Source organism: Eleutherodactylus coqui, chromosome 5 (genome assembly GCF_035609145.1).
Source record: "Eleutherodactylus coqui strain aEleCoq1 chromosome 5, aEleCoq1.hap1, whole genome shotgun sequence".
Lineage (NCBI taxonomy): Eukaryota > Metazoa > Chordata > Amphibia > Anura > Eleutherodactylidae > Eleutherodactylus > Eleutherodactylus coqui.
The window spans coordinates 139,471,938-139,534,211 of NC_089841.1; the positions used below are offsets into that span (position 1 = coordinate 139,471,938).

At 41.8% G+C, this 62,274-nt stretch overlaps 1 protein-coding gene across 1 annotated transcript; it reads right to left on the bottom strand.

Moving 5' to 3' along the window:
• Positions 1-16,503: 16,503 nt before the first annotated feature.
• Positions 16,504-32,022, bottom strand: MYL2 (myosin light chain 2). Its single transcript, XM_066601922.1, has 7 exons — positions 31,948-32,022; positions 25,065-25,154; positions 22,606-22,681; positions 21,946-22,050; positions 19,279-19,357; positions 19,145-19,193; positions 16,504-17,069 (listed from the first exon to the last, which is right to left on the bottom strand). Exons 1-7 carry the CDS (start codon positions 31,948-31,950, stop codon positions 16,968-16,970), a joined length of 504 nt encoding a protein of 167 aa, XP_066458019.1. The 5' UTR covers positions 31,951-32,022; the 3' UTR covers positions 16,504-16,967.
• Between the last annotated feature and the right edge of the window lie 30,252 nt (positions 32,023-62,274).

Here is a 62,274-nt window from a genome sequence, read left to right on the forward strand (position 1 = left end):
TAATCAGGTTTTAACAGCCAGCACATATATGATGCGTTTCAAGGACATAGTCCCTTCCTCAGAAATGGAAATGGCTGGATGGCGTTCTACATACCGGTTTTCCCTCAAATTAAGACACTGTCTTGTATAAATTTTTGCCCCAAAAGAAGCACAGGGTCTTTTTTTGTGTGTGTGTGTGTGTGTGTGGGGGGGGGGGGGGGGGTGTCTAATACTCACCTAGCAGGTACCAGTAGGACTCCGGCGCTGCCGCAGGCTTACGTGCAATCCACAGCGCCCACAGAGTATCACTTGTTGGTAACCCCGCCTCCAGCAAGAGATAGCTCTGGTTGGCTGAGCCGCCACGCTCAAAAACCAATCAGAGCTGGCACTCGATTAACCAATCACAGCCATTCAATATCAGGTCATTGATAAATATATTGAACAGAATTGTGCCTAAGGGCGCCCACCCACTGGCGATTTTTTTTTTTCTTTGCGTTTTGCGTTTTTTCTCAAGAGCAATTAGAATTTAATGTACTCCTGTCCACTGGCGTTTTTTTTTTGCGTTGCGTTGCGATTTTTAACATAGGAACTGTCAGTTGCATATGTGTCCTTATTTTTCTCCTAATGCACCCATGAAAGTCAATGGAAATTAATGGAAAACGCCGCGAAAACGCGGCAAAAACCACCGCAAAAAACGCGGGGGAAGACGCTGCGTTCTTCACGCACGAAAATCGCAAACGCCAGTGGGTGGGCGCCCTAATACTGAACCCTGTGGAACCTCACTAGTGACGGTAGCCCAATCAGAGCAAAAACCATTTATTACCGCCCTCTGCTTTCTATCTCTGAGCCAGTTCTCTACCCAGATACACACAACAGGTCTCCTTTTATATATCAGCCTATTATGCGGCACGGTGTCAAATGCTTTAGAAAAATCCAGATATACAAGATCAATAGACTCTCCCAGGTCCAGCCTAGAACTTACTTCATTGTAGAAGCTAATCAGATTGGTCAGACATCATCGACCCCCATGAATCCATGATGATAATAATAATCTTTATTTGTATAGCGCCAACATATTCCGCAGTGCTTACCAAGACAGGGGGAATACAGAAAGACAAAAGTACAAACATTACAGAACCACGGTTACATAGTAATCAGTTGATGAAAACAATAGGGGTGCGGGTCCTGCTCCAACGAGCTTACATACTACAAGTAATGGGGTGATACAGAAGGTAAAGGGTCTGGAGATGTGCACAGTGTGGTGAGGTGGAGAGTGAGGGATGCTATACACATAGATAGTGGTCAGACATTTGTCCGTGTGACGGCAGAATCGGTATGACTGCAAGGGCAGTTGATGGTGGCTGGCAAGGATTGCAGTCAGTAGGTCAGAGAGCATGTTATCAGGCGGAGTACAGAGGGGTTTGTTTAGGGAATGCGGTATGCCTCCCTGAAGAGGTGCGTTTTTAGAGTACACCTGAAGGTTTTTGAATCCTTTGGTAGTGTGTTCCAGAGGTTCGGTGCTGCTCTGGAGAAGTCTTGGAGGCGGGAATGAGAAGTTCGAATGAGATTTATACCGTTGTTTTCTTTGAGGTATTCCAGGATGGCGTCTCTCAGAAACCCCTTGAATATTTTTCCAATTGTTGAAGTGAGACTTACTGGCCTTGTAGTTAGCAGGCTCTCTTCTTGACCCCTTTTTGTTTATTGGAACCACATTAACAATGCGCCAGTCCCCGGTCTCAATAGTGTCCATAAATATAAGAAATAGCAGTCTATCTATCACGTTACTTAGTTCTCCTAGAACCCTTGGGTGTATTCCATCAGGGCCCGGCCGTTTGTCGATTTTAATCATTTTTTAACCGGCTCTGCATTCCTCCTGCGTTAGGCAGGTGATATTTTGTGGGGGGTTCGTTTTATCTCCCGCATCTTATGTGACATTTCTTTTTCATTCGTGAATACACTTGAGAAAAAACTATGTAATAGATTTGCCTTCCCCTACCGTCATCTTCTATGATTTCTCTTGCATTATTTGTTAAAGGGCCAGTGCTCTGAGTGCAAATCTTTTTACAATTTATATAATTGAAAAATAATTTAGGGTTATTTTTGCTTTTTGGCAATCAGTCTCTCTGCCTTCGCCTCAGCAGTTTTGATCTTTTCCTTACATAATTTGTTCTTTTCCCTGTATGATTTTAGCACTTCTTCGCTGTCTTCTTGTTTTTAATAATTTAATCGCTTTCTTTTTTTCACTTATAGCCTCCTTACAGTCTTGTCGAGCCACATTGCTTTCCTTCTACTTGTAGTTCTTTTATATTTAAAAAGTATGAATTACTCACATGAGGTAATTAGCATGTTTTTTTCAAACTTCTCCCATTTGTCGTCTGTACTGTTATTTTTGAGAATGTTGTCCCAATTTATGTTGCCTATAGTATGTCTGAGCTGATTAAATTTTGTTATATTAAGTTTAGTTTTTTTGGTCACTCCCTGATAAGGCTTCCTATTGAATGATATCTGGAAATTATTTATATTGTGGTCACTATTTACCAAGTGTCCCTCAACCTGCACCCCCGTGATTTCGTCCAGTTTGTTAGTTAATAATTAGAGATGAGCGAACGTACTCGGTAAGGGCGATTTCGCAATCGAGCACCGCGATTTTCGAGTACTTCACTACTCGGGTGAAAAGTACTCGGGTGCGCCGGGGGGCAGGGGGGGGGGGGGTGCGGCGGAGCGGGGGGATAGCAGCGGGGAACAAGGGGGAGCCCTCTCTCTCTCCCTCTCCCTCCCCCCCCCCCCCACTCCCCTCTGCAACCCCCCGCTCACCCCCGGCGCACCCGAGTACTTTTCACCCGAGTAGTGAAGTACTCGAAAATCGCGGTGCTCGATTGCGAAATCACCCTTACCGAGTACGTTCGCTCATCTCTATTAATAATAAGTCCAGGATGGCCTTCCCTCTAGTTTGCCCCCTTACAAGTTGGGTAAGCTAGTTATCTTTAATTGTTCTCAAGAACTTATTGCTCTTATGAGATTCCAGGTTTCATCTTCCCATATTATATCCGGATAATTAAAGTCTCCCATAATAATTACTTAATTGCGGTTTGACACCTTCTCTATTTTTCTTATTAATAAGTTTTCAGTTTCTTTTATTTTTGGTGGCCTATAGAAAACAGCTATGAAGATTTTGTTATTTTTCCCTCCTTGCATTTTTACCCACACAGACTCCACATGTTCATCTCCTACATCTATATCTTCTCATAGCCTCGGCATTAAGTAGGCACACCCCTCCCCTTTTTGGTTCCCATGGTCTCTTCTGAAGATATTGTAACCCTGTAAATTCACCGCCCAAGCCATGTTTCTGTTATACCTACTATGTCGTAATTTTCTTCAGACATTATAGCTTCACGCTCACCCACTTGCCTGATTAGACGTCTTGAATTCATTGCCATATAATTTATATGGTTGTTGTTATTCCTTATATTCATTATGGTCCTATCAGCTGTACTAACCCCACCCCCGCTCCACCCAATTCCCAATACTTGGTCACAGGTCACTGTCTGCACTGTCTTCCCCCTTATTACTCATTTTGCCCCCCTCCCCCGCCCAGTCCCTAGTTTAAACACTCCTCTAACCTTCTAGCCATCTTTTCCCACAGCATAGCTGCACTCTCCCCATTGAGATGCAGGCCATCCCTACTGTAGTGCCTGTAGCCGACAGAAAGTCAGCCCAGTTCTCTGGGGCTGACTTTCTACACCCACTCTCGATCCACTTGTTTACCTCCCTAAGATCCTGCTGCCTTTCTAGTGTGGTTTGTGGTACAGGTAGTATTTCTGAGAAAACTACCTTGGAGATCTTCGCCCTAAGCTTGGATCCTAGGTCCTTGAAATCATCTTTGAGGATGCTCCATTGGCCACTAACTTTGTGCATGCATCTTGCGCAACTGTATGCACTCTAGTTCGACTGATCAATGACTGCATACATTACACAAGTAGCACGATGGATGGCATTGTCAAGCATGGAGCACATTCTAATGGGGATTTACAAATTTATTTACAGAAGTAACGAGAATCAGCTAGATGACACTCCTCATGTGCCTTCGCCCGTTCACAACCACTCCCGTGCCTCCGCCTTTTTGCAACCACTCACTTGCTTCTGCGTAATACATGCAATGAATGAATTCATAGGATTAGAGACAGCTAATAATTATATGATAATAAAAAATAATGGATAAAATAGTGTCATAGCGATAAAAACAGTTTAGTGGTTAGTACACCTGTGAAATACATATATTGATTAAGGCTGGGATCACACAAGCGTACCGGCTGCGAGAGATGCACACAGCCATGTACCATCTTGGCGTGTATACACGCCATGATAGAACAGTATTTCACGCAATTTGTCGTGAACAGCAACACAGCCGCATAAGAAATCTTGATACAGTATATTACGTGTGCAAAACTGCCTGCATAATACTCTGTGACCATACGCTCGTGTGTGACAGCCCTAAGATAGGTAAAATCATTCAAAAATATTTTATTATGACATAGGTGACAAAACATAATTAACAACAATAATATATAGCTGTATAACTTTGACAGGTTACACTCTATAAAAGGAATTTAACAGCATATCTCTTCTGCCAGTGGATCTCGAAAAGCTTCCAAAGAGTACACCCATGTCACAGATAAATCAAACCATATGAGAGAACGCAAAGTAAAATACATGAACACAGGGTAGGAAGGGGAAATCTAGGGGAGGGAAAGGTGGGAAGGGACATCTGGGCCCCAAAGGAGGTTGGAAAAAAGAAATCAACCTTGCCGAGTAGAAATGTTGGCAACCCAGGCTATCTTTGACATTCTCTCGTAAGGCAGAGGAAACCAGGGTCAAGCTCAGAGATAGCTTTTACTGTGCCATGCCCGAACCTAAAGAGAACCATTGTTCCATTATGGGAGATGACCTAAATTCCAGCCATGGCTGCCATACTGCATAAAATGCATTAAGATCTTGTTCCTCCTCAGCTCTCATCTCTTCATAACGCATCAGTGTGTTGGTTGCCTCTACCCATTGAACTCTGGTTGGGGAAATGTTGGTTCTCCACAATCTTGGGATAATCTGCCTAATGGCCTGGACAGAGCATCGTAACAATTCCCTCTTTACCTTTGCTATGGACCCTGGAAACATAGACAACAAAGCCATCTCGAAGGTGAGAACAATGGGTGTGCCACATATCCTGTTATACAGGGCCAAGACATCCGTCCACATTGCTGCCACAAGGGGGCATTCCCACCATATGTGGCTCATACTACCCCTACTCCCAGAGCACCTCCAGCATATGGCGGAGGTGTGGGCAAACATTCTATGTAGGCACTCCGGGTGTCCTGTACCATCGTGACAATATCTTAAAGTTAAGTTCCTGGAGTGTAGAATACACCGTCCCCTTGTGTGTTAGAGTGATAGCTTTTTGCCACTGGTCCCGGGGAAGGTGCTGACTAAGCTCCCTTTCCCAAGCCCCAACATACTGCGGGGGTTCGTCCCCCACCTCTCGAGACAGCAGCATCCTATATAGGTACGATATTGGGTGTTTAGGAGTATTTATGGAGGTGCAAATTACCTCGAAGGGCGAAAGGTGTTTAATTAAACCTGCATCAGGTGTCAGGGAATCCAAGGCCCCCCCGCAGGTCCCTGACATCCCTCAAACATGGAATGGGGTCCGAGTGCATAGACAGGAGATGCTTACTGTCTTCAAAGGCCTTAAAATGTGGATTAGCTAGAAGCGGGGTGAGAGGTCCGGGGATAGAGACCAATGAACTCTGTGTGGCCAAGCAAGATAGGTAAAGTCAAGCTGAAAACAATACGGAAACAGGGATGGTGATAATTAATTTTAAACCGTACTATTAGAGAGATCGATGTATTAGAATAAATTAATTTCTTTTGGGCCTAAAAATAAGAGACAATGATAAATTTGCTTATTCCAAAGACCTAATATAATCGCGGATCATCAGTATAATGATGCTCCATTTTACCAAGAATAAATAGATAAAAATTGATGAATATTAGCATAAGATACCAGTGTGAGAATATACTGTACAGCGAGGGAGCGAAGTAACCATGAAATAACCAAAAATGTTTTTAAATACATAAAATGAATTACGTGAAATTTATTCTTAAGGAATATTGTTGCAGTGGTTCTGGAATTGCTGCCTTGCTGATAATCTGGTGCAGGTTTTGTATGTGTTTCTCCATCTTCTGGCTCTGCTAAGAGTGGTATTCGGGTGAGACATGCTTATTCTCACCTGTAGGTAATTGTCAGGGCTATTTAGCCTGGACTGATGCTGAGCTGAATTGCTGTTGAATCTTCAGTCTCCCTCTGACTGAGCTAGCAGTCAGAACTTGATCCTGGATCTCTCAGTTACCTGTTGCATTTCAAAGCTAAGTACTGTGCTTGTTTGCATTTTTATTTGGTTTCATGTGTTATTCCCCTGTCCCACGTAGGGTCAAATAGTGGCCGATGTACGTGGCCAGTTTCGTCCTTGTCAGGACACTTCCTTGTGTTAGTTATATAAGGACAGTAGGTATTATTGTATCTTGACGCCACCGGAAGTAATGGTAGAGCCAAGATACAGGATGTTTGACAGGGGATTGACACCCCATGTTCCTGATTGGCTGCACGCCCTTGTCCCCTTTCTCAGGGTCACAGGTCCTGCATCTGGCCCCGCGGTGACTGTAGTTGGCGTCCCACCAGCGCCACTGTCCCTGGTGCCCTTTACTCTGCTTCACAGCTTTTGTTGTTGGCCCCGCTGTTACCTCCACTGCCTTGTATCGGGCCGCTGTGACACTCCCTGCCGACCCTTCCTGACCGTGACACCTCCTGCTCCTGGTCACGCTGTGCGTGTAGCGGAGCCGCGGGAAAATTGCAAAGCTAACTACACATGGCTACCCCCTGCTGCTCTGCAACCTCTCTTCATACATACCCCATGACCATCATGACGTACCTATACTTCATGGAGCGGGAAGGGGTTAAAGACCAGTGTTTGAATCGTCTGGCCCCAATAGGAGTTCAGAGATGGCAGACCTGGGAGTGCTTATTTATATTATAGTGTCCTGTACAGAGAAGGTGGTGATTGCCGAAGTTCGGGAAAAAGACTCAATTATTATATGTGGAAATATCCTATTGACCACTGTATTTTAGTAGATTCGATATATATAGATACGGATATTGAAAAATTTCATATGTTGACTACGATCCATGGGCTAAACGTTAATACAATATCTGCCTTAGGCCTCATGCACACGGTGCCTCTGGGTTCCGCAACAATAACCCTCCATAGCATGCTATGGAAAAACTATTCTTCATGCACATGAGCAGAAACCAATTGCAGTTTTCATTTGCGGATGAAAAATCTCAGCATGCTCCATTTTCCTGCGGTTCCCGCATGGACAGCTTCTGTTGAAGTCAATAGAAGCCCTTCGACCCGCTGCCCCTCCGCAAATGACATTCTGGATAGGCTGTGGAATCCGCAGAAAAATCGGGTTTAAAAAAAATTTACTCCGCGTCTGCGACAGCGAGCCGTGCGGACCATCCAAAGTACAGAGAAGCCGGAAGAAGACAGGTCTGTGCGGACGCTGGCGAAGAAGATGACAGGTACCCAGGGTCATTCGTTGCGGTCAGGGCCGCATTACCTGCGGGATTCCACAACCAGAATCTGGACCTGCCATGTGCATGAGGCCTTAAAGGGGTTCTGACATGAATAATGTTTTTATGCTTTAGCAGCCATTGTTCCCTGGTCTGCCTAATGGACCCAGGGAACCCATGGTTTAATGGCTGCTAAAACATAAAAACCTCATACTTACCTTTTCTCCTGTTGTTGTTGACATCGGGGGGGTCATCTCCCGGCAGGCGCTGCTCTTCCTCTTCTTCCTCCACGAGCCGCGCTGCTGCGGGATCGCGCGCATGCGCAGTGGAGAGGTGCCCTCTGACAGGAGTCAGGACGGGCCGCGTCTCCACTGCGCACGCGCAGAATCCCGGAGTTCAGCGAGGACGGACGGGCCTCCCACAGCAAGCACTGCTTGCGACGTGCTTGCTGTGGGCGGCCCGTCCGTTCACCTCGGAAGTGACGGACGGAGCAGAGCAGGAAGCAGTCATTTTGACCGCTCCTGCTCGGCTTCTACAAGCCACAGAAAAAGATGCCGGCTGGAGGGGACATGCCTGGCGATCGGTCCTGGCCAGGCAAGGTGAGGTAAAAAATTTTTTTTTTTTAATGTCAGAACCCCTTTAATAGTACTGCATGTTTGCTGTTGAATACATACTTCAGCTATATTATACGTTTAGGGCTTAGTCAGACGGGCGTTTTTAGCCGCGATTTGCGCATGCGCATGCGTCCGGCGATTTTATAGAACCATTGCTTTGCAATGGTATCGGACACATGAGCGCTTTTTATGCGCTCGTCCGATAAATTATAGAACAGAAATCGCAGATCGCACCTATCTGCGATCTGCGATTCCTGTTCTCTTCTCTATATGCGCTCAATGGGGCCGGCGGCAGCAGCGCTGACCCCATTGAGAACATATCGAAGACAAATCATTCTTCTCTGCCACAGCTGTAACAGCTGTGACAGAGAAGAACGATGTTTGCCCATTGAATTCAATGGAGCCAGCAATACAGCAGGTTCCACTGAAAGCAATGGGCTGCCGGCCTGTGCGCGGAATGAATTGTCGGGAAGGGCTTAAATATATAAGCCCTTCCCTGCAATTCATCCTAAAATGTGTTAAAATAAAAAAAAATTGTATACTCACCTTTCCGCTGCAGCCGGAGTTCTGCCGCGGGCCGCTGTCAGTTCTCCTGAACTGCTTCTCGGCACTATTCAGCCGGCGGGGCTTTAACCCCTTCCCGCTGCAGGGCGTAAGTTTACGTCCTGGCAGCCTGGTACTTCCCGCAACAGGACGTAAACTTACGTCCTGGAGATAGCGCGCGATCATATGTGATCCCGCGCTATCCCGCAGCGGGAGCCGGCTGTCAGTCATAGCCGGCGTCCCGCTGCAACAGCGGGGGGACATCGGAGATGCGCCCCCCGCTGTTAACCCCTTCGCTGCCGCGATCTAAGTAGATCGCGGCAGGGAAAGAGTTCACAGAGGGAGCGCGGCTCCCTCTGTGTCTCCGGCCGGAACTCGCGATGTCATCGCGAGAGCCCGGCCTGTCACCATGGCATCAGGACGCCAGACACCGGCGTCCTGTATTGCCTATGCCTATGATCGCTGTATAAGCGATAAGGCATGGCAGAGCAGTAGCTCTGCCATGCCTTATGATAGCGATCATAGGCACAGTGCTGCAAGTCCCTCAGAGACACAAATTATGTAAAAAAAAGAAAAGAAAAATGTAAAAAAACCCCCTTTTTTATGCTTTTTTTCAGATTAGCATAAAAAAAGGTAAAAAAAAATTAAACCCCACATATTTGGTATTGTCGCGTCCGTAACGACGCGTACAATAAGTTGCACATGCTTTTGACTGTGCACGCAAAAAAAACGCTAAAAAACTGAGGCAAAATGCTAATTTTTAGCATTTGGCCTCACTAAAAACGCAATAAAAGTGATCAAAAAAGCCGTATGTACTCCAAAATATCAGTAAAAACTACAGCTCGTCTCGCAAAAAATAAGCCCTCATAGAGCTCCATACATCGAAAAATAAAAAAGTTATAGGACTTTGAATGCAGCAATTTAGAATAGAATAAAGATTTCCAAAAAAAGGGTTTTTATTGCAGAAAAGTGGGAAAACCTAAAAAAAATGTAAGAATTTTGGTATCGTTGTAACCGTACCGACCCGCAGAAAAAAATGGAATGTCTCATTTATGCTGCATGATTAACGCTGTAAAAAAAAAAAAAAAAAATCTATGGCAGAATTGATGCGTTTTCTCTCCCTGCTATCATAAAAAAAAAATAAAAGTTTTACAATATAGTCTATGTACCCAAAAGTGGCACCGATAAAAACTACAGTTCACCACGCAAAAAACAAGCCCTCACACGGCCGCGTCGACGGAAAAATAAAAAAGTTATGACTTTTGATAAATGGAGAAGAAAATCCGCCAAAAATTGTTGCGTCCTTAAGCCCAAAATAGGCCATGTCATGAAGGGGTTAAAATCCCCGCCGGCTGAATGATCTGCCTCTGATGGTCACAGCCTGACCAATCAGAGGCAGGTTTCACTCACACACCCATTCATGAATTCATGAATGGGTGACTGCTGCCTCTCATTGGCTCAGCGGGACCAATCAGGGGCAGCTCCCGCTGAGCCAATGAGAGGCAGCAGTCACTCACCCATTCATGAATTCATGAATGGGTGTGTGAGTGAAAACTGCCTCTGATTGGTCAGGCTGTGACCAATCAGAGGCAGATCATTCAGCAGGCGGGGATTTTAAAGCCCCGACGGCTGAATAGTGCCGAGAAGCAGTTCAGGAGAACTGACAGCGGCTGCGGCAGAACTCCGGCTGCAGCGGAAAGGTGAGTATACAATTTTTTTTATTTTAACACATTTTAGGATGAATTGCAGGGAAGGGCTTATATATTTAAGCCCTTCCCGACAATTCATCCCGGGCTCGCCCGCAGCACATTGCTTTCAATGGAGCTGGCTGTATTGCCGGCTCCATTGAATGCAATGCGCTGGACAGCTCCGGCCCGTTTCTAATGAAACGCGGCTAGGAGCAGATTTTCGGGCGATTTTTCGGCACCGGTCACGCGATTTGCACATGCGCATCCGTCATGCGATGCGCGAAAAAACGCCCGTGTGACTAAGGCCTTATAATCTATGCCAGATTAGTGTGGTAGCATATTTACATGCTGTGAGGGCCTCGCAGAGGTTTGTGTGGTTATTTTATTGAAATATTTTAATAAATTACTAACTTATCAATACACTTAAAGAATCAGGTTTTTGTCTTGTATTTTTCACTGTTGGATGCTGTGCCATGCACTCAGAGTCTTGATTATCTTTTTTTATATTACACCCTACTACAATGCCGATATATTGTAGAAACTATATAAGTACTAAAAACATAAAAAATAATTTAAATAAAATGTTTTAAAAAAGATGAGTTCTAACCTTTCTCTTTTCCCATTTCTCATGTAAATGAATAAAATAAACATAATTGGTATTGTCGTGTCCTGAAAAGTCCAAACTATTTAAATATATAATTGCGGGGTTTTTTTGGGCATCCCTTCTCTTTAAAAAATAAAAAGAGGGAAAAAGTTATAAAATCATATGTACCACAAAATGTAACTAGTAAAAACTACAAGTTGCGTGCAAAAAACAAGCCCCTGTGCAGTCCCATCAACGGGGGAATAGAAAAAATTATGGGTCTGAGCTTCTAGTGACAGAAAGGTAATTTTTTTTCTCAAAGGTTCTTTTATATTTTAGAAGTAATACTACATAAAAATACTGTATAGATTTGGTTTCACCGTATTCGTACTGACCCGCACAATAAAGTTAACATCGACCCTACTGGACCGCACCCTGCGGTCTTGTCATGGTTTGGGAGGATACATACCATCAAAATGGATGTCCTACCCCGATTCCTATACATTTTCCAAACCATCCCAATCACGGTACCCCAAATATTCTTTAACAAACTAAAATCTGCACTGATCAGATTTGTCTTGGGGGGGGGGGGGGGGGGGGCAGAGACCACGAGTTAGCACGCGCACGTTATCGTATCCCAAGTCACAAGGAGGAAATGGTTTACCCAATTTTAAAAACTCACACGGCGGCGATTCTTACGCACCTGCTAGACTGGCACTATCACACCAACAGCAAACAATGGATAGCATTGGAGCAAGCAGATTGTACAGTCCCTCTGAGGCTACTCCCATGGGTGAAAAAAGAAGACAGGGCCCAATCGATAGGTTCAAACTACTTCCTAAGGGATACACTTAGATTATGGGATGTACAAATACGTCAACAGATACTGTCCAGAGAAAATAGCCCTTTGACGCCATTATTTAATAACCCAGCTTTCCCACCAGGGAGGGAGCAAGAACGCTTTTTGGGTTGGGAGAATCGGGAGGACACCAGGGTCCAGCAGGTCCTGGGTGGACAATCAATCCCTTCTATGCAGGAACTCAAACACCGATTCGGAGATATTCGCATCTCCTGGCTCGAGTATTTCCAGTTACGCTCCTTCCTTGTGCCTTGGGAGGGAAGCGACACCCCGGGTGTAGAAGTGACACTCTTCGAGAGGTTGTTTGAGCTGCGATTTACCCCCCCCCCCCCCCCCCCCCCCCCCCCCCGGAGCATGTACTGTCACAAATATATGGCCTCCTGATGCAAGAGATTAGTCGCACTAACCCGGGCTTCAAGTGGGCTTGGGAGCAGAAGCTAGAGGGGGAAATCACGCAGAGCGACTGGCAAAAATCATTTATTTTCACACACAAGCTGACCATGGCATGCGCTGCTCAAGAGAAAGGGTACAAGGTGTTGGCTAGATGGTACAGATACCCAACGCGACTACACGCAATATTCCCCTCGGTGTCGGACATGTGTTGGCGCTGTGGGACTGATAAAGGCACCCTACTACATGTCTGCTGGGATTGCGATAAATTACGTCCTTTCTGGAACAGGGTGTTTGCCACATATAACTCAATGTGCAGAAAATCGATTAGCAATACTCCGCAGATAGCTCTCCTATCGATTCTGCCGGGCCCCATTAGTGCGCAAAAGGGAGATCTGCTCCGCTTTTGCATTGCAGCAGCTAGAGCAGTCATCTCTCGCCACTGGCGAACCACACAAGTTCCCTCAATGAGAGAATGGCAGCAAGAAATGACATACCTTAACCATATGGAGGAGCTATGTGCAGAGCACTCCCGAGAGCCCGAAAAGCAAAAGGAAAAATATAGAAAGACCTGGCAGCCCTGGATCATGTTTGAGTCTTCAACAGAGTTTACCAGTCTGTTTTACTAGACTCACCCACGAGCCCTGAAGGGGACACAGGCCCTCTGGAGTTAGGGACCGAAAATAAGACGCTCAAGGTGTCCCCCTCCCCCCTAATTGTACATACCACCCCCTCTTTGTTTTTTCTTTTCGTTTTGTTTTGTTTTGTCCGTGTGCGTGTTATTGTCGAAGTGTCTTGTTGTTCTGACATATCTGTTCAACCCGTCCAGACGGCTTCTATATCTTTCCCCTCTTCTCCTCTTTCCTTCTTCTCTCTTCCTTTTTTCTCTTTCTACTTCTCTCCTTCTAATGAAAAGGTTTTCCACTACATAAATCGTAACACTCACTATGACGCAGACCCCACCTCTATGTTCAGTCAGTTACGCGGTGATATAGTAAAAGAATAGTTGATTGGGGGGAGGTGGTCTGGGGATCAATGATGGGCTAGACGAATTGACTGTTAAATTTTTATTGTTCACAAGAAGACGTGCCTATTGTTATACAATGTGAATTGAAGGCCCTGCGAGACCTTTTTCAATTCTATTGCTTTTTTGTGTTCTTTCCTACTTGTATTGCTATTTTCTAATGGTTGTAAAATATTTTGGAAAATCTAATAAAAAGAGATTAAACATAAAGTTAACATAATTTTTGCGGCACATTGTGAAAACAAACTGCTCCCCAAGAATGGTACAATTTATCTTTTTTTATTCTGTTTCTCTAACCTTAAAAATTTAATTTGTTACCCCTAAGCAGCCAAGCACCAACTTCCATTTTCTCCCACATAAAATAAGGCCTTTTCAGCCATAGTCACATCAATGACAAAATAATAAAGTTATGGCTATTAATATGTAGAGAGGCTAAAATGAAAAAAATTAGCTGGTCATTAAGGCCCAAGTAGGCCCCGTATTTACAGAGTTAAAGTTCCAGGCTTGCAGCGGTGGATCCATTCTATTTTGTGCAGTTTCTTGGACCCTTTGTCAGTATCCCGACGAAGGTATCACTCAGGCTTTAGTTAATAACACCATGACCAATAAAATCCTGCATTCAAAGTGTTTAAAATGCAACAATTATATACCAAAGAGGTAAAACATCCAGGCGCTCACTCGGAGAGGGGTTAGGTTCCAGGAATTTTTCCCTTTGATATCCTGGAACGCAAATTTAAAGGGATGTTCTTCAAAAACACTAGGCTAGTATTTAAGAAAAACTGCATCAATTCAAATTTGGCATTTTTGGATATCAAAGGGGGTGAGATTCCCAGAACCTACCCCCCACCCCCATCGAGTGAGTACCTGGATGTTTTATCCCTTTGGTATTTATGTCGTATTTTAAAAACACAATCAGCGCAGGATTTTATTGGTCATTGGTTTATTTGCTTTTAATACCAAGACTCCCTGAAGTCTTGGATCCTTTCCTCGCGCTTTCCTTTCTGGATGTCCCATTGACAAAGTGTTTTAACTGCACGCATTCACAGACCAGGAGGTGTGGCTGTCTTTGATTTGGGTTCATCTTTCACTTTTTATCCCTGAGCCTACTTTTAAATACTTGCTTCAGGCTTTAGTAACCTGTTACAGTGATGTGGTGTGAAGTGCCTATGTGTCTTCACGAAAAGAAGGTTTGGACCCTCTCCTCCTATGCTACAGGCAACCTCCTAATTTGAGGAACACACAAAAAGGAACTTATCCCTGTAAGGTAAGAAGCTGCAAGACCTGCTCACATGTACGGACTGCGGACAGGATACGGATCCCCAACACACTATAAGACTATAAGATCCTGGGGATATTCACATGTTCCATGTCCAATGTTGTATACCTGATCCGGTGCAGTAATTGTCCTGTTGGGGGGGCTTTATATCGGGGAAACAAGACAAAAACTGAGAGCTAGGATGAGATCTCATCGCTACTCAATTAGCGAGAGAAAGACTGCATTACCTGTTGCAAAACATTTTTGTGGTCAGGGACACAGCATAGAGCAGATGAGAGTTATCATACTGAAGGGCAATTTCAAGTTGCAGCATCACAGTAGAATTTGGGAGTACAAATTTATGGCCATGTTTGATACCCTCAAGAATGGAATGAACCTCAGCCCAGAATTCTTACATAAGTGAAGAATATAAAAGGTCTGAAGGAGGTCAAAGGGGATGCCCTCTTACCAAAAAAAATTTTTTTAACTTCATAAAAATTCAGAACTTGACATGTAAGAATGTTGCCATCCAATAGGTGGTGCTGCATCTCCTTCCAGGTACAGGTTGAAGGAGAGATAAGACACATCATAAAACTGTCATATTCCTAAGCTCAGTTGACTGATTAAGTATTTATGTCTCAGCTCAGTTTGTCTGTTTTGAGTGCAAAACAGTCTCAAATTTCTGTGTGTGAACATTTGTATTTCAATTAAGAGGGTGTTATGCCTGTCAGTTCATAGTTAATTTTGCCAGCATACCTGGTTCTGTCCAGACGAGCCAGGGTTAACAGCTCCTGTGCCTTTCAGTCAGGATAATTACCCCGCTATGTGTCTGAGAGGTGTGCTGGTGATTGACAGGTCTATCTACCTATCGGCTCCTCCTGCCTTCCTATAATATCCAGCTCTGGCTGTCTGGGAGTTGCCGATTATTTTTCTTGTTCAGTCTGGTCCTGGACTTTGATTATTGTTCAGTGTTCATTGTTCAGTGGTGTTCAGTTTACAGTGTCCTCTGAGTAGTCTCGTGGCTCTGACCTGCTGAGTGTCGGTTCTGTACTTTGTGGTGCTTTTCAGTGTCCGCTGTGTAGCCCAGCTACTCTGACTTGCTGGTAGCCTGGCCCTGATACCTTGTGCCTTTCCCTCTGTGTGCTATCCAGTCTGCCTTTGTTTTTATCCTGCTTCTGTCAGCTTGTCCGCTAGCCCTCGCTGTTATCAGCCAGGGTTTTCCATTCTGCCTCATTTGTATCCTGCTTCATGCAGCTTGTCCGTTTGACCTTGCTATTGTCTGCTTTACCTTCTGTTATCAACCAGGGGTTCCAGTCTACCTCTGGTTGTATCCTGTTTCTGTTAGCTTGTCTGCTAGACCTCACTGTTGTCAGCCAGGCTTTACCATCTGCCTCTGTCCTATTTGTAATGTTCGTGTTGGTTTTGTTATCTGCCTTTCCTGTTGGTGCTAGTGGGTAGTATTCTCTTGCATAGGTACGGTGGTCCCTGCCTGTCCCCCCCCCTAGGAAGCATAGGGTCAGAGTTGGCGGCCTGGTCGTGTCCACCATCAGGGCTATCTCCAGGAAGGGACAGTGGTGTGGGTGAAGATCAGGGAGCCCCGCGCCGTGCGTACCTAGGCACTCCACTAGTACAAGTGTCCTTTCTACATTACATATGTGCCCCATACAAACTAGCTCCATTTTAGCCTGCTGAAGGATCGATAGAAGATCCGAAAGCTTGCTGTAACCTCATGGATTTTTGTTAGCCAATAAAAGCTATCATATCTATGAGATTGCCTGGTTTCTCTTACTGAGAACAATCACACTATGTGTCTTCAGGTTTTGGAATCTAGTCACAAACCCTGCAACCTCTATAGCTATGCCACTGCAACAAGAACATTGAATAATATTGTCAACATGCCTTCAAAATCTAAAATCAAGATCCATACATAATAATATAGAGAATAAATTGATATAGAAATAACATTTATTTTCATCTTACACAGTCGTTCACATTATATACTGACTTTGTGAGGCATGTATTCTCAAACAGAATGGTAGAATGTCCCTTAGGCCACCTTCACACTTCCTTCACACCTCTGGTCTAATTGCCTTTGTTCGGCTCCATTATAGGAGATGAACAATCGAAGTGCCAGATCCAGCACCTGCCAGACCTGAAAGGCACCAGACAGACTTCATTGACTATAATAGGGATCCTCTGATTTTCAGCATACTGTCCGCAATTTTCCCAGCTGAAATAATGGAGCAAGTCTTCAGCGCAGTTGTGAATATGGCCTTAGAAAGCAGCGTTGGTTTACAATGTTACAAAGGATCCTATGGATTGTTTGTGATATCTGGTGTTATAAGGGTTTATGAGCGATTAAAAAAGACAAAAATCTCAGCAGGTTGTTAAAATTAAATCAAGACTACTGCTTATTCCTCTTTCTCTTCACCGTGGGTGATGATATGCACAAGGTTTTTGTAGTTTAAGTTTCCGGTCACATCAGGTGGAAAAGCTGTGAACATCTGGTCTACCTTTAACAGACAAAGAACAAAAGAAAGTCAAGAAAGTTATACTACTAGTGTTTCTGGGGGGAAAACTTATCGAATAGTTTTGTTAAAGGGGTTGTCTGAATATATATATATATATATATATATATATATATATAAAATACATTTTTTATTTTTTTTTCAAAGCTTTCCCCCTTGCTCACACCGTTTGCCCTTCAGCCACTACATGACCTCTATCTGGTGTTATGCCTTTCATTTGTCTTTCCTAGGTCTAAAGGCCTCATGTCCACAGGCGGATCGGATTCCGCATGTGGATTTTCACAGCGGGAAACCTGCAGAAACCATTTGCAGGAGATCGCAGATGTATTGGTTTTCTGCATGGATGTATGCAGATGCACTGCAGATCACGTGCATGGAAAAAATCTGCAACCTCACCACCCAGCCTTTTCCCCACCTCCCTAATTGATTTTAACCTTCAAATCTGCAGTACATCCACAATTGTATTTGCGGTTGCACTGCAGATCATCTGTACTCATTGACTTCTATTGAGCCTGTGTGCACGGAATCCGCACCAAAAGGTCCACAACTCAAATCTGCATGCTTAAATTCAGTTGTGGATGCCAATGCTTCCCTATGGGCACTTTGAATTGCGGATCTTCCGCAAATCTAATTCTATAGCAGGGCTCTATTACATGCTATGAGCCCTGGTTCTTGGGGCACATTTGGTCATATGTTTTTGTACCTTGAATTTACATAGTGGCTGTTTTTATGCTATAGGTGGATGTTTGTATGGGGTCTGCTTGCTACTTATTTTCCAGTCTGTACCCTTTGCTCTCTTGGATATACCTAATAGAACTTTTTAAATGTTTTAAAATATAAAATTTTTTGGTATCTGTGGCTTATAATTGCTAATAAAATATATATATATTTTTCACATTGTGTTTTGTGTTTCCTTGGTTTTTTTTGTACAACCTTTGTTTTCTCTTGTGTATTATCTGTCCTCAGCCTTGGGGATCAGCGCAGTGTTCGTTCTGGAACAGCTACCACCTGACTGCTGCAGCTAATCAGAGCCTGCAGCAACCAGTTGCTGTTCTCCTGGCATATCTACTCAGATGCTGTGAACAGATATGCCAGGAGAACAGTATTGGACTGGTGCAGTCTCTGGCCGCAGCGGTCAGGTGATGGCAGTTCCAAGACAAAGACCAGGAGAACCGCAGGGGTGAAGTGCTAGATTGTCATTACTAAGTACAAATATATTTCTGGTTTTGTTAATTTAACACCTGTACACATTTCCTTAAAAATAATATAGTAACTGGACAAACCATTAAACCCCTTCCCTCCCAAGGATGTGTATGTACATCATGGGTTTGAAGGGGTTCCCACAAATGGATGAACAGTTACGCCTTATGGATGGCACAGGCTCAAATGCTGACTGACAGCCGACCTTCCTCTGCCACAGCAGGTAATGGGGAGAACACCGATCCTCACTGTTAGGCCTCATGTCCACTAGCTAAATAGAATTGCGGATTCCGCAGCGGATTTTGCCCATAGGGAATCATTGGCCATCCACGGTCCATTAAATTGATTTTTGCACCCGCGGATGGCATTTTAAAAAAGAATTGCGTTTTTCCGCGCGGATCGGCAACATTGCTATCACATTGATAGCAATGTGTGCAGATATCTGCATGCAAAAAAAATACCATTTAAAGCAAATCCGCGCGGAATCTGCCGCGGAAATCCGCGCGCAGATTCTGCGCGGATTGTATTTTTCAAGTGGACATGAAGCCTAAATCCCTTACATGCTGCCATCAAAGTTGACCGTGGCATGTAAAAGGTTCACAGAGGAAGGGTGCACCCTCGGTGACATCATTGGCCCTTCATGATGATGTAATGGCTTTTGAAAAATGGATATGAATATCCCCCAATAAATGGTCGTGATGAACAATATTTTCTATGATGGGGTTATGCTGAAGAAGAAATTCTAATGTTATTAAGCCCAGCCAATTATATTCATTCTTAGAATCTGAAAATAGGATGAATATTGCAGATTGTGTTTATTCTGTCATACACAAGTACAGCAGAGGAGCTGAAAATTATACCTCTTCACTTGAGAACCTCTCAGCCTGAGTCATAAGCATTTCTCTTATGCTAAAAATAAAGCATAAAAAGATGAGTTAAAAGACAGCTCAGAATAGGAAACCAGAGCAGCAACTCTGCAGACACCTCTACTCACTAATCTGATTTGAGAAGGCCGCTGCCTTCAGGGTCAAACACTTTGAAAGCATTTAGAATCGTTTCCTCTGGATCAGCTCCTGCAAGTATAATCACATATTAAATCACACACTAAATTATTATCATTATTAATTATTATGTGAGGGACAGAAAATATATAATAACATGGTGCATATCCTTCAGATCGACACAGTAGGTGCCACTTACTGTATAACATTTTACTATTAGTAGAGTTGAGCAAACATACTCTGCCGAGCTTGATGCTCGTTCAAGTATTAGCGTACTCGATGGTGCTCGTTACTCGAACGAGCATCAAATCGTATTCGACCCCGCCCCAGTTTTTGGCTCCTCCCCACTGTGACGTGCCTGTTTTGGCCGCTCCTCTCCACGACGCTGCGCGCGTCATTGGCAAATTTTTTGTCTGTCTGGCAGGCAGGGGAGAGAGAGAGAGAAAATACACACGAACCAAGAAAGAAAAAAAAGCTCGGGACCCGGCGTCCCACATACAAAAATGCTCAAGTCTCCGATTGTAGTCAATGGGGTTTGTTACTCGAGTAGAGCTCTCGAATTTTACGAAAAGCTCGACTCGAATAACGCGGACCCGAGCATTTGGGTGCTCGCTCATCTCTAACTATTAGCTAATTAGCTATGCGTAAACCGAGCAGAAGATACGTGGACAAGCCAAAATGCTGGCAAAACTATAACAAGGAGACTTCCATTATGATCTGGGTCAGATGGCAGCTTCCAAAGAAAGCAGATAACTAATCAAAGAAGACCATCAGCCATGTGTCATTTAACTGCATCCTGCTGCAGCACTTTTTTTCTTTGATTTTATTTTTTCATTTCCACTTAAAAAAAACCAAAAAAAAATACATAACTTTTGTATTCTTCCGGCAACATAGATACAGGAGGGCTTGTTTCTACAGAATGAGATGTAGTTTTCAATGCTACCTTTTAACTAACCAAAAAGAAAATTTGCTATTTTGGGTCCTTGGGGGTCTGGGGTGTTTACATTGTTCAGAGTGCAGTTAAAATGACCCATTATCTTTCTTCTGTAGTTCAGTATGCTTACAGCTATATTAGATTTACATAGTTTTTTATCTGTTTTACTACTCAAAAAAACCACATTTTTTAAAGTGCTTTTTGTCACCATCTTTTGACCCCCATAACCTTTTTTTTACATCGATGCAGCTGTGTGAGGGATTATTTTTTGTGGGGCAACTTGTAATTTTTATTGGTACCATTCTGAATTTGATCACTTTTTATTCCATTTTTTTCTTAGAAATGAGGTTATCAAAAAAGCGCAATTCTGACATTGTGTATTTTTTTTCTGATGGCATTCAGCATGTGGGATAAATAATGTGATATTTTAGTAAATTGGAGTTTTTCAGACACAATGATGCTAATTTTTATTTATTTTTTAGATGATGACTGGATAAAGGCTTCTTTTCACATTTTAATATTTTTTTAATTTACTAATAATTAAAAAAAGTTATTAATCTTATAACTTTTTTTTTTTTAAGTCCATATAGGAGACTTGAACTAGTGATTGTTTGATTGTTTATACAATATACTGCAATACCTCAGACACCGCTTAATAGACAGAAAGGCCCCAGGCTGCCATGACGCCCAAGCAGGCATCCTCAATCTTGTTGCAATCAAGCTGTTCCAGTGACAGAGGGAGCCCTCTTCCTTTGGGCCTACTAACAGCAGCATCTAAAGGATTAACTGCCGTGATCGGAGTTATCTCTAATCTCGGCAGTTTCAATCAGGTGTCAGCTCTCAAAGACTGCCAACACCCACTGTGTATAGTATGGCCTTGGCTCCTGAGCCCACTCTGTACAGTGACACCCAACGTTCACTATACATGTACTATGAATTGCAAGAAGAGGTTAATATAGACTGGTCCTGATTAATACTGTAGTCTATTGTAAGCTGTACTTTGTAATGATGATCTACAAACTGCCTTAAAGGGGTTTCCCTGTGCATATACGTGATGGCATATTACTAAGATATGCCATCACTTACTGACTCAGGGGCGTAACAATAAGGGATGCGGTTGCACCCGGGCCCAGGAGCCTTAGGGGGCCCATAAGGCCTCTCTTCTCCATATAAGGAGCCCAGTACTATGAATAAAGCGTTATACTTGGGGGCCCGGTTACAGATTTTGCTTTGGGGCCCAGGAGCTTCAAATTATGCCTCTGTACTGACTGAGAGGGGATCCAACCATTGGGGTTTATAGAATCTTTAAAATAAAGTGGGTGCAGCTCCTCAGAGACTTTCTTTGCTCGGCGCCACTACTGCCATAAGCCCTATTCAAGTTATTTGGGATTTATGAAGTGTACTAATTGTATAGATATATTTAAATACATAGGACATTGGTTATTCTATCCATTATATATTTGGGACTCCAATATGCTGTTAGTTGATGATTGATTGTATTTGCATAATACTTTACAGTTTTTTTTAATATTGCTACCATTGTATAATAATTGTTTGGTGGATGCCAGTCTTATTTCTAAAAACAAAAAAAAAATTGACTAAGCAGACCCCACAGTTTTTTTTTAGTACCCTAGTAATGACCCTGTTGCTAGCTCTCTAGTAAACTTGGACACGTAGCTCTATTACTCCCAAAGGCATTTAATAGAAATGGTAAAATACTACAAACCTTTCAGCTTCTCTCCAAACATTGTTAAGAACACGGTAAAATTAATTGGTCCTGGAGCTTCTTTTAACATTTCTTCCAGTTCTTCATTTTTCACATTCAGACGACCTTTGAAGACATAGACCAGTGTGTACTATACCAGTTAAGTGTCATCTATTATGTGTGGTAAATTAAAATTGTGCCCCTAATAATGAATTATCTTACTGTAGAACATCCTATGAATACATTCACTATAAATGACTGTAAATGAAAGTTGGTTGTTACTCCTCCAGGGTTCACATACTTATGAGTTTGCCTTTAGAGAAATAAGCTGGCTATTTTTACTTAATAGTAACTCTGATAACAGCTGTATACTCTCCAGTAACAACCAAGACTTGAGGATCCTACACAATTATGTGGATAGTGTTACAGTTTCATGTGTGGACATGGCAGCGTGGTATGTGTGACATTTTAGTCATTTAAGTACTGCATATCCAGGATGTGATAATGAAGGATTAACTTTTGTAGTGCCATCTCTATGAACTTTATTACTGGCAACCTGTTCTCAGATATTGTACGTATTAGCAGCCTGTATCTGTTGGGCTTTGAAGTTATTTTAGAAGGCTGTATTTGTTAAGTAGGAGAGTGCTCTACATGCGCACACAAAATCATAACTTTCATTACCTAAAGCTGCAAAAGTATCTCTGAGATCTTCTTTATCAATGAACCCATCTCGATTCTGGTCCATGATGGTGAATGCCTCAATAAAGAAGAAGAAAATAGAACTTAGTCACTTTTATTATAAAGACTGTCTTGTTTAAATTATCTTTAACTGAACTAACTACTGCGGACCATCCTTTGTCCATTGGTATATATGGTATGTGTCACAGCTCACCGGCTGTGTCGGTTTGGGATAGGTGTGATATTACAGCATCAGTCCTGACCCATTTCAGTGCTGGTCACTGCAATGCGGACTTCTCTGTGAGTGCGTGAAGTGATAGGTCAGCTGAGAGGTATGCTCCCCAGTTGGGCAATGGAGCACCTGCATACATGAATTTTGGGTCCTCTTTATATATTGCTGTATATTGTCAAGTTGGTTGCCCCCTTTCTGCTCCATAATCAGATAGGTTTGTTTTGGGTTTTTTTTGACACTTTGGTGTGTTGCAGCATCTTTTTCCAGACTGTTTTGCTATTGTGTTCCATCTTGGGCATAGTGTGCTTGTCTTCATTCTAGTCTTATTCTCTGTTATTCTTTCTCTGCAGCAATCCCTATTTTCCACATAGGAAAGACAGAAACCCCAGGGTCCTCACATGGGGTTGCCCTCATCAGGGAGAGTGCTCCGCTTTTACATAGGATTAGGAGCGTAGGGGCAGATTTCCTATTTCACAGATTTTTGGTTCTGTTTTAAATATTTTTAGTTCTCTTTGTTCATATATTATGTGTATCTTTGTCCTATGGACAACAGTTTTTGTAAGACGTAACAGTATGTGTACATAATAAGGGACCCAACAGAAAGCACAGTTAGCTAAAGTAAGAATGACTTAACTGCTAATGGACTTGAATTTCCTCCAAAAGCACTAAATAATCATCAAGTGTAAATAGAGGAGTGAAATGATTCCTAAATATTTTTATAGTTCCATGAATGTATTTTATGAAAATTAACAATGGCTCTCTTCACATGACTAATGGGCACTATTTTCAATGCATACAGTATGTCAGGAAATGCTCTCAAAATAACATTGTCATAAACTTCTATTAACCAAATGTTTGACCGTGTCCTTTTGGCTTATGTTTGGCCAGTGTTCAACTTTATTGGAAAATGTAGTAGCGGCAAATGAATCCTACAAAAATTGTATACCAACTGGATTACATTTTTAATAATGGAAGTCAATGGCATAAATATGGCACATATGGTATAGGTTTGGGGCAGATGTACAATAAAGATAGGGGCTTATTTACTTAGACCAGTTTTTCACATGCTAATGTAAGTAAAGCCTGTGCCTATCTACAATTGACAAATGTATTAAGAGGTGTAAGCCTATTAGTACTTGTGTTTCATCGGGCAGCATCTCTGTGCACCAGATGAAAAGACTATGCCAACTAGGTTCTGGAAAAGATGTGTAGATTATAGTAAAGGTGACGGTCTAAAACTCCCTTTTTAAAAGTGTGGCGAAGTACGGCGTAGAAGTCACAGTCTTGGCACATGCGCCAAAACTGCAAGACTTGGATGCCAAAATTCTAGGGTACAGGTCATCTTAAATAGCCCCAATTGTGTCCAAATACGATGTGAAAAGACGGAAAGCCATTAGTGTGTCATCTATACATAACAAGACCTACATAAAATCTTTCCTCGTCTGTAGAAGTAGTGGAGGGGGTTTATTATGCTAAATGTGCCATTAAATGTGTATTTTAAAAACATTTTATAGTTACTTTAACAGTTGTGAAAAAGTTCTAGAAAGTGGGGCATGGCAAAGAGTAAAATGACTAAAACAAAATATTGGTGCCCACTATGTTAGCCATGTCTAGTCCATGGCAATACATTTATTTTTAAAAGTTTTCATTTTGATACATTTGGCAGCATTTGCTCCATTTTCAGAGTCTTCTAAAATGATGCTTGTATGTTTACGATACTGACACGCAGGCTGAATAATGGCTTTTAGGCTCAAAATGATTTTCAGTTTGTACATTCAGAAGTTGCTGCTAAATGTTATACATTGGGGGGAATTTATCATTAAGGGAATTTTCAGCACCAGTTTTCTGGCATGCTTTTTTTTCCGTTCTCCAGGTCAAAATGTGACAAACTTATTAGTTATTGCATGATATGTTTAGAGATGGGTGGCGTACAAAGCGACTCCCCCCAACTACTGGAGTGACATTACAATTCTTAAATCTGTCTAAAAACCTCACTCCACAAACCCCTCACCCCCTTTTCTAGATTCTTTTGAAATGTGAAGTGAGAGGTGTAACATCTGTTATTTTTATGCAAATCAATAGTAAAATTGCCTAAATTGATTTGCGCAAAAAAAGAGTGTAACTTTCTCCAGAATTCTGGCACAACACCAGTAATAAATGTGACCCATCATCTATTCCACAAAAAGTCACATTGTTCCCTTCTTAATATTTTTCTACACACATCGTTTACCTCCTTAAACTCCTGAATCTGGGTTTGCTCAAACATGGAGAATACATTGGAGTTGGCTCCTTCTGCCCTCTTCTTTGCTTTCTTGGGAGACTTGAGAAAGTTGGGATACAGGTTAGCGTAAAATTATTTTTAATAGTAGCATATTTTCAACAGCTATTTTGTGGCAAAAATGGCTAAATTCAGGAAATAAGCTGGGTTCAGATAGAAGAATAAAGATAATATTTTATGTAAATATAAAGTGGACATTGAACTGTCCGCTGTTTACCACTTCACAGCTAAAACCTTGGTCAGGCAACCTGCTAACTCAAATTTCATTAGGCCGCCTGCACACAAGCGGGTCAGACCCCGTATGCGAGATTCCCCCAGCGGAGTTCAACCTGGTTCCCGGTGGGTGACCCGAGCTTACCTTTCCGCCGTCTTCTCCTCTGCTGCGAATGTGCTGGCCGGCACATACACAGTGCAGAGGATGCCGCACCGTCGCTATGGCGATGACACGGCTCCTGCAACCATTCTGCAGTGATTATTGCAAAATGGCTGCTGGACAGACTGCTTCCATTGACTTCAATACTGCGATTTCTCCCCCGTGCACCAAAAATCGCAATCGATTTCTCATAGCATGCTATGGGCTGGATTTGCTGCAGAATCCGGAGGTGGAATCCCGCATCGGATTTCGCAATGCAAATTTGCCCAGTGTGCAGGCGGCCTTAATTAAAGGGAACCTGTTAGCAAGTTAATGTTACACAAACAACAGGCAATATTAACAGGTGCCCTGACAATACTAAACTGTTTTATTCTGAAGTATTGCAGTGTTTTAGAGATTAACAGGTTGCTCTATGTATGTGTAAATGGGGAGAGATCTGTCAATCAGTGTTAGCTGGGCAGGAAGGACCAAGTGAGGAGCCACCCAGAAAACCCTTATCTCCAAGTCTGGTACTTGTTAGAACTTTGTTCTTTAAAAGGGTTTTATCATTAAAACAAAACCCCATACCCCAGGTTGGGCCTAAAATAACAAATGAGGTTATACTCACCTTCCAATCAGAGGCTGCAGCGTCACCGTAACAACTTCTGGCATCAACGCTCATATCCTGGCTGCCCTAATCCCAGGAGTTTGGGAATGTGACACTGCAGCCTATGATTGGGCCCATTGGTCACATGCTTCCACCCAGCCTGTCTACCTAGAAGTCACCACCGATGCCAGAACCAGCTGTCAGCTCCATTCCTGGGCCCCAGGAGAGGTGAGTATACTGTCATCTGTTATTTTAGCAGGGCTAAGCTGGAAAACGGGGTTTTGTATTAATGACAAAACCCCTTTAAAACATAGTTCATGGTAGTCAGGCAGTACCTAGCACTATTTCATGCTGCCCATGGTAAGAACAGCATTAAGTTGCCTTAACAGGTTCCCTTTATTTACTATTCCTCATGCATATTGGATTGTGATACGAAAATGCACCTTTTCAAGAACGCAAAAATGAACATGGACCCGGACTACTTGATTTGGGCTATGTTCACAAATTATGGTTGTCACAATGGCCACACAGTTTTGTGGGTAAGGGTACATGCACATGGGCGATTAAAAAGTTGCGCCCGAGTTTCTATAATGCATGTGCAAAATACGGAAATGTGAATGAACCCATTGAAATCAACAGATTCTATTCTCTGTGTATTGCACATACGAATACAAATGCAAATACCATCACACCAGCAGTAGGGGCAAGATGTCACTGAAAAGGATAATGATAAAATATAACTTTTATTCTAATTAAAAATCAGGAACTAATCATAGCTAATAGTGATGACATTAATATGAAGCAAAGTATAAACCCCAAAACAAAAACAGCACAAAGAAAAGAAGGAAGGAGGGGGGAACACACCAAGAAATGGCTGGATCTCCCTCTGCAGTTGGTTATCTCCAAAACGTATACAGAAATGGGCTCTAATGGATTTTCGAGCGCAAAATGTTATAATTTGTGTAATACACACCACGATCCTTGATTTATTAAATCGTGTGTGTTACAGTTTCAGGGCCCTTTGCATCGCAATGATCATGGAAGTGAGAGCACACTGTGTATTGGTGAACATTACCGTGCGAATGCAACCTCATAGGTGATAAAACATCAAATTCCTGTATGAGTAGTTCGTGTTAAATGTCCTATAGTTAAAATTTTGGTTGTATTGTTGTTATTAAACCAATATCAATAGACATAACAGGCATTCATTGTGGTACCTATCTAGTGACGTAATAAGAGATCAACTTTTTATAACAATCATTAACCTCTTTAGTGGCACGCCCAGAAAATCTCCGGGACTTGCTGCACTGACCATGCAGTTAAACCCCGGAAGATTTCTGTGTACAGCCGTAGTGCTGAAATGCTGGCCAAGACGCACAGTTATTGTGCCACTGTACACGTTTGCCACTTTGAGCTACCTCAGGAAAATCTCTGTGGCTTGCTACGCTGACATGGTAATAATAGACCTGCCACTAAAGGGGTTAATTGACCCAACTCTTTTAGAACAACAGTTATTTGACCCTATGTGCAGTTCAACCCAATTAATGGTATCATCAGGAGTCCTATATCCAAAACCACCACTTTTTTATTGGTTAATTGATACTGGGTACTTCATATCCTACTAGGAGTGGTAGTTCATTGGCAGTAATGTGGATGTAACATTTATAACAGTAAGCGCAAAATGCATTTGTGGACCTCAAATATGATATAAACGAGGGGACAGTGAATCCCCCTGCACCTCAAAATATATGAGGAGTACTAAATGGTGCTAAGATCTGGTGTAGGAATACAAGGGTTAGACCCAGAAGTTCCAGGGTAATTCATTACCTCAGTAGACATCCTATGCTGCACTTACTATCTGACTGCTAGCAGTAACAAAGAGGGCTGATTGCCATGAGCCACATGTAGTGGATGGATTTAAGCCTGGTGGGGCTCGATGACAGCTAGCCTAGCTACTATGGCTAACTAGTAGAAATTTGGCTATCTGCCCTCTCTTTGCTAAGCCTGAGTCTAGACCAGTGTTCCCAAACTCCAGTCCTCAGGGACCGCCAACAGGTCATGTTTTCAGAATTTCCTCAGTGTTGCACAGGTGATGTAATTATTGTCAGTGCCTCAGACATTGCCACAGGTGTTCCTATTATAGGAGATTCTGAAAACATGACCTGTTGGTGGTCCCTGAGGACTGGAGTTGGGGACCCATGGTCTAGACCACAGTCAGTCAGGTCTGAAAAGAACTACCAAAGTGTGGAGTTGTGGAGGAACTACCTAGCATGGCTGCTCCTTAAAATGTCATCAGTAGGGGCAGAGTGCCACTCCACAGCAAAGGTAGGATTGAGGCGCTCACCCCTAGCTCTCCAGGCACAAACACGGCCATTGTCGGTGCTCAAATTAAACCTAAATTCATTGACAAAGACAACCTGGTTCCACTCCGCAGCAGTCCAGTTTTATCATTCATGACACCACTGCAAACACAGCCAACGGTGGGTGGGTGTCAAAGGCAGTACATGGAATGGGCGCCGTGAGACCAAATGTCCTTCAACCAAGTGCCTAAAAAATGGTTCCCACACGACTTGTAATGATGGTGCCACCTGTCACATCTGTCTCCTGAGACCTGTGGTGCTACAGATGCTCTGGAGTTCTCCTGCTCAGGTGTTGGCGATTGTGCTGGCTGGGCATGTGTGTGTCAGACAACCAATCTCTCTGGGTCAGTACACATAAAGCTGTCTTCCCAGGTGTGGATGTGGTCAGTTTTCTCTGTACTTATTCTGTCTGTTTGTGGTGTGAACAGGATCTATGTTTGGCGGCTGCAAGAAAAGTTTTTGTTGGGTTATGTCGCTGGACTCCTAGTTAGTGTAGGGACTAGCGGTATAGCCAGGAGCCATGAAGTGGCCCGCTAGCTTCCATATTTTGATCAAAATGTCAACTAATACCTGGCATTTATAGCGTTAAGATCTGCTACTAGTGTTTGCATTTTGGCTGCTGTATGGTGTGATTTCTGGCTCTTTGTGTTTTCTTATTCTGTCCAGTTGTCCCTGTCGGTGGTGGCATGCTTGTGTCTTATCCTCCTGGGTGCATGGTTCCTAGGAGCAGCAAGAGCCCAGATCCGAAAAACCGCTGGGCCACCCTTTATTGTGGCAATGTCCCCACTCAGGTAGGTCTGTGTCACTAACCATAGTAGAAGATAGGGAGAGGTGTTAATCTGTGGTAGCTCACCTGGTGTTGCCTATCCTTTCTGGGTCACTTTCGTGTGGGCCCAGTGCTCATTTGCCCACACGAACGCAACAACACCTTTCCCTGGATGGTGGATAACGAAACAGTTGGAGTTGTTCGTAATTGTCAGAGGATCAGACGATCCTCTTTTCTGGTGGTCTGTCGAGGGTATCCTGAGCCTGGTTGTCATGGATGCATGTCCTCATGCTTCCACTGGTCCCAACAGGCAATTCGTCAATATGACCATCCAATTTCTCGCATTTCAATAATGTGCCTCCTCTCAAATTCTGTTAACTGGGCAAAATCTCTTCAACTGCATTATAGAGGCATATCTAGTGGTAAACAAGCTCTACACAAGCAGAAAAACAGGTCACTACAGACAAGTAGTCTCTGAGAAGCTTTTTATAGACCAAAGGTGGAGCCACTTTAAAGGCCCTTTTACGCACAACGATTATCATTCAAAATTCGCTCGAAAGCCATCTTTTGAGCGATAATCGTTGTGTGTAAATCTTTCACTTTTCTGCCAAACGAGGATTCCAAGTTTGGCATAAAATCCATTGTTCGGCAGAAGAGCTGATAAGAAGGACCACATGCTGTGTTCTGCCCAGGAAGCGCTGATTACATTGTCTCAGCTGTCAGCCCCACTGCAGAAAAAAGGGAAAGTATTCAGAGAACAAACCACCCGCTGTTCTCTGAATATAGCTCCTGGCAGCTGACTTGCATTACTTAAGCTACTGATTGGTACTAATAGGCATTAGTACCAATTAGTAGTTTATACTAAATGATCGCTCAAAAGCCATCTTTTGAGCGATCATCTTTGTGTGTTAATGGGCCCTTAAGGCCTCAAGCGGCAAGACTGTTCATCTACTTGGACCACATCTCTGATCATTTGCATATCTGGCTGAGATGTAATTGCATACTTAGATATGCAGCAAAAGGACAACAGCTTTTAGGTGCTTGATTGCATACTCTACGAGCGGTAGAAAAGTTGTAGCATGCTTTATTTTGCCGTGAAATCTGTGCAGACCGCCTCTATTGATGTCAATGGAGGCCATCCGACCCGCAGCCCATACACAATTAACAATGAGTATGGGCTGCGGGTACCCGCGTCATTGATAACCAATGGTGCCTGAGATACAAATAAACAAAAAAACGAACACTGTACTGTGCATGACCGCTTGCGAGCCTCTGCGGTCATCCTCAGTATAGTTATAGGAGGGTCACCGGCTGGGCTCACAGATGGAATCCGTTGCAGGCCTCCCGCAAGCAGCATCCGACCCGCTTGTGTGAGCCTGGCTTAAAGTCACATGATTTTAAATCACACTCTTAAAACAACCACACTTTTAATTAACTATCCTATCAAGCTCCCACCCTTGCTTTTTTTTTGTTAGCTTCAAGTAGCTCTCAGCAGCAGTAACTCCTCGAATGAATCCTCTCTTTAGAAAGATAAATCATATAAATATACACTGACTAAAAATCTGTCCCAACCGCAAAAAATAGAAAAAACAGGATGCTTGCTAAATACTTTGGGTCTAACTTTCTTTTTTGAGATCACACTTTTACACAATAGCATATTTGTAAGCATTTCTGGTCAGCGCAGTAAGTTAATGACATGAAGTACATGTTGGCTAATGTTTTAACGTCATTGTCAATAATGTATCATTGAAAGTAAAACATGGCTATGAACTGTAAATGTAACAATGCTTTATCTTCGTTCAGTGAGAAATTATTAAATTATTAACTGTCCCATAAATAAACATTCTTGCAAGGAATTTTATACATACTTGATCATTCATCAGAACCAATAGCCTGTGTTTAAATTGTGAATTTTCTAATGATTAAAGATTACGGTCCAGGTACTATTGGACAACTGGTATTTGTTAGAAGAGTTTTCATATGTTTAGTTGATCACAAGGTGTCCCACTGCTGGGAACCCCAATGATTAGCTGTAATCTATGGGGAAAACCTACAATACACATTACATTTGTCTGCAGTGCTGATGCAGGGAAAATGATTACATAGTTCCTATTTAAATCAATGGATTATCTGTGTAATGCAGGAGAGGCTCTCCAGAGTGAGAGATCCTCTTTGTATCTGTACTCTGCTCTCGTTATATTAGTACTGTAAGCCATACAACTCCTTTAATGTCTCCCAGTTTCATAAAACAATCATAGTGTATTGTTTATGATAAATGAAGTTTGAATACATTTTTATGGGTCATACGTAATCATTTGGATACCACAGCATTTGTGATTAATTAGCATCACAATTAATCACAAATGATCAAATACTGCAGTATTTGTTAAAAAACGTACTTAATATTTACCTTTTTATCAGATAACACAAATATGAACATTTGTAGTGTAGTACTATGCTAGAAAATTAGTATTACTTGCAACCATAAAGTGAAAGTCTTGACATACACATGTGATATCATATATAATATATATACTAGTTATTTAAAAAAGACAAAAATCTCCTTTACTACACCAGTAAAATACTGTAACCATTAAGTGTGGATTTTCTTCTAAACTTTCACTGTCCGACTATTGAATTCACATTCCACTGTCAGTATAGTAAACCATGGCTATCTGCTAACGACTTCCCATTGCTCCTTACTGAGTAATGATGAATACTGAGGTTACAAATGCCATAATTTTACTTACCATTGTTCACCTGGTACGTGTGGTGTCACTGTCAGTCAACGTTCTAGACCAGATCCGTGAGCTTTGTTCAGCCAGACAATAAATATGCCCCCATACTAGTTATAAATAAACCCATGACCACTTTTGGCAGTGTAGGGTAGCCCCATCTTCAGACAAGCCTTTCCCTTGTTACAGTCTTGACACATTGTTATGCACTCTGATGAAATGTGAGACAAAGAAGATCTGAAGGTTATGGAAACCCAATGCTTTGTAGCTCCATCCCATGTTCAATCTTATTTAAAGCAACAATGCCACAGCAGATGGCCGAAAACGCTACTCATGACAATTGCTGCTGATGTTACACGCTTGGCAGAAGGCCAGTACATCATGCTACCTATTGTTTGTCATTTGCTTTTATTCTTGTTTTTCAATGGTACAACATGGAATAAAAATGGGGTATGGATTAGAGATACTGGAGTGACAGATTGTGTTTATGTCTTGATCTTCTCTAGGTTGTAGGTCACCCAACCCTATACTTTGTTTTCCATAAAGACTATATTATATTCATAAAGCATAAAAGACTAGGACTACATGATAAGCAGATCATGTAAAACTAATGTCATTGATTTCTTTGTCTATGTCACAAAAGCGGTGGATGAAGCTGATGCCGTAGATATCGTATAAGTGGATTTCAGTAATGTCTTTGATACAGTTTTACATAAACCGCTCATAGATAAGTTAGTGAAAATTGGACTTCATCATTTGATAGTCCAGTGCATTTACATTTGGTTAAAAGATAGATATCAGAAGTATTGTTAATGGAGTGTATTCTAAACAGGGATAAGTTACAAGAGGTGAGTATTCTTGTTAGTATTTTCTTATGGCACCTGCCACAGACAGGAGGACAGCGTGTGCAGGGCTAATCTTTGTGCAGATGTGCAGCATCCACAGCAGAAATTTGGCGGCAAGTGTCAGATCTTTCCCACAGAAGATATTTGCTGGATTGTCATCTGAAGTTTGAACATACTGTAACCATGAGCATTTCTCTCATTGCAATTGCTGCGTCTTCCCCCCCCTCTCTATAGACTTCTATGGGCTGCAGCTGTAACCTAATCCCTCAGTGAAATGATAATCCATCTATGCCTATCTCAAAACAGATTTAAGCAGTGAATTTAGGCACAGGGGAGGAGAATTGGCTGCTAAATAGAGGAAGAGGCATTTTTCTCTAGTATGTTATATTACAAAGTTTCTTATGTTCACTTGTACCATTGTTTTGTGCAAAGTCTGTTGCAATAGCAGCGCCTAGTCAATTCTACAAGTCATAAAATAAACTGTCTGCTGATCAGTTATTTTCTACTATAAGAAAACAAGAACAGAAATTATGTTTATATGTACAGTAGATCTTTAGGTTGTATGAGACTCAAAATCATACAGACTGAATAAAATATGCCACCAGCAGCACACAAAAGGAGCAACCCACCAGGGTGAGGTGAGATACATGCAAAGCTACAAAAGGAATCAGAACCTTGATTCCCAAGAGAGTCCACAAAATGAAGAAGTTCGTGGCAGTATAAATACGGTGTAAATAAATCTCAAATGCTTTATTCCTGCATGTAAATAGTAAAAGGCGACGTTTCGACCGTGCAGGGTCTTTATCAAGCTTGATAAAGACCCTGCGCAGTCGAAACGTCGCCTTTTACTATTTACATGGAGGAATAAAGCATTTGAGTTTTATTTGCACCGTATTTATACTGCCACGAACTTCCTAATTTTGTCAAAATCACAGAGTCTCCTTGAAGGCTAGAGATTAATATTGAACAACTGAGCACCTGCATTTTATGGATGTCTCTAAAACTAACTGTTGTACGCCAAAATTCAGTTTTTTAGACAAATGGGTACTTTCAAGATTAGTTTAAATTTTGTTCTATGTGCTGTGTCTACAGTAGTGTGTAAACTGCATCCACACCATAATAAAGCGGTCTGCTTTTAAAAATAATTTAGGAAGATATGGGAAACAGAGAATATTTGCAAACTCTGAAAGAGCGATACACTTGAGGCTTGCCTCCAGAAGATGATTGACATTTATATTCCTGAAGGGTTGACAAAACCACTAGTAAGATAATATTTAAGCTACATAATACACAATATGTCAGTTATTATCCACTAGGAAATATCTAATGCTTGTCACTCTCTTCTAATCTTGAAACTGTGAAACTAGGAAGGCAGTGTGCACTGATATTTCACCACTAGTGCTTAACTTCCATTAGCTATCGGCTCAGATCCAAAAGTGTACAACATTTTTTTATTGTCAGTTTTGCTATACACTTCCTATAGCCTTTACATTCAGGGGTTCTGTCTTGACATACGTTCCAGGTTTGATTAGATCTGATAGATAATGTCGAGAATGGAAAAGTGACCAAAGCATGGATGAAACCCATAATTACAAAAGAAAGTTGCCGTCCCCATAGATTCCAACGATCTATTGTTAAGCACAAATTCAGCCAAAGGCAAAACCCCCTGACCAATCCTCCTGCTTCTCTGAGACATAACGTGTCAAGTACTGTTCCAGACTCTGGTTACATCTCTCAGTTTGCCCATTAGTGTCTGGGTGATATGCCGAGGAAAAAGCTGAATTCCCAACCGAGAGCAAACAAAACACCAGAACCTGGAAACAAACTGGGCCCCACGATCAGAGACGATATTTGTTGGTAACCCGTGCAATCTTACAATATGAGTAATGAACAATCTGGACAAGGTTTTAGCATTAGGAAGATCGGGAAGAGCCACAAAATGACACATCGTTCAAAAACGATCTACCACAAACCAGATGACAGTAATACCTTCAGAAAGTGGCAAATCTATAATAAAGTCCATAGACAAATGAGTCCAGGGTCTCACTGGTATCGGCAAAGGCATCAATTCCCGGCAGGGGCATTATGAGGCTATTTCATTCTGGCACAAACCTCACAAGACAAAACTGAAAACATCTCATCGTAATGACAGCCACCAAAAAGTTCTTGTGAGTAATTTTCGGGTATTATTAATCCCCGGATGACCAGCTAACACAGAACTATGTACTTCAGAGAGCACCTGCAGCCTCAAATGAATAGTGACAAAAAGCTTTCCCAGCAGAAGGCTCGCTGGGGCTAAATCCTGTGTCTTATAGACCTGCTCCTCCAAATGTAGTGAAACTGCTGACACTACAAACCCCTCAGAAAGAATGGGCACTGGGGGTTCATCTGAAACCACTGGGGCAAAGCTCCTGGAAAGTGCATTGGCCGTAACATTTTTACTTCCAGAATGATATGTAACCATAAAATCGAAGCGTGAAAAAAATCAGTGACCACCGCACTTGTCTTGGATTAAGTTTTTTGGCTGACTCTAAGTAGATCAGGTTCTTGTGGTTTGTAAAAACCATCACCTTATGCTGAGCCCCCTCGAGGAGATGACGCCACTCATCAAAAGCCCGTTTAACTGCCAACAGCTCTCTGTCACCAATATCGTAATTCTGCTCAGCAGTAGAAAATTTACGTGAGAAAAATGCACTAGGACGAATATCTTGTAATATACGAGTTCCCTGAGACAGCACTGCCCCAACCCTAACTTCTGAGACCTCAACCTCCACCACAAAAGGTCTGGAGGAGTCTGGTTGCATGAGAACCGGAGCCGTCGCAAAACATCTCTTCAAGGCATGAAAAGATTGTAATGCCCTTGGGGACTATTTAGTCATATCCGTCAAAGGTTTGGCCACCACCGAAAATCCCCTAATAAATTTCCGATAATAATTGGCGAACCTCAGAAACCTCTGAAGTGCCTTCACTTTCTCTGGTAGCACCCAGTCCTGTACCGCCCAGACCTTCTCTGGATCCATCTTGAACCCTCTTGGGGTAATAATGTGTCCCAGAAATGTGATCTCTTGTACGGAAAAAACCAAACCTTTCCTTTTTTGCAAACAAATTATTAATCGCACAATGTCTGGAGGAGCTGACGAACATGAGAAATATGTGAATCAAAATCAAACAAAAAGATAAGAATATCGTCGATGTATACCAGAACAACGCAGCCGATAAATATATAGAGGACCTCATTGATAAGGGACTGGAAAACCGCAGGAGCGTTTGTTAAACCAAACGGCATCACCAAGTTCTTGAAATGCTCTTCAGGGGTGTTTAAAGCAGTTTTCTATTCATCCCTGTCCTTAATCCGAATCAAATTATATGCCCCACGTAAATCCAACTTTGAAAACCAGTTGACACTATTCAACTGTGAAAACAGATCGGTAATGATAGGCAATGGATTACGCTTGGTGATTTTGTTTAGCTCTCTGAAATCAATGCAGGGCCGCAAACCCCCATCCTTTTTCTTGACAAAGAAAAACCCGGCGGCCAGTGGGGGAATTTGAGGGACATATGTGCCCCTTTTTCAAACTGTCCCAGATATAAACTTTCATAGACTGTCTCTCAGGTGTAGTTAGATTGTACATACAGCTATTTCGAAGTTTACAGTCGGGGAAAGAGTTCAATAGCGCAATCCCCCTCCCTGTAAGGTGGTAATTATCTGCCCCCTCCAGAGCAAAAACATTATTGAAATCAGCAATATATTCTTCAACTTGCACTGAAGACACCCTTACAGAGATACAAACGGAATTACACTATGTACTCCATTTAGAGGTGTTTCCCTTATCCCAATCTACCACAGGATTATGCAAACGCATCCTTGGTAGGACTGTGTTGGAAGGGATTCCATGACACACAGAGTGATGATCTCGGTATGGAATAATCTGATCTTCAGACATATATCCAGAAACAAAATTTCAAGCACTTTTGTGACAATGATGAAGCATCAATGGCAGATACAGGAATGGGTGGATCCATAGGCTTTACCTCCAACCCCAAGCGTTTGACCGTCTTATGATGAATTAGGTTTATACCAGCTCCACAATCAAGAAAAACTGTGATTTGAACACTATTACCCCCAAGAAGGATCTAAGCAGGTAGAACCAGCTTGGATGACGCCATCTATTCAATCAGTGGCCCTTGAGGGACCTTTCCTCCCACCTTCAGGCCCCCTAATTTCACCATCAGAGTCCGATGACTAGGACAATTCTGAACCAAACGACTGCTATGATTGCATGCAAAGCACTGTTTTTTAGACTGCAACTTCTCTCTCCTCCTGATGTTACCAACTAATGAACCCAGTTGCATGGGTTCCTCCCCACCAGTAGGCATGAAAGTTGAAATAGCGCACAGCTCACTTTGCCTTTCTCTAATCCAACGGCCAACTTTGATGGCCAATGACATGACATCATCAAGGCTGCGAGGCATCGGGTAAGCAACGAATAGATCTTTAATATTATTAGCCAGACCATAGTAAAACTGGCTTCGCAAAGCAGGGTCATTCCAGACTGAAGATTCAATGGCAATTCTAACCCGCATCAACCAGACTAAATAGCCATGACAATTACCCACAGGTGCGGCTTAAGCATGTCTCACTTAATACTACACCCACCAATGCCAAAAGATAGAGAACCACCTGCAAAACATACACCACACTATCAGCCTGGCAGCAATTTCAGAACCGCCGCAACAGAGTGGTCCAATCCTGATCCCGTTTTCGGGAATTGAGATGTAAGGCAGGATGGGACCTCTGGACATAAAGGCTAAACACAATATGAATAATAAATATCAACTCTTTCAATGTTGAAATATTACATACAATACTTCTAACCTCATGTTTTACATACATAGATTTATTTTCTGGCAGTTGCCGTTAAGAATTCTTTCTTACATTTAATGATTTTGGTCATCAGACCTTCTCAAGTTTCTACCACTGTCATATCTACTAACCTACTGTCGCATGACTGTTTTCAGGTGAAGATTGAACACTTTCTTGCTTCTTAGGTTAGCCCATGTCTAATAGCATTAAATTATGGCATTAATGTCTCCTCATGGTTCCTTCATTTCTCTTGGGTTGCCTTGCAGCTGAAATTTTCTCATCAATGGGTAACCTTCCAATCTTGAAAACTAGGTGGATGAAAACTATTATGGTACACAAACCACCTGGCTGTATAGAGCTGAGATGACACTACCACAAAAGTCTTCTCCAACTTTTTATTCTTTAAATAAATCCAAGCATGATCTTTCATTGGACTTTGATCTCCCACCTGCTTACTTATTTGGACAGATAGTTGCAGAGAAAGTGTTAATTATGTTTGTTAAAGGGGTTTTCCAGGGAGAATACTACTGATGACCTATCCTATAGTTGCTCGGGACCCCGACCGATCAGCTAAGCAGGCGCATGCTGTCAGTGCATCAAATACACAGAGGTCGGAGTGGAAGCAGCGGAAGTCTCCGTGCCGACCTCTGTGTAGTGGCCGGCACTTGTAACTGCAGGCAGGGCTCTCATTGAAATCAACACGGCTATTATTCTAACCTTCCTTGAAAGCTTTAACCCCTTAGTGACGGAGCTTTTTTGCTTTTTTCCATTTTCGTTTTTTCCTCCCCCTTTTTAAAAAATCGTAACTCCTTTATTTATACATCGACCTCACTGTATGAGGGCTTGTTTTTTGCGGGACGAGTTGTATTTTTGAATGGTACTATTTAATGTACCATATAATATACTGAAAAACTTTTAAAAAATTCTAAGTGGAGAGAAATTGAAAAAAAATGACATTCCTCCATCTTTCGGTGTGTCCTGTTTCTACGGCGCACAAACTGCAACAAAAATGACATGATAACTTTATTCTATGGGTCAATATGATTACTATGATACCAAACTTGTACAGTTTTTTTTTTGCTGTACTACTTGTATTTTTTTTAAAGATATTTAATTTTTGTAAATTATTTTCTGTCTTTATTTTCTGAGCACAATAACTTTTTTATTTTTTGGTGACATAGTTGTGTGAGGGCTCATTTAGTCTGGTATGTCCTGATGTTTCAGTTGACACCATATTCGTATACAAACAACTTTTTGATTGCTTTTTATTACATTTTTTCTTGGAGACAGGAAGACCAAAAAAGCGCATTTCTGGCGTTCTTTATTTTTTTTATTTCGGACGACGTTCACCATGCGTGGTAAATGATGCATTACTTTGCTAGATCGGACTTTTACCAACGCAGCGATACCAAATACATATTTTTGCTTTATTAGTTAGATTCTCTTATTGCAAATATGGCAAAAGGTTTTTTTTTTTAACTTTTATTACTTTTTAAAAAAATAATTAGTAAAACTTTGTTTTTTTTTTACATTTTCTTTCAGTCCCCAGGAGGGACCACAACCAGCGATGCTTTGATCGCTCCTGCTATAGCATTACGTCATACTGCTTTTTGACAGGTAGTCTATCAAGCCACCCCACAGGGATGGCTTGATAGGCAGTCTCCTAAGGCAGCCCTGGGGCCTTTCAGAAGGCCCCCGGCTGCCATGACACATGCACGGCTCCCCCAATCTCACCACACACACACACACGCGCGCGCGCGGGGGGGGGGGGGGCCCGGACATTGTTCGGGGCATTTAAAGGGTTAATAGTTGCGATCGGCTGCGCGGCCGACTGCACCTATTGCCCGCAGGTGTCAGCTGTAATAAACAGCTGACGTCCGCTCTGTATGGAGGGAGATAGCGGCACTATCTCCATATGCGTCTCTGCAATGGCAGGACGTAAAAACACTATTGGGCCGTCACTAAGGGGTTACAGTGACCATCATCTTGGTGGAATTGACTACAAACCCCAAGAATCTCTTTTCTGTCGCAGGAATGATGTTGGATTTCTGTGAATTTATAATCCAACCCAATTGTTGATGAAAAACTGTTGCTTTTAGAATATGAGCTTGCAGAATCTCCTGAGAGGCGGTCTTCAATAGCCTATTATCTAAATAAGGAATGATCAAAAGACTCTGAACATGGAGAGTGTTACAATCGCGTGGGGAAACTAAGCATGGGACCCACACAATCATGACCAAAGTGGTCTAGTTACGCACATGAGTTTCTGGCAAACTGACCCTGTTCTACACAGGAGGGTGGCATGGCCCTACCTAAGCGAGGACATTGCCCCAATAAGGGCAGCCCAGCGGTCTTCGGATCTGGGCCCTAGCTGATCCTAGGAGCCACGCACCAGAACAGGACGCATTCACATGCCACATGACAGGAACTGAACAACAGGACACACAGAGCCAGAATACACAGCATACAGCAGCCGCAATGCACACACTAATAGCAGATGATAAGCTGAATATAAATGCGAGGTGTTAGTTCGTACATTGGCCAATGAACTTAAGCTGCAAGGCCCCTCGTATCTTGCAGTCCCTACACTAGCAAGACACATCTACTAGAGGGCCCTAGAGGCCAACTTAGCGCAAACATAGCAAACAAACTCAGCAGACCAAACTGACACAAAATAAACGTACAAACTGACATGAACCACAAGACACAGATCACACAGCAAGCTGCAACAGAACACATGGCAGGTAACAGGACACGTCACAGATACATCCAAACAGTACAAGACCAGCTTCAGACTGACCAGGAGCTGGGTTTATATGTGAGCACAGACCCAGGGGATTGGCAAGCAGGAAGTACCTCACCCAGCCAGCTCAATCAATTAACCCTGTGAGGGCTGTGCTGCTAGGAAGCTTAGAACTACAGATCCCAGCAGCACACGTAACAGAGAGCTTTCACAACTGCTGAAATAACCTTTGAAAAAATATGAGAGCAGAGGAAATACTGAAGGGCAGTGTCGTGAATTGCATGTGAGTGGTGACTCCAGCCACCCAAACCGCAATCTTTAAAAACGTTCTGTATAAAAGATTGATCAGAATATAAAAGTAAGCATCTTTCAGATCCAATGTTATCATATAGTCTCTCGGCTGTAGAATGAAACCTCTTTTTCACAATGTAATAGTTTAGATACCTAAGATCTATGATTATTTGGAATCCACCCGAAGATTTTGGGATAAAAAATATTTGGGACTAAATAACCTAGACCTTTATCAAGGGCAGGGACTTCTTTTAAGATGCCTTTCGCTATAAAATCAAGACTAGCCTCTTCCAAGGCTAGCTGTTTTTCTACCACCAGATAGGTGGTTTGCACGAACCTGTCTTTGGGTAGTTTTAGGAATTTGATTGCATAGCCATAGATTACATGATGTTTAGGGCCCATTGATGAAAAAAAATGAAAGGTGGCCTGCAACTGGAAGATCTTCTACAAAGGGTAGGGAGACTACAGGCTGGAAGTCATAATTCTGGCTTTTTATCTGTAGGCTGGCTCTTGAGATGCCTAGCGCCTCTCCTCTGGCCTGCGCTTCTCTCAAAGTGTGCTCTGGATTGTTGATTTTTTTGGATGGGATCTCCCTCTCCTGGACATATGGTTTCTGCCCCAAAATAATTGCCAAAATTTGCCTTTTTAATCTGCTGAACCCTCTACAACCTTGTCTAGCTCTGAGCCAAATAACTTACCTGGCTCAGAGGGCAAAGCACAGAAGTTGTGTTTAGAGGTATTATCAGCAGTCCAGGTTCTAAGCCGTGAAGCACGGCTTTATGTGTTTGCTAAGGCCATGCCCGTAGCTGTTAATCTACTCTGCTGTGTTGAGACATCACACCGAAAATCAGCTTCCAGTGAAAGCATTTTAAATGAAGCAAGGATGTCATCTCTTGATATCCCATCATCAATATCCTTATGGATAAACATGCGCCACAATATACGTCTGGTACATTGATTCCCTCACAACAGCATTCCAATATGGGAGTATTGTCCGCGCCACATGGAATTCATTGTGATCGTTGCCAGGACAGGACATCCTCTCTGCCGCTTGGCAAAAGCCAATCAACAAGTTTGACACTTGTTTAAATGGCCTTTACACAGGCCGATGCCGGCTTTATAGGGCACAAACAATTGTTTATGTGATTGCTCATCCCCATATATTTGCATAATTGTTGGTAGCACATCCTCTCTTCACCGAGGAGATGTGTTGCCAACAATGATGAATTTTACTACAGGACAAATGAGCTGGTCAGCCAATGAAGAAGTGTTTGCTCATTTGTCAATTGATCAGGCAAACAAATGTTCATATAAATGTTTTTGTCCGATCATTGGGCTGTCTAAAAGGGCTTTCATGCATGCAGTGTTTGCTTGTCCATCTGTGAACACCAGATCACTGCATATAGTGCAAAAAAAATATTAATTGTGATTGGCTGCATGGGAATTCAAGTAAATAAATGCTATGAAAGCTAATTTTCCCTAAATGTTTTCAGCAACACAGCAGTTCAATTCCTTTATCATAAATGCATCAAGTCAGTAACACTTACCAAAATATGCAAATAGAAAGATGGAGCAATGCCTCTACCGTGCCACCTATTGGAAGGAAGCATTTCTGCAAGTCAATGTCAGACCTTTTTTACAAGCTTTGTAACAATGGCTAGGCATATAAGCCAAAAGCAGAGTCTTCTCTAGAAGGAAAAGGTAAACAGGCATGACCAAAATCTCTGTCAATGGCCAGAATTTAGAAAAGGTTTTACATTACAATTTCTAAGCTGTATTCATAAAAAAAGACTTTAATCCTCACTTTTTTGTCATTCTTTGGTGTCTTTCTTGCACATTAGGTCACCTATAGAATGGAATTCCAGCACAATACAATGCGTACTGGAACAATGCCACCACATCTGATTCCTTTCACGACTTTGTTCTTTACTGGATTTATGATATATATAGAGCAGCTGTTACTGCGGTTGCATAGTGGCCCACGTTATGGCATTGTTACAACTGAACCTGTTCTTTCTTCTCAGAGTTAGAAGCTAAATAAAGCTCAGACTTTTCTTGGCAGACTTTATTTATCAATTGAACAAAAAGGAACACTGTCCCTTCTTTTCTTACATGCGCTATTTGGAGTTAGCATAAACCAGTGACATTATACAGTGTATATGTGTCATGCATACATATAAATATATAGTTGCCATCCCTTCCTGCAAATGTTTTTCAGTTCATTGATATTTCTGGGGTGCCTTGCATACTTAGGTCTCTTCAGACCGTGTTACAGCATCTTAATAGGCTGAGGTCATAACTTTCACTTGGCCATTCCAATAATTGTAACTTAGATAACAACCTTTTCAACCGTTCTTTAGCTGATTTTCTTGGGTACTTTGGGTCATTGTCTTGTTGCATCCCCTAATGTCTCTTCAGCTTAATGTCACAGACTGCTGTCCTTTACATTCTCCAGTAAAATGTTTTGATACACCTCAAAATTCATTGTTACTTCAATGACTGCACGACATGCATGCCCTGAGGCAGCAGCACAAGCCAAAACCATGATTCCCCCTCCCTCATACTTTATAGTTGCAATGAACTTTTGATGTTGGTGTGCGGAGTTATTTTTGCTTATTATAGTGCATTAGTGCTAAAAAGTTCCACTCTTGTCTTATCCTTCTCACCCCTTCAGGATGCCCTGTTGTGCTCTTGGAGTGATCTTAATAGGATTCCCACTACTACATATTAGTAACAGTCAGTCTGGAATTTCCTCCATTTGTAGAATTTGTCTAACCATGGATTGATGTCCATTACATAGATTACATACATCCACTGTCATTCGCAGAACATTTCGGGTAATCACACCCCCTTTCTCAAGTGCCTAAGAAAGAGAACATGGTTCCTGGAAGTGTTCCATGTTTGACACTGGGTTTATGCAATGTGAAATAGACCTTGATGTACTTTAGTTTTTTTGAATACATGCAGTCTATTTGGACCTATGGAATTCTGTCCAGAAGAATGTGAAATATGATAAAAGAAACAAGGAGAAAGTCCTGTGATCCAAACTAGTGAAATGTTTGTAGTGTGGTTATCAAAGATATTACCCTGCTATACCTGAAGGACTTTCATACATAGAATAATGCTTTTGAAGAGGCAAATTATTTCTAGCCCCAGAGGATTGATTTTAATCAATCATGTCCATGACTGCAAAAATGTTTAGCCACAGGTAATTCAGTCTTTCCCTCTCTAATTGAGTGGCGATAAAATCCCATCCTGGCTCTCAGTTTTTGTCCTGTTTCCCCAATATAAAGCCCCGAAACAGGACACTTACTGCACTGGATCAGGTACACAACATTGAACGTGGAACATGTGAATGTCCCGGGGATCTTACAGTCTTATTGTGTGTTGGGGATCCGTATCCTGTCCGTGGTCAGTATATGTGAGCAAGTCTTGCAGTTCTTCTCATTACAGGGATGAATTCCTTTTTTGTGTCAGAGGGCAATGCACTCCTGATTATAAAGTTTCTCAAATTAGGAGGTTGCCTGTAACATATGCCTCTTAATGCTGGCCAATTGTCAGGCGTTTTAGTGAAGTGATGACCGGAAGTGAAATGGACCAAACAGACCTGAAACATGTTAGCGTCTGGTCTTTCATGTGGAGCTGGTAAATGTGCATGCTCGGGGACAGACATTAAAAGTTTGTTATGGGGCACAAACTATTCTCATTACATCCTTGTTCTAGGCACAGAATTGATTGAAACCAAAACTCATACAAGAACACTTGCCTAAAACAAAATAATAATGAAAACATAACCATTTTCAAACCATTCCACAACCAAATACAACATGTAAAAGTTAAATGGATTAGATATAAACACTTTTGCTCTATTAAGAAGTTTTGTGTATTGAAATCTATAGATCAGGATGTGAAATGTCTTTAAGATAATATCACGTTTGAGGTTGTTATACTTTTACTAGCCCTAGTAAGACAGATCAGTACCGCTACAATTGTATGTCTTAGTACATAAGCTCTCAAAAAAGTGTAGTTAGGATCAAGGTTCAGGTGGGTCCCATATAACAAAGGCTAGATGATATGAAGCTGGCAGGCACAGCTGTCCTTGAAGGCACAACAGGGATTATGATGCTTTTTACATCCGTCACAAGAGCAAGTGAGAATATTTTTACTATTTTGACAATGCCCTCAGGAGGTTTAAATAGATAGACATTGTAAATGAGGAGACAAAGGAATTACGGAGCATGTGTTATGAATGAATGAAGAAAAGTGAAGGGCAAGTCATAACATAGAGAACGCTTCTCATCAGACACTTTGCCTTCTAGTTGTTGGGTGCATGAATGAGGAGTAAAAAGTTGTAAAACTTTTCCCTATCTAAACTTGTAGATATGATAAACTTATAAACACAATTAAATATAGTTCATTCTACTTACCTAAATAAGTATAATAAACCATAATGCAAAAGTGAACCAACACTGCAATTTCCTAATATAAAAGTGACCTGAAAAGTTCTCTCTAGTACAGGGGCAGATAATATCCCAGCAGCTGGTTTCAAGAGGAGGGTAGAATAAGCAGTGAAGTAGGAGGTACGTTGTCCCATTGTAAGCATCATAAGTGGCACCTCTGATTTAGGACACTATGTGACATTTCTTACCATAGGCCTTTGGGCACACTCCAACTGGTCAGTCTACTCCTGGCTGTAATAATATTGTACACTGTGTATATTCTTTGATGTGACTTCTTTTCCCTCCACTATGATATCAGTCCGTGCATTATTCATGTGAGAGCATATTCATCCACAACACTGGATTCCCAGGGGCCGTGCTTCTTGGTAAGGAGCCCCACTTCAGCTCAGGTGTAGTACTCAAAAATGTACCTGGAAAGCATTAAACGTTATCTTTATTGTTCCATTAAAACAAAAACCAGTAAAAGAGGTAATGTTTCAGACACCACGACTTTCCACAAACCCCTCACTATTTCTGTGCCCTGACATCACCATGTTATTATTCTTGTATTACGATATCGATGTTTCCATTAATTATTTGCTGTGACAATACTAAGCTTAGTTCCCGGGGGCTTGTATGCATTAGCTGCCTACATTGGCATCACTTTGTCCATTATTGCTATTGTCTGACCTCACTGTGTGCATTATCCCTGTACATGACATCACCATGTACATTTTCATTAAGCCTATTATTTATGTATGGAATGTATATCAGAGTCAGAGGCACCTCGGCCCACATTTATTAAAGGGAAACTGTCATGTACTCACAGCACCATAAACTAAGTTATGGTGCTGTTAGGGGACATATCAGGGAACTGGGAGATGTATTTTTTATGCTCGCTTGCTCCAGCAATCCCGCTCTGTCACACCGAAGATCACGTGGCGCTTCGAAAATCTGACTCTTTTCAGGTTCTCATATGCATGCTCTCCTATACAAGTCTATGGAAGAGCATGGGCACAAAGTCAGATTTTCCAGCGCCATGCGATCTTTCTAGGATGACAGCATTGAATTGCGGGAGCTAGTTAGTATAAAAAATGCATCACCCGTTTCTCTGTCACATTCTCTAACATCACCATAGATTAGTTTATGGTGCTGTGGGGATATAACAGATTCCCTTCAAAGAGTTTAAACCAGTTTTTGGCATAATCTATAAAAAAAAATTGAAAGGTTGTAGTGCAAATTTGTTGCAAATCAATCTGTGACCTTCCTCCTCACTCACCAGATTCGAAAAGTGACAAAGTGAGTGTGGTCTCCAAGAAGACAAAGTTTTAAAGTTTTAGTCAAGTTTAAGAAGAAAACCTGAAAAGGGCACAAACTTTGCCGCACATCTAGGAGGTGTAGATTTTATTTCATGACTTTGAATTCCTAAGAAGCCAAGTGTGCACCTTGAAAAAACTTTGGCACAAATTAATCCAACTATCTCCATAGAATAGTGTAAGATATGCCAGTCTTTGTTAATGTGGGCTTTTGTGTGTTGCCATATGGTATCCATGTAAAGCATTGTATTCTCCTCCTAACACAATGGCCCACGTTTATCAAAAGTGGTGCACTTTTAGCCAATGTGTAAGTTGTACTACAGCTAATCTAACTTATTGAGTGAAACCAAATTCAGACAGTCATAGGCAACTTGCGCCCAAGAATCTCAGGCTTAAACCTCAAAGGATGCCCTGGATGAAAAAGTGACATTCAATGATTGAGTTGTTTTTTTTTACACAGACCATAGTCATAGTTCTTGCAAGGGAGGTCAAAAATGCTGACTAAAAAAAAATTGTTGATGATGGAAATTAATTAGTGAATTCTGTTTTACTTGCACGATTCATGTACTGTGATTTCACTTTAGGCAACAACAAAAAAAACCACGATTTTTGTCTCTAAGAAAAGTTTATTTGTTCCTGTTGGCTTATTGTAAAATATAATGGAAAATAACTTACATTTTTAAAAAGTTTGCTTTTGTGGTCAGGACATTGATAATTAAAAATATATGATTTTCAATTTCGAATGTTTCAAGGACATACACAGTGAGAAAATAAATTACTAACAATTATGAGTCAAAGTCATTATACAATGCAGAGTTCAAAGTTAATGAAGATGTCTGGTTCTTTTCATTAATCCCTTCCAGTGGCTCACCCTGCACATCTCAAGGAGGAGTACAGTAGTGTCAAATTCCTGTTGCAAGTTCTGAAGTACGATCAGTATGGATGGGAGGTAATTGGAGACTTCAAGATAGTTGCTTTCTTAAAGGGTCTTCAAGGTGGTTTCACAAAGTTTTCTAACTATCTTTGGGATAGCAGAGCCAAAACTAAATACTACCATCAACAAGACTGGCCTGAACGTATTGACTTCGCTCTTGGACAAATCAACATCAAGTGGGAACCCCTAGTAGATGCTAAGATGATTCTGATGCCACCTGTTCACATAAAACTTGGGTTTATGAAACAGTTTGTCATAGCTGTAGATAAAGAATCTATAGCGATGAAACAACTAAACTTCCTCCCGAAGCTTAGTGAGGCCAAGGTAAAAGCTGGCATCTTTGTGGGACCACAAATCAAGTGGATCAGAGAATGTCTGAAATTTCCTGACATGCTCACAGAAGTACAGAAAGCAGCTTGGAGCAGTTTTGTTGCCGTGGTTCAGAGGTTCTTGGGAAATCACAAAGCGGACAACTATGTGGAGTTGCAAACTATGGTGGAAACGATGATGAAGAAATACCCCGCTATGAGCTGCAGGATGTCGCTCAAGGTTCATATTCTGGATTCTCATCTACATAAATTCAAGCTGAACATGGGAGCATACTCCGAGGAACAAGGAGAAAGTTTCCACCAAGATATGCAGCAGTTTGAGCGTCGCTATCAAAAACAATAGTACGATAATATGATGGGCGACTACACCTGAGGGCTGGTACGTGAAAGTGACCAAGTGCACAATCGTCAATCAAAAAGAACCAGACATCTTCATTAATTTTGAACTGTATGGACATACTCTGTATTGTATAATGACTTTTGCTCGTGATTGTAAGTAATTTCTTTTCTCACTGTGTATGTCCTTGAAACATTCGAAATTGAAAATCATATATTTTTAATTATTGATGTCCTGACCACAAAAGCAAACTTTTTTTGAGAAGTTATTTTCCATTATATTTTACAATAAGCTAACAGAAATAAATGACAATTTGTCTTAGACACAAAAATCGCGTTGCCTAGTGAATCCCTGTAGTGTAGCATCAGTGGGCTAAAGTTTCCTGTACTGTGATATCATTATGCACATTGCCTCAAAAGAATGCCCCTCCTCCCACAATCAGCTGATTATCATGGGCCCAGCTGCAGATATTACAAGGGAAGCGGCACGTGCTGTAGGGGAAATATATTCTTATACGATGTCTGTTCAACTGTGCCCTACTGAATGGGAGGGCTTTAATATAACAAACCTGCTTCAGTCCTGGAAACATTTCCAACATTACGAGTTATTTAGGCCTATAGAGGGTACTAACAGGACAAACTTAATTGGAACAAATCAAGTAATTATCTCACATGGATTTCTTAGTGAGCAGCCACTATAAATAATCTGCAAACTGCAAAATTCAATTTGCTTCAGTGTCACAGCAGCCAGAATATCATATCAACAAAACACGTGATCCTGCAGATATTTTAGCTCTAACAGGTTTTGTCCACTTTGTGTTTCCAGTTATCTCACTAAAGTGGTTTAGTACATGAATGTCTTAGCAAAGCGGGGTCAAGATATCAGATTATCTGCAATTTACACTGTCCCATTATAGTCTGGAATACCAGATGGATTGGATTTTAAAATAATTGATAAAAAATTTTTTACCAAGGTATCATTAACCCATTTAGGACTAAGCACTGTAAATTTACGGCGCTTGGTTCTGGGCTTTAAACCCATTGTAAAAATAAAGTGTAGGTTTAAAGCCCCTGCTTCTGCAATCAAGCAGGAGCATATTGGGTTGTCAGCTGTTAGTCACAGCTAATAACCCGGAGGAGCAGACAGGAGGAGTTTTTAACCCTTTCTGCCCTTTGCTTTCCCAAGTACACAGTACTCAATGAGAACTATGTACTAAAAAGTGAAAGTATAACTGCCATCACACGAGCCAGCAGTCACTTGACTGCTGGGATTCCCCGCTACAGCAGAACTACAGGGTCGTAGCAGACCCTTATCAGCTCTGCCAGTGACTATTGTCACTACAGGGGATGTATTACCCTGTAACTGGTGCTCCTATGGATGCCTCAGCTACAGTGGAAAAGTGTCAAATAAAAAAAAAATAAACATGTGAGTGTCCCACAGAGGTCTTATATGACATCATGGGGGACATAGATAGCAAAAAAAATAATAACATACATAAGGTAAAAAAAATTACAGAATAAAATAAAAATATATACATAAGAAAGAAGATAACCCAAAGCCGATGCCAACAAAAAACAGCCGCTATATGCACCCTGTAACCAAAACTAAACATATTATATATCAGAATGTCCAAAGCAAAATGAGGAACCCATTCCTACACTTTATTTTAGCGTAAATATACTAATTAAAAAAAAAAAAGAACTGAATATTTTAAAAAATCATTTTTTTAGCTTTTTACCCCCAATAAAACTAAAAAGATGGAAAAAAAAGTCAGTGAAAAAGATATTAAAAAAATAGCCCTATATGTCACAGAAAAAAAAACGCAGCAAAAATTGGACAGTTAAATCACCGCATGGGTAAAATCCTTAACAAGTGTCTGGTCCTTAAGGGGTTAAATTGACCAGAAATTATAACGGGTCCCCGGTTTACAAAACATAATGAAGAGCTCATAGAGCTGATACTTGCAGTTTCCCAATCCGCACTTGTTCCCTACCGGCGTCTCCCTACTGGCATAATGTTTACCAACTACAATCAGCCTATGCTGTCCACAAACAGGCTACTGCAGCCAATGACAGAGTTCAGTGATCATCGTTAAGCTCTATCATTGGCTATACGGCAGGTTTATGGGATGTCACAGCCTGACTGCAGCCTGCAAACATTACGTCAGTAGGGAGACCCTGACAGGGAATGAGTGGGAAATGGCAAGTTTCAGATATATGAGCTTGTTATGTTTTGTGCACGGGGACCCTTTATTTATGAGAAGCAGGATCTCGGACAACCCCTTTAAGAGACTTCTGTCAGTATGCCCTATCATTGCATACATAGATAATAGAAGGGAATTCTGTGGCTCTCTTTGGCAAAATTAGCATGGCAAATCCAATCTGAAAAAAGTAAATAACTAAAAATTTGTGCCTTCAAGTTCCTGGATGTGAATCTACCACTAGAGAAATTGTGGGAGCTAAAATGTTTTTTTTCCTCCAGTTAGACCCCATTTACACTGACAGATGATCGCTCAAAAGTCGCAGAAATGACCGTTTGAGTGACAGTTTTGAGCAGTCATCTTTGCATACCTATAGTAGCATCAAAATCCTTCACCCATTGTCAGCTGGCCACCATGGGTGGGCTTACTTGGCTGCATACTCACAGCGTGGCTTCACTCCTAAGAGAGCTGCACTGCTGCAATGGAATAACATTTCTTGCAATTGTCCTTACCGCACTGTTAGCAGAATGCAAGCACTGGCGCCTGTATGGCCGAATGCACACGGCTGCGTCGGATTCCAACTGCAAGATCTCGCAGCGGAATCACAGCTGTGCCCCGGCGGTGACCCCCGCGTACCTGGCGATGTCTTCTTCTCTGTGTTGCAAATGTCCTGGCTGGCACACAGTGCAAAGAATGACGCACTGGTGATGAAGCGGATCTGCGGCAATTTCAAAATTGACATTTCGGAATCGCTGCGGGACCGACAGCTTCCATTGACTGCAATGGAAGCCATCAGTGCGAGGCCGACACTAGAATAGGACATGCTGTAGTTGATTGATGAAGAAGTGTTTTGCATAGCATATCAATGGGCAGTATTTGCAGCAGAATCCGGAGGCGAATGCCTGCTCCAAATCCTGCAGTGCAAATACGGCCGTGTGCATTGGGTCTATATGAAAAAGTGACAAAGGGGAATGTCAGAATGTACTGACAGTTATCAACATAGATCTGGGATCCTCCCGGCTACCTTGTTCTATCACACAAACACCAGTTATTGCTGATGACTGAAGTTACGGTAAAAGATCAACAGTAATCTCTTCATTCATTTTATATTTTTGGAAGCCGTGTGCCATATTAATTGCCAATATATTACCGCCCTGCATTAAGAAAATATAGCACAAATAGGATCAATAATAATCTTTAGATTTACACTACTAATTTTTCAGACAACTTAGGTCTATCAGGTCGGTTTCCCATCTGCGGGGGTTCCATCACAGATCTGGCTCAAAACACCGGGCGGAAAGCCGATGTGACCCATTATAACCAATGAGGTCCACCTGTTCCATCTGGAGACTAAGTCATTCAGCCGCAGGGATTCCCTGAACAGAGCAGGAAAGTGGAACCCCAAGCAGAGATGTGAAGCCACTAGAGATGAGCGAGCGTACTCGCTAAGGGCAACTACTCGAGCGAGTATTGCCTTTTGCGAGTACCTGCCCACTCATCTCAAAAGATTCGGGTGCCGGTGGGGAGCGGGGGAGAGCGGGGAGGAACGAGGGGGGGAACTCTCTCTCCCCCCCGCTACCCCCTGCTCACTCCCGCAACTCACCGCTCACCCCCGCCAGCCCTGAATCTTTTGAGACGAGCGGGCAGGTACTCGCAAAAGGCAATACTCGCTCGAGTATTTATGCCCTTAGCGAGTATGCTCGCTCATCTCTAGTGGCTTCACGTCTCTTTGTACCAAACAAATACCCAAAAAACTAGACCCAAGTAGTCTATTTTGAAAGCAGCTTCCATTTATGCTACTTATTCAGATGTAAATGTTAGAATTATAATATATTTTGTTTTTGGTGCAAAGTTGATAAATGTCTTATAGCAATTAATCTGCATAACAACCCTGTACTTTGAAAAGACACAAATATTGAGAGATGACATGACTAGCAGCTATCATTCACACACTAGAGGGCGACCTTGCCATATTCTTCATCTCTTGCTATGAAAGTCCTTATACTAAATATTAGTGTAATGATTGTATTAATGGTAGAAGAGAATTCATCTATGAAAAGGAAACTGAGGTTAAAAAAGCTGATGAATTTTGACAAATACTGAATAAATAATGCAGATGCAGAGATAAAAATTGCAAGTGTACAGATAGAAACTGACATCAAGTGAATATAAAACATACTAACAGTAAGTGAAAACAAAGCATTTGTATAAATAATAGCTGGTATAAAATAGCATGCCTAAAAGGGAACGCCTCATCAAGACTACCATGGCCAGCACAGAATGGGTCCCCTACTCAGGACACCCCACCATTACCCAGAGTGGAGAGCTGCTAATGATGAGAACATTTTATTTTTTTGATATTTTTAATTTCATTATTATTGCAGATCAATCTTATTTGCTGAATTTGTAACAATCTCAAGTAACCTTTGGCAAAAAACGAAGGGCTCATGTCCACGGGTGTTTTTTCACCGCGTATTACAGGCGCGATGCATGGCCACATAATAGCCGGTGAATGGAATCAATGAAAGTCAATGGACTTTCATTGAACCATGTGCATGAGCGTGTAGACACTGCCAGTAGATACGCTCAAGAAATAGATCACAGCATGCTCCATTTCCTGGCGTACCATGCAGCGGGAGCACTATATTTTTGTTTATGCAGAGTATGCAACGCTATTCATATGAAGTACATTGCGAATGGGTGGCAATTTCATACGCAACCCCGCTATAAAACAGAGCAGGGAAGAAGAAAAAAAGTGACATTGAGCATGACTGTAGCATTTTACTGGTACGGTCATGGACATGAAAACCAAGTGTGCAGAATTCATGGTTCCTTCAGTAATGGCACGTTGTTCAGACTTGACAATGAAGATTGTTGAAAAGATATTACTGTACAATGTTATATTTATTATGCATTTGGAAAGTCTTCAGACCCTTTGTTGGTTTTTTTACATTTTGTTATGTTACCTGTGCAAATTTAAAAAGAAATTCAAGTTTTTCCCCATCATTCTGCACTCGATACCCCATAATGACAAAGTAAAAACACAATGTTAGCTTTCAATTAAAAAAAATTACAAAAGATTTCTAACATTTTACATTGACAAAACTACTTAAACCCTTTGATATGACACTTGAAATGTAACTCTGGGGGCCTCCCTTGATCATTTTTAAGAGATATTTCTACACCTTGAGTGGAGTCTACCTCACAATGCATATCAGAGTCAAAACCAAGCTATGAGGAGGAAAGAACTGCTTGTATAACTCAGAGACAGGATTGTGTGAAGGCACAGATCTGAAGGAGGCTACAAAAAATTGCTGCACTAAAAGTTCCAAAAAGCACAGCGGCCTCCATAATTTTAAAATGGAAGACGTTTGGAACAATCAGGACTCTTCCAAATCCGCTGATCCACCAAACTAAGTAATCGTAAGAGAAGGGCCTTGGTAAGAGAGGTGTCTTAGCGCCCAGTAGTGACTCTGGCTGAGCTCCGATGATCCTGTGTGCAGATAGGAGAAACCTCCAGAATGTCAACCATCACTGAAACACTCCACCAATCTGGACTTTATTGCAGAATGGCCAGAAAGAAACATCTGTAATAGAAACAAGAAAGCCTGCCTGACTTTTGCAAAAAAAACACTTTAAAAGACTCTCAGACTGTGAGAAACAAGATTCTCTGGTCTGATTTAACCAGGATTGAACTTTTTGGCTTCAATTCTAAGTATTATATCTGGAAGCAGCCAGGCACTGCAAATCACCTGGCCAATACCATTCCTACAGTGAAGCATGGTGATGGCCGCCTCATGCTGTGGGGTATTTTTCAGCGGCTGGCACAGGGAGACTGGTCAAGGTTGATGGAAAGCTGAATGGAGCAAAGCACAGAAATATTCTTAATGAAAACCTGATCCAGAGCACCAAGGACCTGAGACTGGTTCACCTTCCAACAAGACAATGACCCTAAGCACAAAGCTAAGACAACATAGGAGGGGCTTAGGGACAACTCTGTGAATGTCCTTGAGTGGCCCAGCCTGTGCCACAACTTGAACCCAATTGAACATTTCCAGGTGTGCAATCCTTGTGGCATCATATCCAAGAAGACTAGAGCCTGTAATCACTGCTGAAAGTGCTTCACTGAAGTACAGGATCTGAATACTTACATCAATTCAAGATGTTCGCTTTTAATATTTAAAAAAATGTACAGATTTCTAACATTCTATTTTTGCTTTGTCACTATGAGGTATTGATTGCAAAATGAGGGGGAAAAGAACAGATTTTTTTTAATTCACACAAAGCCACAACGTAACAAAATGTAAGAAAAGTGAAAGGGTCCAAAAACTTTCCAAATGCAGTGTATACCAAACATCATAGGATTTTGTTGCCCAAACAGTTACACATTTGGCTGGTCCGTGGGTCACTAACTAAAAGATTTTGAAGATGAATCTGATGTTATAAACATGAGACAAACCATTATATTGTAACATGGGCAAAAGTGACAGTGGTGCAGCAAACAAAACAACTTGCAACAAGTTGATGAAACATGGAAGTTGTAGTTGCTTGTAAAATAACTGTCTTCACACAGCACAAACTCTTATTGCAGTAACTGCAAGTACTGTAGCTTGTAGCTAGCTACTACTGCCATTTTTCCCCGGAAATAAGATACTGTCTTATATTAATTTTTTGCCCAGAAAGAGGCACAGTGTCTTATTTTCAGGGGGTGTCTTAATACTTACCTAGCAGGCGTTGTTGCTGTCCCTCTTGCTGCTCTCCAGGCACGCTGGCATTCTTCTGTGTTGTCCTCAGCGCTGAAAGAGCATTCTCTTCCTGGTAACGTGGCTTGAATACCCCACCTCCAGCAAGAGAACGCTGTGATTGGCTCAGGACCACATCCTGAGCCAATCACAGCCGGCACTTGGTGAGCCAATCACAGCCATTCAGTGAATTATATCATTGAATGGCTGTGATTGGCTCAGGCTGCGGTCCTGAGCCAATCACAGCATTCTCTTGCTGGAGGCGGGGTATTTAACCCATGTTACTGGGAAGAAAAAGCCTTTTTCAGCGCTGAGGACAACAAGATAGAATGCCGGTGCGTCTGGAGAGCAGCATGAGGGACTAGGACACCGTTTGCAAGTTGTTTTTTTTCATGTAATGTAGCTAGAGTTTATTTTGGGGGAGGGCTTATATTTCAAGCCCCCATTCCTACATCACCCCCCGAAAATCAGGTAGGGCTTATTATCGGGATAGGTCTAATTTTCGGGAAAACACAGTAACTAGGTCTAAGCCACTTGCTAAGATCCAATCTCCCTCTACTTTCTCACTAGTCCCCAGATCAGTTAAACTAACTTCCATGGTTGTTGCCTCATTGAAGCTGCTCAGTTATCTTCACATTCTCATGTGGACAACTCTATGACACAACACAAGTTCCAGCGTTTCTGACCTCAGCAGCTCTGCTTAGCTTCTGGTCTGCTGCACACCAAATGGAAGGTGTGGACCATTTTTAACATATCTCTCTCTAGGGAACTACTCCTCTAAACACAATTAGGGACCTTCTCTCCCAACCCCCTGATTACTGCTCTGCTCAAGGGCATTAGCTGCTGAGTAGTCTGTTCATTCTAATTATATAATGGGTGGACTACTGGGTCGCAGTTTGGGCACTCCGTCTTTAAAAGGTTCACCCTCACTGGTCTAGGCTATCAGGCAGGTACAGTATTCATGTGCGTCCGGCATTAGCAGGAGAGCCACAAGTAATTAAATATCAGTATAAACTAGTAAAAACAGGCTAAAACATACAGGAAATTCTCCTAAATGACTAATAGCTCAAGATGACTAGTACTCCCACATCAATTTATATCTGTGAAATGAGTTCTTATATTAGGGAATACATGTAGGTGTATATACATAGCCAGGGACTGCTGTTATAGTAAATGTCACCAGAAAAACACATGATCAGATTACAATGCAGCCAAATGGAGTATCTCATTAACAGGTTCTGTCCTTATGTCCTTGAAATTTATTTTAAATGTCTGACAGGAAAGGAAAGAAAACAGGAGGTGACCAAAGCACAGAGTAAAAATTAAAGGACAGGGGTTTGATTTGATTACTATTGATTACTCGACAGACAAGTTGTTGCTTAGCAATAGAAAGTGCATAATTAAAGAAGAGACCAGAGGGACATTTATACTGGAGATAATCTGCGTGATCAACTGTGATTTCCTCCACAGTGTGTACTATCAGAACTTCCAACAGGCGCTCGGTGGAGGTCAGTGTCAGGATGTTCTACAGAAGCAGTTGTACTCCTTACATATCAGATGTATTTTAAAATATTATGGCCGACTGCTTTCCCCACTTCCTCCTGCCATCCTGTTATAAAAGTACTCTGTTCTTGACCCTGGCTGTTTCACAACCACGTCTTTGACTATAGCCTCTTGTACCACGTTATGGTAAACCTGACCTAGTTGCATCTTCTGACTATTAACTATGACAATCAGCTACAGGCAGCACTCCAGGGATAAGGTAAAGAAGAAAACCATAAGACAGTTTAAATGTCAGCTATCATGGTGAGAGATTAATTATAACTCACCCTCATGTGCCGGACCTTCTAAAAGGAACAGTCTGGCACGTCTCCAATCCTAGTAGGGAGTATAATCAACAAGATTCCACTGAGCTCATCAGCCCCGGTCCACCAGACATCTAATCACATGGAGAGCGCCAATGGGGATTCCAAATGGATGAATCGGATAATATGTAGAGAAACGGGCAATGGTCAGATCATAAAAGACCCCAGCGCTCTAGTAAGTACTTCACTTTTATTCTTTCTCATTGGTTTATCCCCTGAAGTGCTGGGGTCTATTATGGTCTGCCCATTGCCCATTTCTCAACTGACTCTTAACTAAGACTAATTCTGGGGTCCACCATAGCAAAAAACAGATCCCTATTAGTAGTATTAAAGGGTGAAAATTGGGAAACTCCATGTGCAGTGCCTGGATCTAGCTCTAAGTCAAATTGGTTTTGAGGCACAACGGATCCACATCTGCTTTCTTGACTTGGGATGGTTTGCGTTGGACATCTGTTGTGTTTGGTAGAGAGGTTCTTAGCATTATTTTGTTGATTTTCATACTACTGAAATAGCTACTGTGTATTTAATCTGTTTATACTTGCTACATCTGTATATCTGGAGTGTTAGTGGAAATTGAATTTCTCATCACTCTGCAGTTTCAATTTTAGAACATACATTTTTTTATTTTTAATGATTATAATTTTCGAGTTTTTGTTCTGTGTGTGTGTGTGTGGGGGGGGTGTAGGTCTTTCTTGTTTTCATTTTGCATAGTTTTATATAATGCCCATGAATCCAATATGTGCACAATATAAACTTGAAGACAACTCACTTTTAGGCCTTAGTCAGACAGGCGTTTTTAGCCGCGATTTGCGCATGCGCATGCGTCCGGCGATTTTATAAAACCATTGCTTTGCAATGGTATCGGACACATGAGCGCTTTTTATGCGCTCGTCCGATAAATTATAGAACAAAAAATCGCAGATCGCACCTATCTGCGATTCCTGTTCTCTTCTGTATATGCGCTCAATGGGGCCGGCGGCAGCAGTGCCGACCCCATTGAGAACATATAGAAGACAAATCATTCTTCTCTGCCACAGCTGTGACAGAGAAGAACGATGTTTGCCCATTGAATTCAATGGAGCGGCAATACAGCCGCTCCATTGAAAGCAATGGGATGCCGGCGTGCGCGGGGTGAATTGTCGGGAAGGGGTTAAATATATAAGCCCTTCCCTGCAATTCATCCTAAAATGTGTTAAAATAAAAAAAAATTGTATACTCACCTTTCCGCTGCAGCCGGAGTCCAGCCGCGGCCGCTGTCAGTTCTCCTGAACTTTAAAATCCCCGCCTGCTGAATGATCTGCCTCTGATTGGTCACAGCCCTGACCAATCAGAGGCCGGTTTCACTCACACACCCATTCATGAATTCATGAATGGGTGAGTGACTGCTGCCTCTCAGCGCTGAGCCAATCAGGGGCAGGTCTGACTCACATCCATTCATGAATTCATGAATGGGTGTGAGTGAGGCATGCCTCTGATTGGCTCAGCGCTGAGCCAATCAGGGGGCAGGTCTGACTCACACCCCCTTCACACCCACTGCAGGACGGCCGAGCGGAGCTCCGGCTGCCGGGAGAAGGTGAGTATACAATTTTTTTTTATTTTAACACATTTTAGGATGAATTGCAGGGAAGGGCTTATATATTTAAGCCCTTACCGACAATTCATCCCGGGCTCGCCCGCAGCGCATTGCTTTAAATGGAGGCGGCTCTATTGCCGTCTCCATTGAATGCAATGCGCTGGACAGCTCCGGCCCGTTTCTAATGAAACGCGGCTAGGAGTAGAGTTTCGGGCGATTTGCGGGCGACTTGCGCGCACCGGTCACGCGATTTGCGGATGCGCATCCGTCATGCGATCCGCAAATCGTGCGAAAAAAAAACGCCCGTCTGACTAAGGCCTTGTACTAAATTTACTAAGTATATCTTTTAATCTTTGTGATATCCACTTCCTGGTCATGTGCATTGGCATGTAGGTTCCTATGCTATTAGTCCACATAACCAGAAACAGACAGTACCTCAGCACCTTGCATAGCTATCCATACTCTTAGCTGAGGCTTTGATACAATTGTCTCCAATGTAGCTAATCTTTTTGGAGAAAAACACTGCACAATATATCTAGTAGTTTGCTACACTGTATCACTCTGAAGTCCATGCGTTGCCTAGACTGAATACAATTGAGCTGGTTTAGGACTCTATGTAGTTTGCTGTCTCTAAGTGTAGACAAGAGTGTTCACTTTCAGTGACAAGTATCTCAAAAATACTGAGGAATTAAAACACAAAGTATATTAGAGAACTATAGAACCTTTCATTTATAGAGTGGTTAAGCTTTATTTACATAATACTGAAAACCCCTTGCAGGGTACGTTCACACATGGCAGAATCAAAAACTGCCCCAAATGACAATAGCACACCCCAAGTTCAATGGGTGAATAGAGCGTTGGTGCAGGTGTGACCACAGCTGTATTCACTTCTATGGGCTAAGGGAGATAGCTGAGTGCAGCAGTATAGTAGAACTACAGAATTCTACAGTAACAAGCACTGTACGAGGTGTCCACTAGGTGGTACTAGAACATCTGGAAAGAAAAAAGTATTTACTGCGTCCTTGTCATAAAGAAGTTGCCTCCTGGTTGTAATAATAATACAGATCTCTAGTGACTTTAGATAGGTCATGGTCTATTGTTTTGCCCTTGAACATAAAACAATACATGCATAACCACTGGATAATTATAACTTAGCCTACTTTATTGTACATTCTGATATGGAAGCACTGATGCATTTAAACTATGCAAACACTCAGTTCCTATCACATAATATAAAAAGTGAAGATCTTTTCCTACCTGGGCCTGTGATCATGCAAAAAGGGGCACATTGAATGCGTAGAAATTTTTTTATTCTCTAACAGCAAAGAGACTGAGTGTTAATTTGTTAAGTTACTTTTTAAGGGATCTAGATGCCTTTATTGTAAAACCACATTAAAGGTTAATTGCACTAGACTGCGTAAGATGTGTATGAGTGCTTGCACATGGCAATTATTCTTTACATGGCAAGACGAAACTTAAATTGCCGCTGCTGAATTCCACACAAAAGGCCGCAGGGCCGACTGCAAATTTACAGCGTGTTGCGGTGCAAATTGCAGGCTAATTCAATCCATATGGAAGCACACTTATTGACCCAAGCTTTTTCTTTCTGGACAGACACTCTAGGATAAGGGTGAGTTCACACACAGCGGAATTACTGTGGCATTGTAGCTGCGGAATGCCAGTGGAAATTCCACAGCAATGTTCAATGCGCATCTTGTATCCAAGCTAGAGGCGGCCCAACAGGGTACTAGAGCCTCCCTTCAAGGGTTCAGCTTTCCACAATAATTTATCCTTCTGCTCTGATATTGGAATCACTTTATTATATCAATGTTACAATCACACAGAGAAAGTTTCATTCCATTCCGACAACTCCTTCTAGGGAAGGGATTTTTTCGATAATGAGTGTATTTAGTATTACCATGTTCGTAAAAGTCCGATCTACTAAAATAACACATTGTTTATTCCACACAGTGAACCCCTCTAGAAAGGAAATGCACACCACCAGAATTGTTTTTTGTTTTGGTTGCCTCATCTCAAAGAAAAAAAGTAATAAAAGCAATCAAAAAGTCATTTATACCCCAAAATGGTACCAATAGAAAGTACAAGTCGTCCTGCAAAAAAATAAAAAGTTATGATGGTCAGAAGATAAAGACAAAATATATATTTTTCTTAGGATAGCTGATTTGTTTGAAATCAATAAAATATATAATTGTCTTTTCCATTTCACTTCCCTTAGAATTTTTATGTTTTTTGAGTACATTAAATGCTACATTCAAGAGTGCCACTGAGCGATACAAGTCACCCAGCAAAAAACAAAACCTGCAGACACCTACTTCAAATTAAAAAAAAAAAAAGTTATGATTTTTTTGAAAGTGGGAAGAGAACAAAAATGAGAGTGTCAAGGATTCAAAGGTTTTGTAGGATTTGTGCAAATAAAGTTCCATAACATAGGCACAGCATGCACCTCGTTTGTAATTTTTATTCTGCATAGATTGGGAGAGCAAATCTGTGGAATGTCACTAAAAGGTTTCTGGATGACGAGTTCTGTGTATATATTTATCTTTCATGGATCTAACTAAAATAGCGCTATCCATCCAGCCCTGCAGGGGTGCACTTGGGGATGACAGCACCAGAATAAGCCCCCTCTAAGCTGAGCACAAGAAACCAAGTGGTAATATTCTTTTTGTTGCCACTATGGTGGGGCTCACTGCATATAGATTCATTATAGTGTTCAATGGGAGCTGCATGAGAATAGCAATTGCTGAAACAGACTTTTCATGTGTACCTATATTGTAATGTAAAAGGAAACTATCGCCCTCTATGAAGAATTGTAGACCTATTTATATTAAAAATTAAATTATAGCTGCATTTTCTGCCCCAAACTGTCTCCTTTAATTCCTGCATGCACCTTTACAAACCACCAGGAATAATAGATATTAAAGTAAACCTGTCGCCAGGGGTTCAGGCAGCATGAATCCAGGACAGATGATGCCCATTTATGTTTTATTTTAAAACATTGCTACATTTCAGAAAAAACACGGACGTTTGACTTGGAGCTCAGCTGGAACAGTGCTGAGTCAAAGAGGTGGGGCTCTTCCTGCCTGCATCATCAAAGCTGACACCCTTCTTCCTGAGGAGAGGAGCTGCCGTTCTTGATGCTGGGCAGAGAGAGCCCAGCATGGGCCACCCCTTTGACTCCAAGAGTTCTGAGAGCCGAGCTTTGAATTAAACTTCTAAGTATGTTTTTTTCTGAAACACAGCAATCTTTTAGAATAAAAAATACATGGGCAGAATGGGCATATCTGTCCCGGGTTCATGCTGCCTGTCGTTTGGGCAGCATGAACCTGGTGACAGGTTCCCTTTCACCAAGTGCTAATTACATCACATTCTTGGGGAATGGGGGAAATGGGAGTAGGACTTTTTTTTACCAATTCCCTTTTGGGCTCCAATGTACTTCAAAACGCTCTTTTAAAAAAACTTGTGTTTGCCCATCACAGTACTTTGGATATACTTTATTAAACACTAATTTCTTTACATTTATATTATACTTGCACAACCCACTCAAAAGGTACGTGTATTTGGGAACAAAAAGAACTGGCATGATCTCATTCCCTGCTGTATAATACTGATATATTTATAGGGGAAATTATCTTTATTATGTTGAAGTGAGGATGTGGCTTAATGCGGACACAATTCTTCACATCAGTGTAAAGTTCCGATTGTATTAGATCTGTGACTGATCGGTTTTTAACAAATTGACCCTAACAAATCCCATTGACTACTGGAGCCATCAGTTTTCAGCTTTTATTTACTTGGTAGAACAGCTCAGCAGGCTACGCTACTGTGCACACTAGAAACAAGAGA

Coding starts and splice junctions, on each gene's coding strand:
- MYL2 (XM_066601922.1), bottom strand. Junction 19,358..21,945: donor GTTTGGAGAGAAGCTGAAAG/GTTTGTAGTATT, acceptor TTATACTTGCAG/GAGCTGATCCAGAGGAAACG. Junction 19,194..19,278: donor GGCCTTCTCAAATCAGATTA/GTGAGTAGAGGT, acceptor CTTTATTTTTAG/CATAAGAGAAATGCTTATGA.